The 70,155-nt window shown below is 46.2% G+C and overlaps 5 protein-coding genes, 1 long non-coding RNA gene and 1 pseudogene across 13 annotated transcripts; 5 read left to right on the plus strand and 2 right to left on the minus strand.

The window, feature by feature from the left end:
• Positions 1–2,779: 2,779 nt before the first annotated feature.
• On the minus strand, positions 2,780–4,955 carry LOC120669358 (protein FAR1-RELATED SEQUENCE 5-like). Its single transcript, XM_039949126.1, has 3 exons — positions 4,457–4,955; positions 3,853–4,304; positions 2,780–2,812 (listed from the first exon to the last, which is right to left on the minus strand). The coding sequence occupies exons 1-3, from the start codon at positions 4,953–4,955 to the stop codon at positions 2,780–2,782; spliced, it is 984 nt and encodes a 327-aa protein (XP_039805060.1).
• Positions 4,956–8,735: 3,780 nt separating this feature from the next.
• Positions 8,736–10,352, plus strand: LOC120669359 (berberine bridge enzyme-like Cyn d 4). Its single transcript, XM_039949127.1, has one exon. The coding sequence runs from the start codon at positions 8,736–8,738 to the stop codon at positions 10,350–10,352; it is 1,617 nt and encodes a 538-aa protein (XP_039805061.1).
• Positions 10,353–16,695: 6,343 nt separating this feature from the next.
• Positions 16,696–18,692, plus strand: LOC120670799 (berberine bridge enzyme-like Cyn d 4). The gene is made up of 2 exons (XM_039950960.1): positions 16,696–18,411; positions 18,471–18,692. Exons 1-2 carry the CDS (start codon positions 16,853–16,855, stop codon positions 18,508–18,510), a joined length of 1,599 nt encoding a protein of 532 aa, XP_039806894.1. The 5' UTR covers positions 16,696–16,852; the 3' UTR covers positions 18,511–18,692.
• A 1,203-nt stretch (positions 18,693–19,895) lies between these two features.
• LOC120670800 (agamous-like MADS-box protein AGL62) lies at positions 19,896–24,421 on the plus strand. 6 transcript variants are annotated; one of them, XM_039950961.1, is made up of 9 exons: positions 19,896–20,100; positions 21,540–21,690; positions 21,767–21,840; positions 22,014–22,094; positions 22,363–22,455; positions 23,101–23,220; positions 23,472–23,543; positions 23,803–23,880; positions 23,962–24,421. In XM_039950961.1, exons 2-9 carry the CDS (start codon positions 21,558–21,560, stop codon positions 24,154–24,156), a joined length of 846 nt encoding a protein of 281 aa, XP_039806895.1. In that variant the 5' UTR covers positions 19,896–20,100; positions 21,540–21,557; the 3' UTR covers positions 24,157–24,421. The 6 variants fall into 6 exon arrangements, with proteins under 6 accessions (XP_039806895.1, XP_039806896.1, XP_039806901.1 ...); XM_039950962.1 differs by having other exon boundaries at positions 23,965–24,421; XM_039950963.1 differs by having other exon boundaries at positions 19,925–20,100; positions 21,540–21,669.
• Positions 24,422–28,658: 4,237 nt separating this feature from the next.
• On the plus strand, positions 28,659–49,890 carry LOC120670801 (annotated as a pseudogene).
• A 713-nt stretch (positions 49,891–50,603) lies between these two features.
• LOC120670802 (shaggy-related protein kinase GSK4) lies at positions 50,604–58,008 on the minus strand. Of its 3 annotated transcripts, XM_039950968.1 has the most exons (13): positions 57,691–57,952; positions 56,983–57,021; positions 56,808–56,897; positions 56,655–56,714; positions 56,289–56,561; positions 56,122–56,196; positions 55,964–56,020; positions 54,263–54,403; positions 54,094–54,144; positions 53,894–53,989; positions 53,415–53,498; positions 52,146–52,247; positions 50,604–51,036 (listed from the first exon to the last, which is right to left on the minus strand). In XM_039950968.1, the coding sequence occupies exons 1-13, from the start codon at positions 57,775–57,777 to the stop codon at positions 50,941–50,943; spliced, it is 1,251 nt and encodes a 416-aa protein (XP_039806902.1). In that variant the 5' UTR covers positions 57,778–57,952; the 3' UTR covers positions 50,604–50,940. The 3 variants fall into 3 exon arrangements, with proteins under 3 accessions (XP_039806902.1, XP_039806903.1, XP_039806904.1); XM_039950969.1 differs by lacking the exon at positions 56,983–57,021 and having other exon boundaries at positions 57,691–58,008; XM_039950970.1 differs by lacking the exons at positions 52,146–52,247; positions 53,415–53,498 and having other exon boundaries at positions 57,691–57,958.
• A 7,377-nt stretch (positions 58,009–65,385) lies between these two features.
• Positions 65,386–66,184, plus strand: LOC120670950. The gene is made up of 2 exons (XR_005673455.1): positions 65,386–65,473; positions 65,753–66,184. It is a non-coding gene; the product is annotated as an uncharacterized LOC120670950 (long non-coding RNA).
• The last annotated feature ends 3,971 nt before the right edge of the window (positions 66,185–70,155 follow it).

Here is a 70,155-nt window from a genome sequence, read left to right on the forward strand (position 1 = left end):
TCACGGGTGAAAGCTACGACGGTATCCGTGTGCTTGCGGATTTATTTCGCATTGTTAAAATACCCAACAGGCCCGTACCTTGAAATATTGTCTGGTAAAAATGTAAAGAACTTGAGATAGTAAAAAAATCTAGAAACATTGTCCGGTCAATGTTAGGACCTTGTGACAGTCAAAACCTAGAAACATGTCCTGTGACTGTCAGTGCGTGGGAACCACAGTTCCAACTGAGTCTTGAAGTACGGGGAAAATGCTACGGTGATAATGTTAGTGCAGTAAGACATGATGTTGCACTCGCGAAGAGTAGGAGGGGCACTTTTGAATGGGTAGCCTCGCACTTTACTGAAAAATGCTCCAATGATCAGAACGAAGAATCGGTCCAATAGTGCTTGGGAAGAATAGATCCATCAAGATATCTGCCCAGTCCATCAAAAATGTCCCATGAATCACCTGGTCCGACCGGTGAGCGACACGTCCAAATTCAAGTAATTTGAGTTCCTACTAAAAATCTTTCACAAGTTCGTGGATATAACAGATCACCAACAAATCTGACGAGTGCAGCGACCGGTCTGAATGATGAGTGCACCAGAAGAGGAACTCGTCAAAATTGAAGTCCTCTGAGTTCGTACTGAATTTCATTGACAAAAAAGTCCGGTGTCTGTCAAGACCTTGAAATATTGTCCGGCGAATGTCAAGACCTTGAGACAGTAAAAAGTCTGGAAACATTGTTCGGTCAATGTCAGGACCTTGAGACAGTCAAAACCTAGAAACATTGTCCGGTGACTATCATTGCGTGGGAACCACAGTTCCAACTGTCTCTCGAGGTACAGCGAAAACGTTGCGGTGATGTTGTATGGTGCGCACCACCCTGTTGGCATTTCTTAGCGTCGCCACTAGGAGGGGTTAGTTCCTAGCAACGCCGCCAGAAATGCTGGTGTTGGTATGTCTTAACGTTTACAGAAAGATCCGCAAGCGCACGGATATATCGTTGTATCATTTCACCCGGAAGTATTTAGGGTATCGTTATTTATATTTTTCCAAGGGATGGCTAGGTTGTGTAAAGTTTATTTGCTAGTTCCATAACCATGACACGTATGAAGTAAGATGAAGACCACTGACTATATAGGGGTAAGTCATAAATAATAGATAATCAGGGGTAATGTGACACACACAGAACATCCAACTCTCATGAATAAAGAATAAACAAGCAATCCTAAGGTTAGTGGGAGCATAGGCAAAGATTCTTAGTATACTATTCATGTTAGCAGATAAATTATGTTAGCCACATGCTTAGAACTGCAGGTGCCGGGAAATTAGGGACATCGGGGAGGATGACCCGCACTGGAGAACATCCAGTCCTGTTTCATCTTTGCATAAACTCCTACACGATACCCGAACGTCGGGGAGTACGCTAACCGAGAAGCAACTTCCCGGCGGACCGACAGGGCTGTCACCACCTGCGGTCTACCCCAGTCACACCGTGGAGCACCGTCATATCCGAAGGATCCCGCATACCCGGGCATCATGCCCGCATATGAGGTCACTACCCTAGCACCCCCGGGTCCCCCACCCTTCGGATGGACAGGTAAGATGCTCAGGCAAGCCCGAAAGCACAACGAACTGATATCCTTACCCAGATCTTCTAGTCTAAGCAAGTAACTAGTATAACTTGATAAAGCACAGATCAAGACTAAGCAAGCTACGAACATAGTGAGATAACCAAGAACAAACTCAATATGAATAACATAACAAAAGTCGGAATACAAAGCCATACCAGAGGTCGAGGATTGCTTGCCGACCCCGAGGATGACTGGATTCGCTAAGGAAGATGAAGTACTAGCCTAGCTCCACTACCCTAAAGAGTACAAGTCGCAAGAGAGTGTGAGAGAGAGGCCTTCAAGTGGTGTGTGTGGGAGAGAGTGGTGGGAGGCCCCTTATATAGTGCTTGAGGTCGGTTCCCGCCAATTCTATACATGGAAACATGCCTAACCGGCCTCTAGAGGATAAGATCAATCTTCCTGCCAAAACTCAGGCTGTTTGGCTGACAGGTGGGGTCGGCCGACCCCCCTGTGCCGCCTCTAGCCACCGTCCTTCTTTGGTACACTGTCTGGTGGGTCCTGATGTCAGATGGTCGGTGCCGGGGCTTGGTTGGTTGGTTTGGTCTGGTTTGTGGGCCTTCTTTGCATGTGTTACGCAGGACGCGATCGTTTGCAACTTCTGTCTGCGTATTTGTCGTGTTTTCCTCTTATTCCAGACTTGTGCTCCTGAAATCATAAATCTTCGAAAACAACTGTGGATCTAGGTTAGTGATACAAATATGCGAGTAAGAGGTATAGTTTTCCTTCTTTTATGAGTATAGTTGACGGTCATATTTTGCACTTAACGACCGTGAACAACACCCCGGTCTGACTTGTAGTGTAGTAAGACATGATGCTGCCGCATATTTCACTGCAACAAATGGAACACAAAGAATTCACAAACACAAACAGGCGCTTCATATCAGGGTAATACTTTGTTACAATTCTACCAAGGAAGGTGTCTCGAGATACACCCCTGCAAAACTAAGTCTAATGACTATGCTAACAAGTTCCACTGATGCCCATTGTTGTCACTCTTGATTAGACGACAAGGTAGCGCACAAAGAAAATGGAAATTCCGTACAAGAAGCAAAAAGGAACAATAATTTAGTCTTCGTAACGTGGAGTTTGCCAGCGAATGAAGATGAAAATTGTCACCTTACCTATATCCATTCAGTAGCTGCAATCAGATCCTTGGCAAATCATTAATCTAGCACATCTTCAGGGAGCTTTGTTTCCTACAAATGAAGATGAACATCAGTCATAAGTACACATGCCTCACACATGGGCAGTTGTCAGCTTTGATGAACATTACTCAAAACTACCTCTGGTCTCAAAGAGCATTTTCGTCGATTGTGACCCGTGCACCTACATAGGCTACATTTCGTGGAAGATTTCATGGTAGATTTAGTCTTATCTAAACTTGACTTCAACTTTTTCTTCGGGGCCCCTCTGCTAGGCACAGTCATGGGATCCAGGACATCTCTGAACTCTTCACAATCAACATCCAGCGCTTGTGGCAGCACCGGTCCATACATCTTGCCTTCGTTTGCTCCTGCATTTGGCATGATCACCGCAGCTTCTTGTTCAAGGACACGTTTGGTCCGTAGCATTTGGCATGATCACAGCAGCTTCTTGTTCAAGGACACATTTGGTCCGCTCATATGCTTCGGTTGAACGAGATGCTACGAAGGCTGCTGCAAGACTGAGATTGTGTAGCTCACGGAACCTTAGTAGGGTAGGGGAATAGTCATACATAGTGCTCTTCCTTATCGTCAGAAATGCATGCTTCGCCCCCATAGTCCACCTTTCTAAAACACAGCAGTCTAGAAGCTTGCTCTAGTCCTAGAGGCCCAATACAAAGAAGATGTGTGAGCAGGGGGTTCCAAGGGATTGCAACTTACGACAAGAACAGGAAATTCTCTTCAGATTGGTCTCTTCAGTTAATTCACATTTCACATAGTACATGGTGTCTCTATCTCTCCTTCCAACAATATACTCAGTTGTATCATCGCCATCTAGAATCTCAATCAGAGAACACTTCTTGGCTGCTTCCATGCTAAACTGGACTTTCGCCTTAAAAACATTTGGTGTGCATCTTTCCTTTGCACACCAAATGTCAGCGTAAGTTCTCGTAGTGTTGTACCATTTCTAACAGGATCATTATACCATCCAGTTTCATCTGAATCCTAGAGTTCATGCTCTCACTCCGTTGGTTGCTCCTCAATCCTAAAAAGCAATGACCTACATGATACGCACCACACCAGGTTTGCCTCACCTCATACATCTGATAAATCCACGAGTCCTCTTTGACCTTATTGTCAGCCAGGAACACCTGCCATTTCCTCTCAATCTCTTCTATGGAGCAAAGGTCATACAAAAAAAAAACCCTGAATGCACCCTTCAGTGTATCATTGTGAACATTGCGCACTATGTTCAACTCAATATGCCATCCGCATAGCCTATGCGGTGAGTTCGGCCACACCACACTGATTGCTCTCTGCATAGCAAGGTCTCCATCAGTGATCACGGAAACAGGATGCTTCTGAGCATTAGCTTCGGTAAATATTTTCAGCAGCCACATATATGACTCAGTATTCTCATGAGAAATAATTCCACATCTGAAAAGAACTGTGCGGTAATGGTGATTCACCCCAACGAAAGGCACAATGGGCAGGTTGTACCGATTTATTTTGTAGGTGCTATCAAATACAACGACATCACCAAATGCTGCATAATCAAGCATACATTGAGTATCACACCAGAACAATCCCTGCACAATCCCTGCACGTGTCCTTTCCCATCAGTCATGTACTTGAAAAAGAACTCAGAATCTTTGTTTTGATGTTCCTTCAGGTGACTGATGACTGTTTGAGCATCACCATCAGCAATTATCTCCTGCTTATACATTTCCATAATTTCAAAAATCTGGTGTTTGCGGATCCCAGCAACCCCCAGCTCCACAATTTCAGCTTTCTGCGCATCGTTGATTTTTCGATGTGAACGCAGCAGGCATCCAAGGTCGGCTGGAGCCAGCGGATGGTTGTGCTCATCGATGAAATTCTTCACGTACCACTGCCCGATGTTTCGGTCCAGTGCAATTACCAATTTTGCAGGGCATCCAACACGAGTTATATCCCGTGGCCTCCACTTCTTAATCTCCTTCTTCACATACTTCTCTTCATGGTAACCTTGACGACTGCAAACATACCTCCGAAGGGTTAGCTCAGTGTGCTCACTGTTCCACTCAACATAGCTTTTCCTCACACTAAATCCTTTACCAAGTGCGTATGTGTTATAAAACTGAAATCCTTCATTTACGTTTGCAAACATCTTCCTAACAATTTCATTGTACTCCAGCAAAGACTCAAGATCCACCATTTCCTCCTGCATCCATCAACAACATTAAATAAATTAATGATTGTAGTATACTAATTAATTCTAGTTATGCTGCATAAAAATTAAAATCAAAGATTGTAGTATAAAACCCAAAGATCAATGAGATGTATATAATTCACATATAGTTAGCCTAATATAAATTTCAGGGTGATTTAGATGAAGGGAAATAGGGAAAACTCAAAAAAGGCATAAGCAACTGGACACAGCAGAGCCAAGGGAACTAGATGCAGCAGAGCCAAAGGCAACATATCAATAGCCACTTATTTGAACTGTAATATCAACCAGAACTAGTAAAAAGTAAAACCAGTAAACTTTAATATGTATGTACATTGCAGACCAATTATATGAAGTGAACAATATTATTACAGCCATGTTAGCACTGTGAAGTTATACAAGTTAGACTGCAGAGAGGATGATGACAGACAATATATATATATATATATTGTAGACCACTGTATATAAAATGTGCTAATGACATTATGTTGTTGTGATGCACAAATATGTAGGACACTAATCTAAAGAAGGGTTTCGATTGTAATCAAGAAGCCAATCAGATTGAGGCATATACATTAATGGAACAAACAGATGAAGGGTTACAATTCTTACACATGCAGGAGTTATAATTACTGTCACTTGAGAATGCAGACTACAAACAAAAAATTTCACTACCATCATCGAATACCATCTTGAGCAAGATATCATCTGATCATGAAACAAGACACACAACAAGAGGAGGCGGCGTCCAAGTACCTTTGGCTAGATGATCAAACACGGGGCAGCTGTCGACTGACGAAGCAGGCGCAGGAGGCAATGTAGTAGGGAACACAACCGGCAGCGTTCAAACCCTACCCGCGCGGAGTAGGGCGACGACGTTTAGCGGTGGGAGTGAGGGAAGGGTGAGGCGGCGGTGGCGACGGCGGCGGTGGCGACGGAGGCGGCAGAGCAGGGCGGTGGCGGCGATCCGCCAGGGGAGACCGGGTGAGGCAGGATAGTTGCCCGGGGTGGGTTTGGTGCAAGGAGGGGGGCGTGGGGTTTGGGGGTGGCGAATTACCATAGTACCCTTCCGCCCCTCAAAATAATTAAATTAATTATTTTGGGGAGGCACCAAGAGGCACCACCAAACATTGTAAAAGAGCTCTTTAATAATTCATATTATGAGTAGAAGATAGTTCACAATTACAATGCCAAAATATAATTCGTTCCTACAAAAAAGAACGAGGTTACTGTACCAGTTGACCCACCTATAGAAATGCAAAAGCGTGTTTAGGGGTGGGTGCACACCATCACCCGTCCCTAAAAATGAGCCCATTTTTAGAGATGAGTGATTGTGTCAGATCACCCACCCCTTAGAAATGCATTTTTAGGGGCGGGTAACGCCCTCGCCCGTCCCTGAAAATAGTGGTCATTTTCAGGGGCGGGTAATTGCGTTACCCGCCCCTAAGGACGAGTGATGGCATGACCCGCCCATACAAATGTTCTCACGCAAAAAAATCATAACTTTTTCATATAATCTCGAATAAAGACTAACTTTATACCAAAATTTTAAAGCTTGATGCGATCTAAAATTTTGTAGTTGATAACATTTTCATTTAAGGTCATTAATAGTCCAAAAATTATTATAAGTTCTCTAGTTTCAAATCTACAAGTTTTTATTTGTTTTCAAACAACCACGGATGTAGAATGTAGAGTACTTCCATATCAATGTTTTAGTGGTAGGATCTAAAATGTGTAGTATCAAGATCATTTACTAGTTGTGCCATGTATATGGCTATAACTATACAGTAGTATCTTGTACAACTCAAATCATATAGTTTCCACAATCTTAACCTTTATATATACCGAAATATATTTGGCATATTTTTTCTATATTTATAGTTCATAATAATCATAATGTAGAAGTTTCACTTTTTTGTTCTGCTATATTTAAAAGATTTAAACGAATTTTTAGAATAAAATAGAAAAATATTTTTAGCAGCGGGTGATGGCGTCCTTGCCCTGGAAATGGATTTATAGGAGTGATGGCCTCACTTGCTCCGTACAAATTGATTCTAGAGTTAATATATAAAAGAATAACATACCTAAAAGCAGTTGCACAAGGAATTGGAAGCAGGCGCTTTACCTTTTTATCAATAATACTGTATAAAATAACATTGAGACCATAGAAAGGAACAAATGTGGAAGAAAAGCACTAAGACCATGTGTTTAGTGAGCACTTGCTTGCTAGCAGAGCTGGTCCCTCACCGTGCGAAAGGCTATTCACGCGCGCCCACTAAGTCTGTTAAGATGGACTGAAGTTTAGCAGTCGTTAAAGGTTTTAAGTTTTAACTAATATTTAGCTCACTGCATTAGCACTTCTATTTGGATGAACTACTGGTAAAATTTATCATTTTTAGGTTTTAGCATATGGATTCGAACACCCTGTAACTTGATAACTTGATGGCCTGGTTGGCCCCTTTTTCTTCCGTGATAAGATCGAGGTAAGTTTTTGCTGGATCAATGAAGTCATGCGCCGTCATTTTCCTCTCTGCAACTGAAATGGTACCATCAACGTTCTAGATTATAACTTGGAGCTTGCGAGCGTTATTTTTCAGCTTGCGAGCAATATTTGTAGTTTTGTACTTCCCCTTTCTTGTGCTTAGATTATAATTTCAAACGGACATATCAACCAAAAAAACAACACATTGCAATTTTCCATGCCCAGTTTTAGAGTAATTAAACGGCCTATTTATTCTTTTTAATATAATGATATGTAATTCTTCCAGGTATTCGGAGAAAAAAAAAGAGTAAATGGCCCATTTTAATATACCCCTCTATCATGAAATGTAGGACGTTCTAGTTTTTTAAAATATAGGGCATTTTAGATTTTTGCAGACAAATTATGAAGGTAGAGAAAAAACACATTACCTTTTATTAGTACATTGTTCAGCTAATCAATTGCTTAATTGTCAGTGCCCACACCAAAATTAAGAAGATTAGTATGCTTTTTTACTCCCCCGGCCCACTTCAATTACAAAACTAGCATCAAAATTAAGAAAATTAGCGTACCTTTTTATCCAAATGACTCTAGAATATCTTACATTTGGGTACAACCTTTAAACCCTGCAATATCTTACATGTTAGGACGGAGGCTTATAATTGGCTCGTCAAGAAGACATGAAATGGGTTCTTTTATGTAGAATTGTAATATGAATCCTGTCTTCTTGGCGCTCTCTACTTTAGCATGTGAAACATTACTAGGAGACCCTTTAAAACCTGTATATGAAGGGCAAGAACTTTCGAAGACTACCATGCATGTTACACCACCAACATGTATTTTTTGCTTGTTTTATTTGAACCATGCTTGCGATTGTTAAAGCGAAACCGAGAGGCTCTGCCCGTTGTCTTTCCCGGGACAAAAACGTACCAAACATCCAATTTTTGTCGCATCAGCTTCAAGAAACAATACTCACTCTCGTGTTCTCCGCTAGACTCGGTCTCGTAGGCAGCTCTCAGGCCAAGACACAAATCCTAGCTGCAGACCTGCCAAATGAAATTGCTGGATCAATGCAGTCGTGCGCCGTCACTACTCTCCTCCCTGCTGTGTAATGGTACTGTCAACGTTCTCCTGCTGGTTACTTCCAGCCTGCGATCGATCAGTTTGCCATCTGCTGATTATTTCCATTGCCAACTTGTTTGCTTTTAAGAGTTCATTCATAGCCCCTAGTAGCATCGGTGAATCAAACCAACCTGCCTCACCTCATCAAGCTCGATCCAGATAAGAAGATGGCCATGGTCCGGCGGAGCTTTGCGCTATCACTCCTCGCGGCTTTCCTCGCCGTCCTGCACCGCGCGGCCTCTGCTGCACCGGCTGCTCCGTCGCCGGATACAGCGTCCTTCCTCCGCTGCCTCGCCGCCGACCTCCCCCCGCAGGTCGTCCACACGAACGCGTCCCCATCGTACGCGTCCGTCCTCGAGTCCTCCATCAAGAACCTGCTGTTCGTGACGCCGGCGACCCCGACGCCGGTCGCCATCGTCGCGGCGGCCGACGCCTCCCACGTCCAGGCCGCCGTGCGCTGCGGCGCGCGCCATGGCGTGCGCGTCCGCCCGCGCAGCGGCGGCCACGACTACGAGGGCCTGTCCTACCGCTCCCTGAGCGCCGCGCGCCCCTTCGCCATCGTCGACCTGGCCGCGCTCCGCGCCGTCCGCGTCAACGCCGCGCGCCGCACCGCCTGGGTCGGCTCCGGCGCGACGCTCGGCGAGCTGTACTACGCGATCGCCAACCGCAGCGCGCGCCTCGGGTTCCCCGGCGGGGTCGGCCCGACGGTGGGCCTCGGCGGCCACCTCAGCGGGGGCGGCTTCGGGCTGCTGCTGCGGAAGCACGGCCTCGCCGCGGACCACGTGGTCGACGCCGTCATCGTCGACGCCGAGGGGAGGCTCCTGGACAGGGCCGCCATGGGGGAGGACCTCTTCTGGGCCATCCGGGGCGGCGGCGGCGGGAGCTTCGGCGTCGTGCTCCGCTGGAAGCTGCGGCTGGTGCGCGTGCCGGCGACCGTCGCGGTGTTCGCCGTCCACCGGCCCCGGAACCAGTCCGCGACCGCTCTCCTCGCCCGGTGGCAGCGCGTGGCGCCAGCGCTGCCGCGCGACGTCTTCCTCCGCGTCGTCCTCCAGAACCAGGACGCGCAGTTCCAGTCCCTCTACCTCGGCACATGCGCCGGCCTCGTGGCGACGATGGCCGGGAGGTTCCCGGAGCTCGGCGTCACGCCGCGGGACTGCATCGAGATGATGTGGATCGAGTCGGTCCTCTACTTCGCCTTCTACGGCACGGCGAAGCCGAGGGAGCTGCTCCTGGACCGGGGCGCCGGGCCGGAGCGCTACTTCAAGGCCAAGTCGGACTACGTGAGCGAGCCCGTCCCGAGCCACGTGTGGGAGAGCGCGTGGAGCTGGTTCCTCAGGGACGGCGCCGGGCTGCTCATCCTGGACCCCTACGGCGGCAGGATGGCCGGCGTGTCGCCGTCGGCGACGCCGTTCCCGCACCGGCGGGAGCTCTACAACCTCCAGTACTACGGGTTCTGGTTCGAGAACGGCACGGAGGTGTCGGAGAAGCATGTGGGGTGGATCAGGGGGCTGCACCGGGAGATGGAGCCGTACGTGAGCAAGAACCCCAGGGGCGCGTATGTGAACTACAGGGACTTGGACCTCGGCGTGAACGGTGACGACGACGGTGGCGTGGGTGGCTACGAGAAGGCGAGAGCTTGGGGGGAGATGTACTTCAAGGCGAACTTCGAGAGGCTTGCCGCGGTGAAGGCGAAGGTGGATCCCCACGACTTCTTCAGGAACGAGCAGAGCATTCCTCCGCTTCCGTCGTCCCGGAAAGGCTTGTCGTATAAAGGCAATTATTGAGTTCTTTAAATATTTTTCGCAACAGAGTGCGTTTTTCATTAAAAGGGAAAGAAGTTTTGAGTACAAAGTGCGAGTGGCTAAAATAGCGTTTGAGCCTGCCCAACAACGCGTAGGACTACTACAAAGTTTCAGTTGCGCGACCTAAACATCCTAACGCTAGAACAAAAGACTCTTAACTTCTTGAAACATGCCATTAGCCAATTTGCCGCTTCATCAGAAATGGTGGAGAGAAGTTCATTCGGGGTCTTTGTCAACCGCTGAAAGGTGCACCTATTCCTTTCATTCCAGATCATCCATGAGATGAGGGTGACTAAAATGTCAAAACACTTCCGATCAGCTTTGTCGATTCTTTTCCTCGCGGCGCTCCAACATTCTGGTAGGGAAAACTCATTTGTTCCAGGGATGGTATAATGCCAACGAAGCTAGAGCAGCGACTTAAACCAGACCTCACGCGCGTACGGGCAGCGAACTAGCAGGTGGTCAATTGCCTCCGTGACAGCAAAGGATGCAGTCTTCGTTGTTCTTTTTTTGAAAGGACAACGGAGACCGCATCGTTTAGTGTTCGGATGCAGTCTTCGTTGTCCTAAATGTTGTGTTGCTTGCGTCGTTGTTAAGAACTACGTGCACGGTTGTCGGGATTCGAACCCGTGACCTCCCTTCACGCGTAACCTTTTATACTTCATTTTCTTTCTCCACATATTATACTATACCGAGTGTAAGTATATTGTTTGAGGTTCTAAACGAATTCAAATTAAAAAGTTGTTAACTACAAAGTTTCATAACTTTTCGAGATCCAACTTTTATTTTGGCTGATTCCCCATCTGAGGTCGTTTACAAAATTTGAAATTCACTTTTCCATGTGCGCTGGATCTAGTATACAGTGAATTTTAAACAACCCATTTTTAGATGACGAATCATCCGCCGTTCAAGACGTTCAGACATCCGAACATCTTGACCTGCTGGTGCTCTTATGTCTTTTTTGGACAGGTCTGTGTTGCTCGGAACTTCAAACCAAGATTTTTGAAGGGGTGAAGATGCTGATGGCGTGCTCGCACAAGGTGATGGTGCAGCCTCGCTCAACTCCTCTCTTTCTACCGGCTACCGAGGAACACCGTGTGTCGGGAGATGTCCCTGAAGACGAACATGGAGATCGACGCCTGTCTCTACATCCTCAAACTGTTTCCGGGTCTCAGGGTGTTCTCCCCTTTACTCTAATACTATTTTGGCCCTATTTAGTTCGTAAAAAAATTTACACAGTAGTCGTCACATCGAATCTTCGGACACATACATTAAATATTAAATGTAGTTGAAATAAATAAATAATTACACAGTCTAACTGATTAGCACGAGCTGAATCTTTTAAACCTAATTAGTCGATAATTAGACGTTATTGTCAAGTAACAACGAAATGTGCTACCGTACCAAAATTTAAACTTTTTCACCAACTAAACACACCCTTTGTTTAAAATCGTAGCCTGCTTCGAGGACGGTCCTAGGAAGCTTTGGACTTGTGTGATGTTTGGTGGTGCAGGCGGTAGACATCTGAAAGTCAGATGTTTAGCATTCCTTCCTCTTTCACCACATCCCTTCTTCTCCCTTTTCCCCTCTCTTTTGTCAGCCTATGAACGTTGTGGATTTCCGTTCTTGGAATGGGAATGGTGGATGGCCTCGTTTCAAAAGATTTAGATCCTCAAATTACCAAAATGCAGATTCAAATCCACAAACTTACTAATAGTATCATATAAGCTTCACATTACAATTTTTAAATTATAAAATGTTTTTTTGTATTTATGAATATTTGAGGATCTAGATAACACCCGAGCCAAATTTAAAATCCAATAGTTATATTTTACTCCGGCAGCCACTAGACGATACAAATACCCAGATATCGTAGAGGAACACAATTGAGAAGAAACTGGGCAATTGGACCTACTATGACCTTGTGGTGGCTCTCGACTCGGAATCTCATACATCTTCCGGAAGATTATTTTCTTCCCCACCAAGATCGTGCGAAGACCTATGTTCGTTGGAGTATCTCCAGGGATTTTCTAGTTTAGGGTCAGTCGTACGCAACGAAACTGGCGGTCGACCTCCGACAGCACCAAATTTTCTATTTTTGGAAATTTTGCACCACTTGTCTTTCTCTTCTTGGATTCCGTGCCCACATGCATATCTTCTCTTTTCCGTTGGTTTCCCCGCACGAGCCTGCTGACTCAAACCCACCCATTCTCTTTCCGCGCGCCAAATGTTTTACTTTTGTCAAGCCACAAAATCATTCGGGACCATGGGGAATGGGAGTAAAATTGGGTGGGGGAGTGAAAGTAAAAGCTAGTTTCAAACAGGGAATAATATATATGTAAAGATATATGGAACCAAACATATGTTAAAATATTGTAGTGTTTTTATCCTCATTATTCTGGCATAAATGTAAATTAAAACAGAAAAATTGCATCCTAAGCTGAAAATGGTTGAGGCAGCACACGTCGTCACCGTTCTGCATTCTCAACTCTTCGATTATGCTTCTAAACCCTACGAGAAAAAACATAGATGTCAAAAATAATTACTAAATCAAATGACACAATGAAACCTAAAAAAAGTTTAATATATAGATTGAACCGAAAGAAAAAAATAGCGCCAAAAAAATAGATCAATAGGTTCATATGTATGTTTAGAATAGAAAATATTTGAGAAGCAACAGGAGGGGCAAATACTGATAGGGGAGAATTTTTTTTATGAACTTTAAATCTCAGGAACATATTTGGGTCTTAAAAAATTTCCCACCATTTCATCCCAAGGATCCCTGCATACAGAAACCCATTATACAAAAAGTATATGGTCATGGAGTCGAATCCTAAAAAATTCAGAGCACCCTAACTCGTTGGGCCGAGTTTGACAGTATGACGTGACTGACCCTAACCAGTTAGAACGAGAATGGCAGTACTACGTGACTGACCCTAATCAGTATAGCATGTTATCCTTAGTATATAGTAAAAACCCATTATATAAAAAGTATATGGTCATGGAGTAGAACCCTTAAAAATCCAGAGCACCCTAACTCGTTGTGCCGAGTATGACAGTATGACGTGACTGACCCTAACCAGTTAGGACGAGAATGGCAGTATAACGTGACTGACACTAACCAGTTAGGACGAGAATGGCAGTATGATGTGACTGACCCTAACTAGTTAGGACGAGAATGTCAGTATTACGTGACTGGCCCTAACCAGTTAGGACAAGAATGGCAGTACTACTTGACTAACCCTAATCAGTATAGCATGTCATCCTTAGTATATAGTAAAAACCCATTATACAAAAAGATATGGTCATGGAGTCGAATCCTAAAAAATCCAGAGCACCCACTCGTTGGGCCGAGTATGACAGTATGATGTGACTGGCAGTATGACGTGACTGACCCTAACCAGTTAGGACGAGAATGTTAGTATTACGTGACTGACCCTCACCAGTTAGGACGAGAATGGCAGTACTACGTTACTGACCCTAACCAGTTAGGACGAGAATGGCAGTACTACGTGACTGACCCTAATCAGTATAGCATGTCATCATTAGTATATAGTTAAAACCCATTATACAAAAGTATATGGTCATGGAGTAGAACCCTTAAAAATCCAGAGGACCCTAACTCGTTGGGCCGAGTATGACAGTATGATGTGACTGACCCTAACCAGTTAGGACGAGAATGGCAGTACTACGTGACTGACCCTAATCAGTATAGCATGTCATACTTAGTATATAGTAAAAACTCATTATACAAAAAGTACATGGTCATGGAGCTTAATCCTAAAAAATCCAGAGCACCCTAACTCGTTGGGCCGAGTATGACAGTATGAGGTGACTGACCCTAACCAGTTAGGATGAGAATGGCAGTATGACGTGACTGATCCTAACCAGTTAGGACGAGAATGGCAGTACTACGTGACTGGCCCTAATCAGTATAGCACGTTATCCTTAGTATATAGTAAAAACCCATTGTACAAAAAAGTATATGGCCATGGAGTCGAATCCTAAAAAATCCAGAGCACCCTAACTCGTTGGGCCGAGTATGACAGTATGACGTGACCGACCCTAACCCGTTAGGACGAGAATGGCAGTACTACGTGACTGACCCTAATAAGTATGGCAGATCATCCTTAGTATATAGTAAAAACCCATTATACAAAAGTATATGCTCATGGAGTCGAACCCTAAAAAAATTTCAGAGCACCCTAACTTGCTGAGCCGAGTATGAAAGTATGACGTGACTGACCCTAATCAGTTAGGACGAGTATGGCAAGAAGTTAAACGAGATTGACTCTAACCAGTTGGAACGATTGTGTCTTGTTAAAAAAGATTGGCCTAATCAATTAAGACAAGAATGACAGTATGATGTGATTGACCCTGATCAGTATGCCAGGTCATCCTTAGTATATATTAAAAAATCATTATACAAAAGTATATGGTCTTGGTGAAGAACGATGAAAGACAAAACAAAAAAATATTGACAAAAATATTGTACTGATTGGGCAAAAAAAAAATAATGATAAGAAAAATAATTTAAAGGAAACTTTTTGATAGAAAAAAAAGGTTATGACAAAACTTTGGGTATAAAATATAATTAAGAGAAAATATTAAGACAAAACTTTTCAAGGAAACATTTTGAGAACATGAAACAATTTGGAAAAGATATTTTTCTAAAAAAATAAGTAGAAAAAATATTGGTTGAAAAAACAAGATGAGAAACAAATAAAAAGGGTGGCAAAAAAAATGTAAATATTTTGCTGTAGAAAATTTTCACGAGGAAACTTTTTAAAGTAAACTTTTTTTAAGAAGCATATTGTCAACAAAAAAAGGGCAGGACAAAAAAGTTGAGGACAAAATTTTATACTAGAAAATTTTAATGAGAAAAAAGTTTTGAAAGTAAACATTTTTTTTAATAAGCATATATTCTCAACAAAAAACATTTCGTACCGGAAAAAGAGACGATGACAAAACCTTTGAGGTAAAAAACATAATTATTGTAAAATTTTTGATTTTATGATTTTGCAGAAAAAAATAGAGACTAAAAATTTTCAAAGAATAATTTTTTATAATAAAATTAGATAGATATAAAATTTGGAAAGAAAAATTTTCAAGAGGTAAGATGAAAAATATAGTATAAGAAAACTTTTTAAAGTAAAAAGGAGTAGAACCTAATAAGGAAGACGAAATGTGAGCTAATAATAAAACTAATTATATAAATGGTGGCTAATTTGCGAGACAGATCTATTAAACCTAATTATGCTTACTGTAGCACCATATTCCCGCCGTCTCCTGCCGGCTGCCGCGCACGGCGTGTCTTCCCGTCCGTAGCCGCCCGGCCCCGTCGCACGCCTGCGAAAATATTGAAAAATGGGAAGCGCGAACCCCCGTGCGCTGCGCGCGCCAACCGTGAGTTTCACCGCATATTCAGACCCTGTTTGGTTTCCATAAGTCTTTAGCCCCTCCTAAAGACCCTGGGTCTAAACAAAAGTCTCATCCTGTTTGTTTTCAATGATTAAAGGGACTAAACCTCATTAAATGGTGTGTTCAAAAGATCTTTTTACCCCTTCTCCCTACATGCATGCAGATAGAGTAGGGGACAGTAGGTGGAATTGTAGACCAAAAGTCTCTAAAAGCTCCTTATGAGGGTCTTCTTCAAAAAAAAATCTCTACCCTAAAAAAAGTCCCTAAAAATCCCATCTATTTGGTTTAAAAGTTCTATAAATTCTAGGGACTTCAACAAAAATCCCTCAAACCAGAGCCTCAGCATCGGGGTATCTCCACCCACAACTCCCATGCCTCCTCCATTCACGCCAATGCGCACCGCCGCTGGCCCTCACTGCCGCGGCCCCTTGCCCACTTGGCCAGGCGTGCTCCACTGCCGGGCCCGCTCGCCACAGCTCCTTCCCTGCGCCGCCGACGGAAAAGAAGATATGCCAATCCATTTTGAAAAAAATAATATTGATCTATATTTTCATAAAAATGAATCTATTCTCTTAAATGTTAAAATAGTTTGTAAAAAAATATTGAAAGTAATATTTTGTAACATGTTGATATATGTATTTTTGAAAAATGTTGGATCTACTGTTTCTACTCGTTAATCAATTATTCATAAAATGTTGAATCTAAATTTTTAACTATTGAATTCAGATCTATTATTACTTGCTGCGGTGTCGAATGGTTTCCACTGACTTGAAAATGGCATACATCCGGTTTTTATTTCGGAATACTGCAAATTATAATATTACAGTACAGTTCCACAATATAGTATATGCAAAACAAGGCCATTGGTTGTATAACTTAACCTTTCAAAAAAAAATTGGTTGTATAACTTGGATGCAGTAGTAATCGAGATGCGTTCTCATTCGGAAGGACCAGATCCATAGATCTGTCTAAACTGCCGCCCATGTAGCAAATCTAATTACAAGTGTCCTGATCGAATCCCCTCCAAGCTCACATCAATTTTGCACCTTTCGCCTTCAATCATGGCAAGAGCACCAAGAATCTTGCACTTGCTCCTCGCTCTGTGCTTCCTTTCCAGCAGCAGCGTCGTCGTCGCCTCAGCTTCCGGCGCCGCCGATGCCTTCGTCGGCTGCCTCGCCGCCGCCGGCGTTCCGCCGCGCCTCCTCCAGACCCCGGCGTCCCCGTCCTACGACGCGCTCCTGCGCTCCTCCGTCCGCAACCTCCGCTACGTCGCGCCGGGCATCCCGCGGCCGCTCGCCATCGTGGCCGCCACCGAGCCTGCCCACGCGCAGGCCGCCGTGAGCTGCGGCCGCCGCCACGGCGTCCTCGTCCGCGCCCGCAGCGGCGGGCACGACTACGAGGGCCTCTCCTACGCGTCCCTCGACCCGCGCGAGCGCTTCGCCGTGCTCGACCTCGCCGCGTTCCGGGAGGTCCGCGTCGACGCCGCGCGCGCCGAGGCCTGGGCCGGGTCGGGGGCCACGCTCGGCGAGGTCTACTACGCCGTCGGCGCCGCGAGCCGCGCGCTCGCGTTCCCCGCGGGGGTCTGCCCCACCGTCGGCGTCGGCGGGCACCTCAGCGGCGGCGGGTTCGGCACGCTGATGCGCCGGTACGGCCTCGCGGCCGACAACGTCCTTGACGCCGTCCTCGTGGACGCCGACGGGAGGCTCCTGAACCGGACCACCATGGGGGAGGACCTCTTCTGGGCCATCCGCGGCGGCGGCGGCGAGAGCTTCGGCGTCGTGCTGTCTTGGAAACTCCGCCTCGTGCCCGTGCCGGAGACGGTAACCGTGTTCACCGTCCGCCGGTCGAGAAACCAGTCCGCGACTGAACTCATCACCAAATGGCAAGAAATCGCGCCGGCGCTGCCGCGGGACCTCATCCTCCGCGTCGTGGTGCAGAGCCGGCACGCGCAGTTCGAAGCCCTGTTCCTCGGCCGTTGCAGCCGCCTCCTCGACCACATGCGAGCTCACTTCCCCGACCTCGGCGTGTCGCGGGCGGACTGCGAGGAGCTCAGCTGGATCCAGTCCACCGTCTACTTCGCCTTCTACTCCAGCTCCAAGCCGGTGGAGCTCCTCCTCGACAGGATCGGCGAGACGGGTCGGTACGTCAAGGCCAAGTCCGACTACGTGCAAGATCCCATCCCACGGCACGCGTGGGAGAGCACATGGTCGTGGCTGGAGAAGCCCGAGGCCGGGCTGCTCATCCTGGACCCCTACGGCGGCCGGATGGCCAGCATCTCGCCGTCGGCGACGCCGTTCCCGCACCGGAAGGGGAACCTCTACAACCTCCAGTACTACTCCTTCTGGTTCGAGAATGGCATGGCGGCGTTGGAGAAGCGGATGAGCTGGGTCAGAGGGCTGTACAGGGAGATGGAGCCGTACGTGTCCAAGAATCCAAGAACTGGGTATGTGAACTACAGGGACCTGGATCTCGGGACGAATGAGCTGGAGGGCAACGTGACTAGCTACGCGAAGGCGAGGATTTGGGGGGAGAAGTATTTCAGAGGTAATTTTGAGAGGTTGGCAGCTGTGAAGGCCATGGTGGATCCTGATGATTTCTTCAGGAATGAGCAGAGCATCCCTCCTCTCCCGGCTGCCAAGGGATGGAGCTCTATCTAATTGGAGGTCTCGTCTTTGGAGGTCTTCTCTTTTGGAATGCACGGTGCTTTTGTGGTGAATAGAGGATTTCCTCTATATACGTTTGTTTGTTGATTGCGAATTTGGGATCATCATGGTTGAGGAATTGTAACTTCTCACTGAGAAATTTTTCAATGGTTGAAGCTGCTAGGGCTCATTATCTCATTGCAACCAGTTATTTCATCATGTTTCAATCAGAGTAAACCTGGATTGCTTGCTTTATCTATACCTTCCATTCTTCCAATCAATGGATGGTGATTAATACTATGCAGTTGGACCATCATTTTTTAGGAGAGTCCAATAACGAAGTTATATTAAACCCAAATTCGTAACAAACCGTGTGTTTGGTTCCGGGATGCGGTGGGTTGGGTTGGCTCCATCCCTTGTTTTGGGGATGGCTCTAACTTCTACTATGTTTGGTTCAGTGACGAAACCGGGAATAGAAGGCAGGGGTGCTGGTGACTCTTCTTCTTTTTTGCTCCATCCCTTCCTTCATCAATGGTCTCCAAAATTTTAGGGGGACTGGGGGGCTCTATGGAGTTTTAGGCAGGGGGGTTGGAGCCCCTCAGCCCCCTGTAGATCCGCCCCTGGTTTGGTTTATTTTTTAGTTTGGGGTTGGGTTGGTTCTAGTTTTTTGTTTGGTTGGTGGAGTTAAGAAACAGAGAACAAGTGGTGTTAGACATCGTTATACTACTATTCACTGGATCCCATGTGTAAGGAATGGACCTACATGTCATCCACTCTCTCTTTTCTTTTTTTTTACTTTTTCTTCTCCCTTATCCTCTTCCTCCGATCCTCCCACGTGCGGACGCGCCCGACCTCCTCTCCGCCCAAGCCCGTCGGCGTGCCGCTCGCCCACCGGCCGCCGCCATGGCCTCCGCCATGCTGGATCTGTGCACTGCCGCCGCGCGCTCGGCCCACCGACCCCATCCGCCACTTCCGCCAGCCGCTCGCCCGCCGGCCGCCACCATGGCCTCCACGCGCTGGATCTACGCGCTGCTGCCGCCGGCGCTCTCCTCCGCGATGCCACCGCCGACGGCGCCCGCCTCCGCCCTGCCTCCTCCACCGGCGCCCGCCTCCGCCATGCCTCCTCCGTCGGCGCCCTCCTCCGTCGGCGCCCTCCTCCGCCGCCACCACCACCGCCGCAGGCTCCCTCCTCCCCCTGGCCGGCGCGGCACCCTTCTCTTCTCTTGGCCGGCGATAGAGAGACGGGAGAGCAATGGGGCAGCAGAGAGACGGGAGAGAGACGCCACCGTCAAAGCGGAGCGGAGCGGACTCGTCCGCCAGATTTCATGGGACGGAGTGAACCCGCATCTTCATCGAATATTCCCCTTTTAGATCCGCTCCGTCCCCTGTTGCTTCCATCCAAACACTCAAAAAAAAAAAGGGTCCGACCCATCCGGGTTGGACCCATTCTCCCAATCAAACACACGGAAAGTGTTCCATCCGGCCCACGGCCCAACCTAGTTTCTTCCCCGTCCCCCTGCCCTGCCCCCAACCAGCTACAGGCCTCCTGTCTTCCACGTCGCCGGAGGTCCTCTCGCCGCCGCGCTCTTCCTGCCCTTCCTTCTCCCCTGTGCTGGCGGGGAGCGGAGTGGAGATCATCTGAAGTTGGAGCGGTTCCTTCTTTGCTAGTAAGTCAAAAGCCCCAGCCGATTGCTGTTAATAATTCCATAGCAAGCTTTCTTGCGCTGGATCTTGTCCCCCTGGATTTGCTGCGTGTGCAATCGAATCCAAATTTCCCATTCTCTATTCCCTCAATCGCCGCGCGGAGGAGATTGATTTTTCCTCCATTAATTGAGGACCTCGATTGGCTTCCTGCCATCCTTAGTAATGTACGGACTCGACCTCCGCCGCCTCCTCCCCCACACCGTACCGCACAAGGAAGGAAATCGCCAATCGTATCCCGTCTCCATTTTTTACAGCATTTCTTCTATTTATACTCTCTCCTTCCTCCTTCCTGGCATCGACGCATCTTGTGCTTAGAAAAGAGAGAGGCCTTGAGCGACGATGGGGAGGCCGAGCAAGGGGCGGCAGCGCATCGAAATCCGCCTCATCGAGGACGCCGACCGGCGAGAGGTCACCTTCTCCAAGCGCAAGTCCGGGCTGCTCAAGAAGGTCTCCGAGCTCTCCCTCCTCTGCGGCGCGCACGTCGCCTTCATCGTTTTCTCCCCCGGCGACAGGGCGTTCGCGCTGGGCACCCCCTCCGTCGACCACATTCTCTACTGCTACGACCCGCTCCCTGGCGACGAGGATGACGGCGACCTCCTCTCGCTTCTTCAGGACGGCGAGGACGTGAGTGCTACCGCGGACCGCGTGGCCGTGGAGGCTATTGTGCAGCGGACGGAGGAGACCAAGGCGCGCGTGGCGGCTGAGAAGGCTCGGATGGACGCCGTCGGGGAGAAGGTGCGCCAGGCCAAGGTCAAGGCCGGAGGGAAGTTTTGGTGGGAGGCGGACGTGGAAGCGCTCGGGGATGCTGAGCTGCCGGAGTTCACCAGGGCGCTCGGCCGGCTCAGGGACAACGTGCAGCGCCACTTGGACCAGCTGTTGTCTTCTGCTTAGTCTACGCAGATGCAGTAGTGAGGGCTCTGCAAAAGCTGGGTCTTTTAGTTTGGTTAGTGCTTGCTTGCTGCTTAGTTCTTACTGTGAGGAGGCTCTCAAAGGAACAATAAGATTAGTATCATTAGCCTATCAAAGGACAAGAAATGGGTGTTGTGATTGGTATTAGTGGTTAATTTTGACCAGCTTATAAGTGAGCAGTGGCTGTCATAAGTTGTTTTAGTATACGAACTCAGTTGCTTCTCTTGAATAATGACACGTACCGAATATCAGCAATACATTAATCATGTTCTTACCATCCTGAAATGTATGGTTATTTTGATTTTCCCATTCAAGTTTGAAATTCCGGTCTTTTGTTTGTGTCCAGATCTTGCAAGATTTCTCACAAGTAGTCAAGTACTCTGATTATTTAAAATTGATGAATTTATGTCATGCAAAACAGAGGATCTGACTCCTGTCATTGTATGCTGACGTTTCATCTTGTTCATGTGATGCCATCTGTCTGAATTGAAAGGAGAGCCAACGTATCAAGATGACAGAACCATCATCATCATCATATTCATTGTCTTCCAAAAAGCGACCACGCTCTCCTAATGATAATGATGAACATCCTCTAGGCAGAGATCAAATCTGCTCAAGCCTTGGTGCGCGCTACTCATTCTCCAGTTTGGTTCCCTCTCTTGTGTCTTCAGTCATAGAAAACTGAAACTATTACTGTATTTAACAGTTCTGATGATGCAGAGGACAATCTTACATTCAACGATACCATGATAGCTCTTCAATTGATGCGCACCCAGTTTCCGAAGCTGGAAAAGGTACTTTGTCTTCCTTATAAATATGGTCTCATCTTTCCAATCCTTTTCATTGAGAATAATGATCACACAGAAACATGTTTTAGTTTGTACTTGTTAATCAGGTGTACTTGATTCATTGCTTCCTTTTTTTATTTTCTATTTCGTACTGAGTAAGTTACATCCTATTTTGCCAGCTTGTGGTGCAGCCATTCATTTTGCAGTCACAATTGTATAGCAGTGTGAAGGATAGAACACAAGTTGACAGAGACTTGGAGGTTTTCGTTTAAATTCATGTTATTGCTCTTTTCTGGGACATCAGTACATTGCTTGTTTTACGGAACAATACATTTCTTGTCTGTATTTTACTATTTTTGCATTGGTTTCTACTTTCTATAATTATCATGTTACCATGCTAGATTTTATCACTGGTCAGATTCAGATATTTGATTTAATAACAAACAATAAAATAAATTTCTGAGAAATTTTTTTCTCTTGGTTATCACTTTGACATTGAAAAATGAAAAAAGCCTTCTTGTTTTGCAGTCATTCAAGAAAGAAAAAGTGCTACGTATATTCAAACTTAGTTCTGGGCAGGATGATCATGCAATCATGTTCATGGATGATTATTTGAAACAGGTATCTCTATGCCCTGGCATTTATAGGCTCACTAGATGGCAGTAACTGATTGGACTATGATATACCATATCATAGATATGTGAACAGCTGCATGTTGAACCTTCTGTTGTAAAAAGGCAAGAGAGCAGACATTTCCCTTTGCAGTTATCTACAAAATATTGGACAGAATAATTTTTTTAGAGATGTAACTATGGCTAGTAGCTGTATGCACCAGGCAAGCTTGGTTCATTAAAAGTTTCGACCTGGTATTGTCACCATGTGAATTTATTTCCAGCTGTTACTTGTATGGTTTGATCAGATTGTTCATTATTGCACTATGCTATATTTTAGCATTTTTTAGATGTCTGAACTTTACTGATGCATGCTTTTTTTGATGAATTATGTAATTTTCATGGGATTATGAGAGAGGGAAATGTTTAAATAACAGATGGGCATCTTATTTACTTTATATTTGAATATTAACTTTTTTCCAAATGCATTCACAACTTCACAGCGGTGAATATGTTCATCTTATTCTCTCCTTTTTATACTATTACTTTAATTATAATATGTTCAAATGCCAAATTACCAATATATAAATCCATCATATTTCCTTTATGTTTTTCATAGTAAACTATTAATTTTTTTTTTGTTGCATGAAAGTAGGTCGCTTTTGCAATTAAGCGGTCTGGGGGTAAAGAACAAGATGGTAGTGAAGTGTTTGAGTGGTTTGAGAGATATGTTGTCCCTTCAAAACTGGATGTTAGCATAAATCAATTAGAACTGGTAAGTACCAAGAATTTGGTGTTAGTTACTTCTGTGCAAGATCAGATCTTGACCTTTTTTTTAGTTAGAGGTAATTATCATTTGCTATTGAGCATATCAATGGATTTCGGTTGGAATTTTTGTGTTGTTATTCTTTAGATGGCATTTCATTCTAGTCTGTAGTTTCGTAAATAAAACTAGGTGATGAACCAAGATATTTCGTGTACTTAAATAAAATAATAGTCGAATATATCTGATATCTGTGATTGCAGTGTTCACTGTTATCACGCGGTGGTGATGTTACAGACAAACATATAACACTTTTGATGAATGCTGGTCTTTTGGTAAGTAATTTCCTCATTTGTTTTAAGATCATTATCACAGGTAGTGTGTACATAATTTCAAGAAAGTTATGTTCAAATTCCAATTTGAAATACTGAAAGAATATATATGGCTGTATTTACTGTATTGTTTGTTTCTGTGCTTATCAGTTACTAATTGATTGTTACACCTAGTTTGGTAATAAAAGATTAGATTCTGGTGACCAGTGCTCGCCAGTACTAACTATATATTACTGTTTATTCTGGTCATTTTTCCTTCCAGACACGCCAACTTATTGATCCATACATTTACTGGTTTGCTATTCCAAGAATTGGCCCCATATTGAAAGGCCTATCGCAGGTTCGTGCACCTTGACAAATATTTCAGTTTTGCATAGTTGTTAATATGGTCATCTTTTGCAAATAAGTTAGTTCTGTTCAGCAGGGTAGGAAGGAAATTCTTTCGCTGTTGAACCGCAAAAAGTACAAGGAGATGCTACTCTCTTCACTGGAGAAGACAAAGCTAAGATTATCACCTCTTGATACGCGATTCCTCCTTCGTGATTTGATTGGATCCGGTCACATAAAAACAGTTCAGACGCCCACTGGTTTACTTGCTCGCATAACAAGAGATTGATAAAGCTGCCTGTTGTAATTCTGCTCATTTTTCTGCCTTTATCTGATAGGCATTGCGTTCCACTTTTTCTGAACATCTTTAGAGAGAAAGGAAAGTTACCTACGCATACGACAAAAGGAGAAACCGGGTCTAGAAAACCTGTGTTCAGAAAAAGAGACATGTTGCATTGCACCTCACTGTCTAGCTTGTCGTGTAGCAGCATCCACCATCCATGTCTGGTGAACAATACTAGTTATCTGAGTACTAAATCACTGTCATTTTTTTTGTTATGGATTGGCTAGATCAGGAGGACTGGAACGCTTGCCCGGGCAGGAAATCCGGCTAGATCGCCGAAGAACAGGCCGCCTAAGGCTGGTTTTATTCTTCTTCGATGACTTTAACCCTAGGACTTAGGCTGCTTTTATAGACTAGGCGCCTGGCTAAACCCTAATCACCCATGGGGGAACTGTCCACGCGTACACGCGTACTGTTGCCGCGTGAACAGTACCGCGGGCCTTCCTTTTGGGCTCTACTCAGCTCATAAAGGCCCAACCCATTGCCATAACACTACTCCCCTCCTTTCGAAACAGCTCGCCCACGAGCTGCAGCCAAAAGATGACTCGACACAAACCTATGATCTAGAAACAAGCCTTTTACATCTTGGCTTTTTATTGTGGTGACTAAAAGAAATAGCAAATTATCTTGATCTCCTCCGCCATGATCCCTAGTTACTTGCCTCCTCCTACGTGAATAACTTGAAAGGCTGAACCAGCAGTGCGCTTCCCTCCAGGATCCCACGTAAACAGCTGTATACGTGTCTGCACAAGGGCCTCAGCCCACGAGAAGCAGCAACAACTCTGCAGCCCACACAGCAAAAGAAGAGTAAAATGCACTGGGGGTCCTTAAACTAGTCGACATGTTCTGTTTAGGTCCATGAACTTCGAAAATGCATTTTTAGGTCCACGATTTATTCAAGTGTGTCACTTGAGGTCCAAAACGCCTCTGACCAGCGTTGACTGCCTACGTGGACTGCCACGTCCGATCCAACGTGGCCGTTGGCCGCCACGCTGGCTCCGCTGGCTCACCCCCTTCTCCCCTTCATGCTCCGACTCGCCGGCTGGGTCCGCGCGAGGCGGGGTGGGCGGCTGGTGCTGCGGGCGGTCAGGGCGGGGGCAGCCGGCGCGGAAGCGGAGGAGCCACAAGGCAGGGAGCTCCCCCGGAGCGCGCTCGCACCGGCTAGGCGGAGCTTGCTCGCACCCACGGCGGATGTGGCGGAGCTCCTCGGCACGCACGCTCGCGGCCGCCTGGCAGAGCTCGCCTGCGCCCGAGCCCTCGGCAGCCGGCCGGAGCTTCCCCGCGCGCATCGGCGGCCAAGCCTAGCTCCATCGCGCGCGCTCGCAGCCTCGCCGTCCTCTTGGACGTTGGCGTCTCCATCAACCTCGGCCTTGCTCGCGCACACCACGCAGCTGCACGCATGGCCGAGCTCAAGCTGGAGCGGGCGCGCCTGGAAGCTCGCCCACGCTGTTTTTAACCCTGCCGCCGGCTATCCTACTCAATTTCCCTCTCTCTGCCACCGCCGCACAGCTCCACTGCGCCAGCATAATCCAGCCACTCCGTTCACCCTCCATCCAAATTGGCTGTGTCAATGTGTTCGCCTCATCCTTGTGCACCTCTTGCACCGCTCAATTGCGCCCCGTAGTACCGGAGCCGCTCACCTGCCCCGTTCTTCCTCGCGGCTGGCCGGCGCACCACCGCGGACCGCCTTGCCGTGGCCAGCTTTCTCCGCCCGCGTTCTCTTCCTCCTTGATTTTGTCTCATGCTCGCCTTGATGCTGTAGTGCTCTCTGGCTTGACCGTTGGCTGATTTGTGCAACAGGTTGGCCGTAACATGAAGCTCATCGACGTTCAGCTTTCGGCCGCCATCTCTGTCGTTGTCGACCGTGCTCCAGTCGGTTTGGGGCCTTGCTGTGGTGCTGTGCTGCTTTGGGGTTAGCCTCTGAGCATGTCCATGCCATTTGCGTGGTCAATTTGAGGCCGTAGCCGCTGGGCCACGTGCCATCGGAGGCTTGTCCACCATGGCCGTCGGCGCTACCGCTGTAGAGCTCTGCTCGAGCTCTAGCTCGTCCTAGTCGTGCGCAAGTGAAAGGAGATCGTGTAGGAGCGCCATACCACTACACGCGGCGAGCGCCGGCGGCGCGCTCGCATACGCCACGCTCGTGCTGATGGCCCCACACGAAAGCGGCCACCACCGCCATGGTCCTGCACGGATCAGGCTGTCGCCGCAATGGCTACCGCGCACAGCAGCTCGCCGCCATGGCCCTGTGCATAGCAGGTCGCCGCCGCCGCTCGGCGTGACACCACGGCCGTGCACGAGGGAGACGGAAAAGGGGGAGGAAGCTCCGCCCGGTGCCGCCAGAGCTCTGCGAGCAGCTCGGGTTCGCGCCGAGCTGCTCACTGCCCACGCCGGGGCTGGAGCTCGCCCACGGCCCCGACGTTGCGGGCGGCGCAGGCCTGTGGCGCATGCGGTGGAGGGAGTAGGGGATGGCGGCACGCCCAGTGGTGCGCGTGGTTGGAGGAGGGCGAGCCGGAGAAGGGAGGAGGACGGAGGCCGCCGCAGCTCGCAGGCGCACTGAGGAGAGGGAGCGGCTGAGCTCGAGCCCTCCACCATTGTCGCGCGCTCTGCCGGCCGTCCCTGCTCCGCAGCCTCCGCGCCGCGCCGCACCATGTGGCCCCTCCGCCTCCGCGCCAGCTGCCACCGCCCTGGCCGCCCGCAGCGCCGTGCCCGCCGCTCGTCGCGCCGCCCGCCCGCCGCCGTCGCCAGCGAAGAAGGGGCCGCCAGGGAGAAGGGGGCGAGCCAGCGGAGCCAGCGTGGCGGCCAACAGCCACGTTGGATCGGACGTGGCAGTCCACGTAGGCAGTCAATGCTGGTCAGAGGCGTTTTGGACCTCAAGTGACACACTTGAATAGATCGTGGACCTAAAAATGTATTTTCGAAGTTCATGGACCTAAACAGAACAGATCGACTAGTTTAAGGACCCCCAGTGCATTTTACTCGCAAAAGAACATAGCAAAAAAGCCCAGCTGTTGGCTCCTTATGAGCTGATGCGCCCAATAGGAGGTAGCCCACGAGCCCAATAGGCCTATCGTGGCCCAGACGGACGCTGGCCTGGCGGAAGGCGAAGCCGCAGAACTGGAGCGCGAGGTCGGCGCATCCGGCGGTGGCGGCGGCGGCGCCGGAGACGATACCGTGGACGGGCGGCGCGTCGAGGGCGGGTGGGAGCCGGCTGATGGAGGAGCTCGAGCGCGGCCAGCAGGCTGTCGTCTGCAGCAGGCAAAGGCAATCGACGCCCCCCTCGAACAGATGTTGCGAGCATGGGTCGAGCGGCGGCGCGGCGAGGGCCGACCAGGCGCCGAGGCCCAAGGCCCTAGCTTCCCCGAGTTCACCGCCGCTGGCGGCCTTGACGGCGGTAGCGTGCACCTCGTTCCCGCCGCGGATCCTGCCGTCTGGATTGGTGTCGTGGGTGAGGACCTTGCTGTTGGCATGGCCGGCGGCGTCGATGTTGCCCTCCAAGGTCTTCACGGAGACGATGGGGCGGCTGAAGGCAACTAAGGCAGCGGCGGATGTCGCTGCTGCCCCTACCTTCTGCGGCGTTGAAGGTGCAGGAGGTGGGATCGGCAAAACTGTAGCCGACGCCGTCTTTGTCGGTGATGGCGCCGCCAATGCAGCAAATGGTGTAGCAGCGTGGAACTGCGCCGGCACCGCTGCGGCTGCTGGCGACGTTGTTGAGGACGGCGGTGCAGCAGATGGGGCGCCATCGATGATGTAGCCGCCGGCCAGCGTCACCCTCCTTCGCAGCGACCCCACTTTCTTCGCTTGCTGGAATTTCTCCAGGCGCACAAGGCGCTCCTCGTGGGAATCCAGCTTCGCGTTGATGATGGAGAGTTGCGTGAGGGCGTAGTCGATCTTGGCGGATGTGGTGGAGAGGGTCGCAGGATCGATGCTAGGGCCGGTCATGGTGGATGACGATGCCTCTGCGCTGGATCTCTGATACCAATTTGTTATGGATTGACTAGATCAGGAGGACTGGAACGCCTGGCCGGGCAGGAAACCCGGCCAGATCGCCGAAGAACAGGCCGCCTAAGGCTGGTTTTATTCTTCTTCGATGACTCTAACCCTAGGACTTAGGCCGCCTTTATAGACTAGGCGCCTGGCTAAACCCTAATTACCCACGGGGGAACTGTTCACGCGTACTGTTGCCGCGTGAATAGCACCGCGGGCCTTCCTTTTGGCTCTACTCAGCCCATAAAGGCCCAGCCCACTGCCATAACATTTTTAAACGTTCACATCCGCGTGGGTCGATGATTGGTTTGTTGCGAGTTGTGGCTTCTGACTGGCTGGTTCCCCAATTTGCTATTTGATTGGTCACAATGGGAGAACTCAAACCGGAGAATCCACAAGCATATCCATCAATCTCCCTGAAAAATGCTTTGGTTTCCAGTGCCAAAGCCATCAGCAACTGCAGCATGCACGTCGTGATGCTGCCATGGCTGCCCATCGACCACATCCTCCCCTTCCTGGAGCTCGCGAAGCGCATAGCTCGGCAGGGCCACCGGGTCACCCTCCTCTCCACTCCGAAGAACACCCGCCCCCTCCCGACCTCGGTGGCCTCATCCGCGTCGTGGACGTCATACTGCCGCGCGTCGAGCACCTGCCCGAGGCATAGTTAATAAGACCAGTTGTCCCTTTTGGATACCTAAAAGATCAGAGAATATAGCGGTTTGGTTCTCTTTACGTACCGTCCATGCAATTGGATCGGTAAAAACTGGTTGGACCGGTCGGTTTTTCATAAAACGGTGAACCGGCCGATTTTACTTAAACTGGACTATTTTTATATAGAATTTGTATGGACTCCTAATTAGACAAATAATATATCTATTTTTATTATTTCGACAAACTCTTTTAATGGTGAACTTTATTTTAGTATTTGAGGTTGTTTTATAATAGTAAATAAGTATTTTTAATTCACAAATGCTACATATATTATATATTCATGCATATTTATTTTTGGTATGTCTCTAAAACAACTCTAGTGCACCAAAATTTATGAAATTTATTAAATTAAGATACATCTTGCTATAATGCATTATGAAACATTGTTATTTTATTATATTATTATATGTTAGCCATCATATAACAACCACAAACACACAAAATGATAATTTTTTAGTATCTTTTATAGACTTGTGGCTAGATTAGTTGGCATTTGTTTATTTAATTATGTTGTTTAACAATTTATTTGTACATGTGGTCTACTCTATATTTCTAATGATCTATTATATATTACGATATTGCATCGGTTTGAAAGTATTTGTGGGTGGTTCTATTCTCCGGTACGAAACTATTGAACCAACGGTTCAACCAATTTATTACGGTTGGACCAATGAACCAGCGAACCAATAGACTCACCTGTTTGATCTCTGATCCGATCCTAATAACTATGGCCCGAGGGCTCCGAGGCGAGCGTCGACCTCCTCTCCGACAAGCTCCACCCATACCTGCGCCTAGACTATGACACCACCTCCGCCCGCACGCTATCGGACACCTTACGGGCACCGAAGCCGTCGCGGTCGGACTGGGTCCTTACCGACTACGTGGCATACTGGGCGCCCGTGGCCGTGGCGAGGCACGGCGTGCCGTGTGCTTACCTCAGCCTGTACAACGCCGCCATGCTCAGCTTCTTCGGCCCGCCAGAGGCGCCAAGACGGCGCCAGAGCACCTCACTGAGATCCCTGACTTCGTAGCAGAATATTTGCGGACCGCCGTCGCGTACCGTGGCCACGAGGCGCGCGAGATGTTCAAGCTGGCCACGGTCCCGGACGTGTTCGGCGTGGTGGAGCTCTATCGCTCCAGCATGTCCCATCGACGGGAGCCAGGTCATGGGTATCCGGAGCAGCAGGGAGTTGGAGCCGGAGTGGTTGCGGCTGCTCGCCGAGCTGTACCAGAAGCCAGTGATCCCCATGGGACTGTTCCCTCCACCGCCAGCATAGGACGTCGTCGGTTACGACGCAACATTGCGGTGGCTGGACGGGTAGGCTCCCAGCTCCGTCGTGTACGCGGCCTTTGGCAGCGAGGCGAAGTTGACCAGTGCGCGGCTGGAGACAATCGTGTTAGACCTTTAGGATCATCCAGAAGTAGATCAGTGGGATATCAATTACCTTTCCATATGCATAATACAACAAGTCCTAGATTTACAACTAAGGACAGAGAGGAGGAACGGAGAGGACCTTCCCCAGTAGAGCTCGAGCTGCCGGCCATGTCATGTTCGTTGTTGAGGATCCTCTCTTGGACGGTGACGGTCGGTGTAGTGGCCGTCGCAGGGTCGTCGGAGACGTAGAGGTCGATGGCGGCGTGGTGCAGGGGCGGCGGGCTTTCCGTCGCTTCAGCGCCTCACAAAGATCGGATCGCGACTAGGATTTTTGTGGGGAAACAGAGCGGCGGCGATCCTCGTGGCTAAGCCACCGACCCACCTCTCTCTTTTATATGGCACTGCATGATGGGGGCCTACCAACCGTGTTGGGTTGGGTGCCCCCGATCAGGACGTAAGTCAAGGGCCCAGCCAACTGGTGGAGATCAACTCAACATTCTCACCTTTGATCTCACCTTATTCTTTCAACTTTATATCTTTTACTTCTTTTCATATTTTGTCACAGAATCATGCATAGAGCAGCTTTATCTTCACGGTCGGTTGCCGATAGATTCAACAGATACAATGCACGTCTCTGTTCTGAAATAGATTCTTTAGCTTTAGGCCCTTTATTATCTAGAAAACATAAGCTATACTATAAACCCATGTTGACTGTGTGTTCTCTGTACACACTGGGCGGTAAGCCTTTAATAAGCAGATCCGCAAACACTTATCTGTCAGACCCGGGACAGCGGGACTGCTTATAGACATAGAATGTTCTAGAGTAATGGATAGCTCATGGATGTACCTTACCTCTTTTGTAACTATCCGAATAGTCATAGAACTAGCCGCAGTACAAAGGAAACTACCCAATTGTGTTGTAGTAGGACTCCAATTGTACTCGGCTAGGACTTTCCATGTAACCCTGTCCCCCCGGATATATAAGGGCGGGCAGGACCCCCTCCAAACAATTATCAACACCTAAGGCAATACAAACCACACAGGACGTAGGGTATTACGCAAACTCGCGGCCCGAATCTGTCTAAATCTTTGTGTTCCTTGCACCATTGAGTTCTAGAGCAGTCGATCCCTACCTACAAACCATATTGCTAAGGGTATCCCTGAGCAGGCTTGGCGGTAAACACCGACAGCTGGCGCGCCAGGTAGGGGATTCGGCGAGTTCACCAACGAATTCGATGGCCGGATCAAGCAACGCCAATAGCGTGCCAGAAGGCACGACTTTCGTTTTCGGTTCTTGGGCTTGCACGGCTGATGGAACGGGAGGTTTTTCCAGCCACCTCGTCATGCCTAACTCGCCTAAATCAAAAACCCGCTCCCAACTCGCCGGCATCCGCGAGTCCGCGGATCTCGACGAGAAAAGAGTTCCACCCGAACTCGCCTCGGACAACCCAGGAAACGTGACAACTCAAAACTGAACTCTTGGTTTGGTCGAGTTCGACACAAATTCTGACTCCGAAAAGCCTTACTTTTCCAAAATTCTTGGAACATACCTGGCTCATCTGAAGACAATCAAACGCCCCAAGATCAAAAGTTTAGAACTACTCGCTGGAGTAGATCAAGTTTCACGATCGATAGAGGGCTGCATCAAACTTGCAGAAACCGCTCTCAGCTCATCTGCGCCTCAGCAGAACCCTAAAGCACTAAACCCGCCACAGAAGAGGTCGGGCGACATGCTCTCAGGGATCGATCGGGTAAATTCAAAGCTTGCTAACTGCATTAAGGTGGCTGAAAGCACTCTACAAAACAAAGAGCAGAAATCGGGAGGAGGAATCTATGGGGGAGCTGGTGAGACAAACCCCCGGCTTGTTCGGATGGGACCGTCTATCTCCAGGATACCTCAGAGCCCTTTACCGAAACCTGCTCACACTCGGACTCCAAAACCAGTCGAGTCCAAGTTCGATCAGGACTTTGATCGCTTCATGAATGGTCTCGAGAACTTTGAACCATTTGACGATCTTGAAGAGTGGTCAGACAATGTCGAGCTATTCGTGGACGCCATGGCTAAACCAACCGAGCATGCCGATGCTCTTTTCGAACTGGCCAAACTTAAAAAAGGAAAAGCCAAGGCCACAGAATAATCCAGTGACTCAATCTATGATAAACCCTGGATTAAGGAGCCTGAGGGGCTAACTCCTACTCAATCATAGCTACACTGGATGAACGAGAACGCCCTCTGTGTAGAGATGGGCATACCGCTTCTCGCTCACCCAAAGCATACATACTCAAAAATTAGTGGGCTAACCGACTCCGAATCCGAGTACTCCTCCAACCCGGAGGAACAACTAGACGACCTAATCCAGTATAGTAAACAAGTCGAGTCCAACTCGGCTAAGAAACCCGCGTCCGATCAGGACTCTCTTCCTAACCTGATTATATATGCAACGTCGCAAGGACGGACAGTGCATCTCAGGAAAGCACAAGATCCCAACGCCTCTGGCTCACAGCCAGCGGATCTGCCCTACCAACAGAGCACTCCTCTAGACCCGTCCTCAGGCAAACAAAACCAAGAAATTCAAGACTTTTGCCGTGAAATCCTCATGGTTCGTATCGCCAAAGAACCTGAGGGCGATCCCACGGAGCGTCTCAACCTCGACGACTACAATTCTGATGATTTCAACGAGTACCTTTCCGACAACATGGAAACTACTCCTCCTACAATCACAGAAGCCCAAGTCACTACCAAGGAGGATCTACCTGCTCCTCCTCCTCCCCCAGCGGTGACCGTCACCGTCCAACTGGACAAACAACATCCAGCAGAAGATCTCTATGAACGTCATCGCCAACTCAACCAGAAGAGGGCGTTCAAGCGTCAGCACCTTGCTAACAGCCTTCGGGAATAGCAAGGCAACAACTACGACTACTCCAACTGCGACCTCCGCAGTGTGATCAACGTTGGGCGCGATGCGCGCAACGTCATCATCTCAAGAAGAAAGGAACGGGAGGAAATCAAGGCATACAGCCTTCTTCCAACTTCCGCATCCCGCCAAAGGCTTCCGCATCTTTCAAGAAGTACAAGCCGGCAACCATCAGTACCCATCCTCAGGGTAAACCACGCACCCAGCATCAAGCTGAGTCGTCTCAGAGCGGAAGCAAGATCAACAAAGTACTGTTACGTAAATGCTTTATCCACCCAAAGAGTTCTCACACAATCTTCCAGTGTGACTCACTCCGCAAGGCCCTTGGGGCACCTCTCCTGAAGGAGACACCACCGATAAATCTAGTCGACCTCTGCATCGACTAGTTCTACTTCGAATTTAGTCAACCATCATATTGACTAAGTTCCTTCTTCTAATAAATTTTATCCAGTCATGTAAACCATTGCTCACGTCTAACGAGCAAGGGGTAGGTCTTAAGAGTCAGAGTCTGTCATTTTACAACTATCGTAATTTTGACAATCCAAACAAAGTTGATTTTTCATATATCGACTACTTGGCTCTCACTCACACGACCAGTACCCCATCTCGAAAGCCTTGCTCGGCTCAAGCAGCTATCGAGCGGGTTTTATGGTTCATACTTGAGCGCTTTTTGGGCATTTACGTCTTGGGCAACCCGACGGGGTTCGTACCTAATAGTTCTGTCCTAAAAGACACTCTAGTCCTCTGGTAGAAACCCTATTCACCCTGCCCGAGTAGGTTTTGGATACTCTTTCGGCACCTTCATCTTGGGCAAACCCGACGGGGTTAGTACCTACTCTGCATCGACTAGTTCTACTTCGAATTTAGTCAACCATCATATTGACTAAGTTCCTTCTTCTAATAAATTTTATCCAGTCATGTAAACCATTGCTCACGTCTAACGAGCAAGGGGTAGGTCTTAAGAGTCAGAGTCTGTCATTTTACAACTATCGTAATTTTGACAATCCAAACAAAGTTGATTTTCATATATCGACTACTTGGCTCTCACTCACACGACCAGTACCCCATCTCGAAAGCCTTGCTCGGCTCAAGCAGCTATCGAGCGGGTTTTATGGTTCATACTTGAGCGCTTTTTGGGCATTTACGTCTTGGGCAACCCGACGGGGTTCGTACCTAATAGTTCTGTCCTAAAAGACACTCTAGTCCTCTGGTAGAACACCCTATTCACCCTGCCCGAGTAGGTTTTGGATACTCTTTCGGCACCTTCATCTTGGGCAACCCGACGGGGTTAGTACCTAACAGACTTGCCCTAAGAGTTACTCCAGTCCTTGGTTAAAAGGACATCTTACTCGCCTCGCTCGAGTAAGTTTTGGATATCTTTCTGACATTTACGTCTTGGGCAACCCGATGGGGTTCATACCTAACAGTTCTGTCTTAAGGATTACTCCAGTCCTTGGTTAAAAGGACACCCTACTTGCCTCGCTCGAGTAGGTTTTGGATATCTTTCTGACATTTACGTCTTGGGCAACCCGATGGGGTTTGTACCTAACAGTTCTGTCTTAAAGATTACTCCAGTTCCTAGTTAAAGGGACACCCTACTCGCTGGCTCGAGTAGGTTTTGGATATCTTTCTGACATTTATGTCTTGGGCAACCTGATGGGGTTCGTACCTAACAGTTCTGTCAAGGATTACTCCAGTCCTTGGTTAAAAGGACACCCTACTTGCCTCGCTCGAGTAGGTTTTGGATATCTTTCTGACATTTACGTCTTGGGCAACCCGACGGGGTTCGTACCTAACAGTTCTATCTTAAATATTACACCAGTTCCTAGTTAAAGGGACACCCTACTCGCTGGCTCGAGTAGGTCTTGGATATCCTTTCGACATTTACATCTTGGGCAACCCGACGGGGTTCGTACCTAACAGTTCTATCTTAAGGATTACTCCAGTCCTTGGTTAAAGGACACCCTACTCGCTGGCTCGAGCAGGTTTTGGATACTCTTTCGGCACCTTCATCTTGGACAATTCAACGGGGTTAGTACCTAATAGACTTGCCTTAGAGTTACTCCAGTCCTCAGGTAGGACACCTTACTCGCTCTGCTCGAGTAAGTTTGGGACGTTTCTAGAATATTCACGTCTTGGTTAACTCGACGGAGTTCAATCCTAACAGTCCTATTCTAGAAACCAATCTAGTCTATTAATAGGACATACTACTCAATACGATCGAGTAGTTTGGGCCATTTTCGTAAATAGCTGCATACTATCTAGGTAACCAAACAAGGTCTATCCTAAATGGTCAACTACGAAAATCCCTCAAGGAGTATAAATAAGTTCTTGATACTCTCAAATAAGTTGACACAAGTTTCCCGCTTACTTAGTTTACTATGGGAATTTCCATTACAGAATCTTTTTGCCTCGAGTACTTGACGGGTACTACTCGTTTGCTTGGGATACAAAAAGAACTCCTGTTCTCCCTTAGTAATCTATGTACTTGTCGAGAGCTTCGTGTCCTCTTATCTATCAAGAGACCCCTTATACCTCCTAGATACTCCAAATGAGATCTCCCCCCGATTTGGACAACAAAGTCCACAATAGCTACGTGCTAATAAAACATTTCCTTTGAAAAGGAAACCTATACTAAGCTACGGCTTTGAACACCCCCATAGTGCTATTCCCACTTGGTTAATCCCGAGGGATTCAATCCTAACCGGTTAGCACCATATTTTCGGAACCATACAGATTCGATTCTATTCGAGAATGCCTCCCGAGGCACTTACGGATACAATGCATCGTATCTACTGTTATAACTGAGTGGGCGCGATGCCGCCTACACTCAAGACCCTCGAGTGCAGCTACTTGACACAACAAAGGATTCCATAATCCTACCTCCAAGTACTTAACATTACACAAATATCCAACATTTGTTCAAAGTACTTCTGGCTCACACGCCAATTCAATTACAAGACAAGCTTAAGGAGACTCTGCCCTACTCAAGGCTTCTACAATCTGATCAGCTACCCCGGAGGTTTCCGCCAAATATTCACGAAACTGATCTTTCGTACAGTCAGCCTTGGCACCTTGTCCAAGGGCATCCAGATGAGTGGTTGGCCAGTAAGACTTCACCAGCCCAAGCACGTGACCTACGTACTGACGGCTGATGTCGGAGACAAACCTCTCGAAGGCTCCAGGCACCCTGCGAAGCCTCCCAGCCAGCGTGAGCGATTCGTCTCCATCCTCTTGTGGGATATCCAGGGCCTCCGCCACCTCCAGGGCGGCATCTCTGACTTCTCTCAGCTCCACGAGTTCTCGCTGCATCGAGTCTCGAGACTCTGACAAAGTCTTGAGTTATTGCAGCACCGTCGCTGCCTCACGGTCAGAATCCTCCTTGATCTTCTTAAGCCTCTCTATTTCATCTGTGTTGCGGTACATAAGAATCTTTAAATCCAGTACCAAACTTTCCTGAATCTCTAAAGATTTGGCACAAGCTGTGTACTCGGTAGAAAGAAAATCTTATAAACACTAAGCAGATCTACTAGTCGAGTGCATATTAAATGCCAAAGACTAACCTTTTTTAGATTGGGAAAGCTTCTTCAGCTTCCCCTCAAGAGCAGTCTTCTCAGACGAGAGTGTTTTAACCCTCTCTTTGAGAGCATTTAGCTCTATCTCATCTGGAGACGGGACACTCATTCGTCCCAATGCTTCCTGAAAAACAAAAAAATCAGAATACTAGTCGATCTACTCCAAAAGTACTCGAAGTATTCGACTACTTACTTTTAGCAGCTTGACAGCTAGCTGCACATTCTCTCTTGGCAAATCACTTCCCGATGTGACCTGGGAAGCACTCGCCACCACCTCTGTAACAACCCTCTTGGGCACTTCTTCAATTTTTCCTACAGTATTCCCAATGACTTGGGAATCTAAAGAAAGAACATGCTACTTAAATTACAATAAGGGCAAATAAAAGGATACTTTTCCTACAAGGCACTACAAGCTTACCTGCAGGAGTCTCCGCATGCTGTTTATTATCGCCTCCCTCAGGAAGCTTCTCGCCTTCTCCTTCTTCTGGAAGCTTGCCGCTTCCACCACCTTCCGGGATCTCCTCGTTGGCCCTCTCAGAATGGGGTAAAGGAGAATCCAGAAGAATGGAGTCGACCATAGCCTCCGCATCACGAGCACTCATATCGGGAGTACTCGGGGGCTTCTCCAGCCCCGGCTGAGAATCCAAGTGGCTCTCTACCCCCATGTCCTCTCCCAGGACTGCATCTCTGCAAAGACAAAGTAGTTACAAACTACTAGATTCTAAACAGATCCTACACATACAAGTTCTAAAGAACTTACGCAGGAGCTCTTATTAGGACAAACTCCTTGATGCCAAATTTGCGGGCAGGCTTTGTGATCATGGCCAGCTTACCCGCATCGACAGTCTTATTTATATCGGAACTACTCGCTGAAGGAGTAGCCCCGATCTCACTTGACGGGTCCACTGTGGTGGAGAGGACAGTTTGTACCACCGTAGTATCATCCCCAGATGATGAAGTCCATGGCATCTTAGTCGCCGGATGAAGTTCGGGAGTAATGGATGGAAAACTTCTCGACTGGTTCTTGACATAAAACCACTTGGGTTTCCATTCGATTACTTTATTACTAAGGTCATAAGGGATATATATACTCTATCTCTTCTTTGCCTAAGTTGGAGACCCGCGCCCCCACTACATCTAAGACGAATCTGTTGGGATGCGGTTTCAAGTGAAAAAGAAAGCGAAAGAGTTCAAAATGGGGCTTGATGCCCAGAAAAGCTTCGCATAAATGCACGAAGATAGAAATGTGAACAAAGGAATTTGGGGTCAGATGATGCAACTGGATCCTGTAATAGTGCAGGAGTCCAGAAAAGAAAGATGAGCAAGGAAACCCCAATCCTCGTTCCGAGTATGAGGTGAAAGCAACAATTTCTCCCGTATTTTCATACGGATGATCCGAACCCAAGGCAGGACGCCATTAGATAACAGATCTGGGAGTTAAAAGACCTTGCGACACTAGAGATTCCAAATCAGATTGGGAACACTTACTGGTGTTCCACTCCTCATCGCGGGTTGGCTCTGCAGCCGCACCCTTCCCCTTGGTTGATTTCTTGGGCGCCATCCGAAAATCCACAGATTGCTTCACGCACATAAACTGGTGGAAACCCTAAGAGGAGGATGGGGAACGACAAGGAATAGGAACTTTGGATCTGGGAGCTTGAGAGCGGAAAGACAGATCTGAAGCAGTAAAAACTAGTGGCGGCTGGTGGGGTAAAACCTAAGTTACTGTTTCATTTTATAATGGTGGTGGCAACATGGTAAAAACACCCAACAGGCCAACAATCCGTTGCAAATCACGGAAATAATGGGATTTAAAAGAGACATTCCTTTTCTGAGATTACATTCTGGAAACGAAAACACTCACATCCCTAGTTGACTACTCGACACCCTTTTCCTTAACTGGGATTACATTCCAAAATAAGGATAGGTACTCGACACAGCACAACTACTCGACATTACAATTCGAGTACTTTTTACATAACTTTAGAATGACTCGGACCAGCATGCCCATCGCCTGGATCTCTTGGAGATTCTAGTTGACGCTTGCTGCAGACTAGATCGGTCCGAGGCCATCGCCTGGATAACTTTGTCACTCGCAAGTTCTCTTCTAGCATCTTTTGTTAGAAGGAACTATGTAAAATTCAGGAGGGTGAGAACAAGAACACCAAGGAAAAGCCATGGCTACTATACTTCGGTGCTTCTGCTAAGGACCTCTCCCCTGCCTTTTATAGCCATAAGGAGGCTTGCTGAAGGAGAACTCGTGAATCAACAGTGCATGTTTTCATGGATGCATTCATGGCAGCATTCACGAACGCAGTCAAAGCTGCTGCAATAATGCAGATTCTCCAAAGAGCAACGTCTCATGTGAGCACTGAATAAAGTGCCGTACATCCCGGGTTTTATTTCTGAAATTATTTCGGGTGCAATCAGTGTGGCGGATCCAATTGTATCATTTTTCTGGGATTTTACCCAAAAAATAGGTCTTTTCGGATTCTGGATGTGATGAATCCTGCAAATAATCTGAAGGATAAAATCTAATGCCACGACTTAAATCCTTAATTCCAAATCTACGCTCGAGGGCTACTCGCAGCAAAAGAGATTTTGATTTAAGGCTCGGGGGCTGCTGGATATAGGCATGAGAGATTTATTTTTCAATTTTTTTGGAAAATAGACTGAAGTGAGCCTCAGCATGATTCTGCGATTCAACCTAAGGCTCGGGGGCTACTCCATATGGAGCGCGAGTACTTCGCGCACCATATATGATCAAGATTTAAGGGCTTGAGCACCTCACAGCCTCTAAGCAAACGAAAGTACTTGAAGGACTACTCGACGTATCTGAAGGAAGGACCAGAAGCAACCAGAATGATATTCTGACCACTTGAAGTACTCGATGACACCCAGCCAAGTACCCGACGTCTGCAGGACTCGGCTACGAAGAGCTCGAGGGCTTGTCAGACCCGGGACAGCGGGACTGCTTATAGACATAGAATGTTCTAGAGTAAGGGATAGCTCATGGATGTACCTTACCTCTTTTGTAAGTACCCGAATAGGCATAGAACTAGCCGTAGTACAAAGAAAACTACCCGATTGTGTTGTAGTAGGACTCCAATTGTACTCGGTTAGGACTTTCCATGTAATCCTGTCCCCCCGGATATATAAGGGCGGGCAGGGACCCCCTCCAAACAATTATCAACACCTAAGGCAATACAAACCACACAGGCCGTAGGGTATTACGCAAACTCGCTGCCCGAACCTGTCTAAATCTTTGTGTTCCTTGCACCATCGAGTTCTAGAGCAGTCGATCACTACCTACAAACCCTACTGCTAAGGGTATCCCTGAGCAGGCTTGGCGGTAAACACCGACATTATCTCTGTCATTTATATTCACAATGCATTTCATCATGATTCCGAACTTTCTCCTTTACAATGTATAACTTTGTGTCAATGTGTTTGGCACCACACTTGACTCGTTGTCATAGGAGCAAAAACTACATAAATGGTTATCACTGTTGTCAACTATTATCAACTCCAGGTACATATTCCGTTAACCATTTTGCCCGTCCCTCGACATTGTATCATGCTATACCATGTCTTTGCATCACATTGATGATAATTGTTTCATTTTGTAGCTTTTCCACTCAAAAAACTCCAAATGTGAAAGTTAGCGACAATTATAGATTACGCTACACATTTCACAAGTTCTATTTTTGTACTCACAACCTTTTGAGAGTACTTGTTCTTTCCAACTTGGCATGAGGCCGAGATTCTCAATTTCATTCCAGCGATCTATATCTGGATTGAACTTTTGCCAAAATAACCCGGATACACGAACTATGCCAGGGTAAATTCTTTACTTGCACGCTCATTAAGCTTCCAACAGCTGAAGCATATGGAACTATTTCCATCTCATATTGGTTCCTGGAACACTAAGATTCCAGAAACTATTACCCTTGACGATAGGAGCAGGTGTAGGTTTACTCATATGTATACTTTATTTCTTTAGAATCTTTTCTAAGTATGCATTTGTGGTAACCATAATACCCCTTTCTATTATCTCAATGAGTCTCAATTCTTAGAATGAAAACTTGAGGATAAGGATTCTTTATCAATAATAGCATATCAACACCACCTCTAGTAAGTAGGGTGTTATCTTCATTTAGTTATGGAAATCAAATTTCCCATTCTTTGACTTTGCTTAAAAGCTATTGTCCTCCTCAATCTCTTTTAAACCCAACCTTTCTTACTATCTCAATAAGCTTTAGATACCACCATCTCGAGGCTTACTTCAATCCATAAATGGATTTGTTGTTGTGGTATCCCACATGTTCTTTCTTCTCTTTGACTAAAACTTTTTTCACAAGTTTTGCTTTATGTTTTTCAATATTCCCTCTGGAGTCACATTTCATTTTGTAGGTCCATTATAACCTACTGCGGTGGAACCACCCAAAACAATTGGGCCCGGGTGCTCTGATCTTCATTGCTAGGCAATTCTGACCCAAAAATGGCACTCACCGGTAGTTCCTTGAGTGAAGCCTCGATTAAAGCCACGCTTTCCAGGATTGCACAGACAACACTCACACGAAGGTGAGCCCAAAGATTACGACACAAATCATCTCATACATATCAGAGTCTTGCAGCGGAAAGTTAAATTTATTACAAACCATGTTCTGAAAGTAGCAAAGTACTACAGAGAGTCTTATACTACTTAAATTATTCAAGTGTCATTATAGCAGCGGAAGGAGTAAAACGACAGCTAGCGAAACAAGAGATGCCTCGATAAAGCCCGTACGATACATCACTCAGTGGGAGGGTTGTCAGCGCCCGCTAAGGGACCGTCCCACTCGACAGACCAGCCAGGAGGCAACGTGCAAGGCCAAGTCAAACTCGCAACCATATCTTCGAAGTCAGTACCTGAAAGCAGTACCACAAGCAAGGCTGAGTATACTAATACTCAGCAAGGCTTATCCGTAATCGGATATACCTTAGTCCGTATCTAGACATGCAAGGCTTTTAGGTTGGAGGGGTTTGTTTTGCCAAAAATACTACTAAGAGTAGATCCTTATTTTCAGATTTTTACTTTGCCATATTCTAGTTTGATTAACCGTTATAAGTTCGCATATGTCTCTAAATAAGCATGGTAGGGAAAACATTAATCATACAATAGTATTATCATCATCATGCTCCACTTGTTACTCTATGTGACAGAAATTGTTAACCAGTCTCATGTCGTGAGAGGCGGACGATTTTGAATCGAATGTCAACCTGGCCAGGGGAACCTAACACACACACATGGGGATCGACGACGCGCATCGCCCACGCGACTGTTCCCCTTTCTTTCCAGTCCGTGGATCCGGGGCACCCTCTCCGACTACAGAGTCCGACCACTCTGCACCCGTACGTCGCGACAAAAATAAACCCTACTTCTACAAAGAGGGTGCAGGGTCGTTCCACTCGCTGGTCCAATCAGGTACTTAAGCTTACCGATTACCATATTTCTCGACATGTGGCTAGTACTTTTAAAAGTTTAACAAAATGTGCCACACACCGCGACCTTAACCAATTTCAACTACATCGACGGGGTATCACAACTACACAACCCCACCCATTATCCTCATATTCTAGCTGTAAGTAAAGTCAGTCAACTTCTATAATCTCGCAAGAGGCAGGAAACCCCTCGACTTCTACCATTCCTAGTTATCGGGCCAACTAGCCGAGAAAAAGATCCGGATAACAAACATAGGTACCTAGGAACATGCATCTATGGTTTTGAGCAACACCTAGGAACGTAAATATGCAAATAAAATTATTACAACATATAATGAATACTTAGATGTAAATAACGCAGAAGATAATGGGATTATGCATCGGGGCTTGCCTTCTTGGGCACTGATAGCCTGTGGCTCTTCTGGGGCTTGGCCCAGGTCTTGATTCAAGTTAGCACAGTTAAGATTAACACTCTCCGCAGTAATAGAGTTCGAGGGAACCAGCTCGTTGTCTCCGTCAGCAAGATTTACTGTTTCTATATGAATGCAAAGATTTATGTGTTATGACATGATATGAACGTTCTTTCCTTCACTATAGAGTTGTAATCCAATAAAAAGTGTTAATTCAGTGATGATCTTTTCAATTCACTTTCACGGGCAGTCATTTATGGAGTAGCACTTATATTTACTATACTTCATAAATGAGCTGTGTTGGGGTGTTTGATTTCTAGACCTGAAACATAAGGATATGTACGAAATTTAATAACATAAAAGATGGACATGAACCGGTACTGAAAAATTTATACCTAGCAGATCAAACACTATAGAATTTACTGTGAAAATTTCAGCTTTTAACAACAAGACATCTAAGCATGAAAATTCATCTATTCAAATCATGCTAGGAACTTCATAAATTTGTACATATTGCTAGGCATGGATTCTGGAGCTAACAATTTTACAGCAATAACTAGACATGACATGCTCAGCACTGTAATGTTTCCAAAATTAATCTATGCACAAAACAGGAGATTTAAAATTGACAAAGTTAACATGCCTTTATCAAAATTAATTTCTACAGACAGTTTTGCAAAGGTTCTGAACCTCAAATTTTTGCCAGAGCCTAGATTATGTCTAAACATGCTTTAGTAAAAATATAAAGCCTTAGAACCAGCAATATATTTACTTATGAATTAAACTATACATGAGCTTGAATAAATATTTGAAAAATAAAACGACCAGTATAGCATGCCAAACTTTTTATGCATAATCTAGTCATACTAAGTAAGCATGGAATCAAAAATCATGGTCATATACGAGCTATTTCATCCAGAATGAAAATAACAAATCTATCCATGGTAAAGCAAGCATGATTTATATCTACAGTTCTACTAATCCACTGGAGTTCAACCTTTACAGGCATGAACATATGACAAAAGCAGAGTTCTACAAATAAATTAAGATTTTTCTAAGCACAGGAACTATATATCATGAAATAAGCCTATATAACAAGCAATAAATACAATATATTGTAAAACAGATCTAAAATTTCTCAAACTTGCGCAACAGTAAGAATTCAGTGACATGCATTCATAAAAAAAGTTTAATAGCTAAACCATTCTTATTTCTACTAGCATTAATTTATGAACAAAGCTAGTAGATCTAAGAATCTTGGTTCTTTGAGCAAGTAAATGTGTTCCAAAAGAGTTCAAACTTTTACCAGAGGCTACTAACAGTACTAGGAACCATCTAGCCAAAAACCAAACATAGCTACTGAGCAAAACTCCTAGAATCATTATGTCCTATTTAATCTAATCTTTTTCCTAGATTAAAATGTAGGGAGAAACTGAAGATGTGCATGTAAGAAAACTTGTAGATTTCGTTGCAAAGATTCCACAACAATTGGATTTGCATTTTTTATTTTTCTACGAATTTCTACACATTTTCAAAGTTCACTGGTTTCAAGTTCTAGAGTTCATGTTCATTTTTCAGTATAGCCCCAAGAATCAAGTTTTTAAATTACGGATAGGTCCAATGCCGGAGAACACGAACAGAGCCGCTGATTCGGGCCGGGTTCCGGTGAAGTTCGACATCTGCGGTGTGGGGGAAGTTAGGGAAAACGATGAAGAAGTCGAGCCACACCTTTTGGTGTCCCTGGCTCGGCGGAAGATGGTCGGAAGAGGGCTCGACGGCGGCGAGCAGCGGCGGTCGGGGTAGGTCGACAACGGCAAGGTGGCTGCGGGGGCTCTGGACGCCGGCTTTCAAGCTCTCGAGCAACAGAGGAAAGAGGTTGAGGTCGTGGTGAGATCAGGGTGGACAATGTGGGTCGGGAACGGGCGGTGGAGGAGGGAAAAAAGAAGGGGTCGCACGACGGCAGCGACTCTGGGGTCATATTTATAGGCTAGAGGACTTCGAGGCGCCTCTGGGGAAGGTCGATTTGGGCCAAGGACGCTCGACGATGAGGTGGTGGCCGGCGGGGGCGGCGCTGTGCAAGGTGGCTGGCGTGTCGGGCTCCCAAGTGGCCAAGGGCGCGTGCCGAGCGTGTAGGCGGCCAGAGGGGCGTGGTCTGGCGCAAAACTGTGGGCGAGCATGGCCCAGATGGCCGTGGACGGCATCCACGAACGCCGGCGGCGTACGGCCGCGCCGCGAGGAAGAACAGAGAGGGGGAAGGGAAGGCAGGGGCTGTTTTGGAATTTCCAAAAGTTTAGGGACCTCTCTGTAATCTAAAATTTTCTTTAACTTAAGTGGTTCAAAAGAAAAACTTTTCAATACCAAAGTTGTGTAACGTTTCAAGATCTAGAACTTTTGTTTCAGGCAGATTTTCATTTGAGCTTCACAATTTAAACTATTTCATAATTACCAAATTGCATAAAAGGGCTTCAACTTTTGTTTAACATTTATTTGAATTTGGCTGAAAGTACTATTAGGCACATGTCTACATGTATTGAAGCATGATTTGAGTTGACTTTAAATGTTTTTGCCCTCACATGTGTGGTTCAAAATGTGTGTTTTGAATTTATTTAGACTTTTCCTCCTTGTATTAATTCCTTATTTTCACCTCTTATGTGCTAATTGTTTTTAGCTGTACTGCATTATATTTTCAGACACTAGGGTGTCACACCTACTGTGATGGCGCTTTCAGGAATAACTTCCTTTTCCATGAGCTTAACCCATGGAATTCTCGTAACTTCTTCAAATCGGGTGGAATCAACATCCATTTGATTTTCTTTACTTGGTATAGGGCTGCTGGTGCTTCTTTTTGCCAAATGGCAAAGAACAAGATCCTTCTTTACTTTATTGATTTTCTTTGAAAGCTAACAATATGTGTTGTATACAACATCAGCAGGTATGAAAAGCTTGTTGATCTTGAATCATCAAAGTGGACACACATTCCTACTTCTCTTCAAGTCTTAGGTCTCTACATACCATGCTCCCCCAGATTTTGCCATCTTTTGTAATGATGGCATATCAGTAACTATCTTTGTTTGGGTTCCATCTGTTAAAGACTTTATATGTGCTCTGTAAGCACCGTCTTACTATCTTCGAGGGTCGTCCAGCATAAATTTAGCTATTTCTTTACATAGGGGTATCTATATGGTGATCGTTGTACTCCCGCAGACGGTCACATTCATCTTTGATAGATTAATTCTTGCTTTCAAAGCATAGTATGCATCACATTGTCCATTATCTAAAGTATAGGGGAGTATCTTTCTTAACTGTTTGACATTTCTCCCCCTCGAAATGTGGCATGAACTTTTCTGCCACAATTTCGAAAACTATTCATAACTCTTGTGAATGAGAAAACTTTTGTTACTTCATCCACATGATTACGTCATGCAAGACAAAGTAATTTCTTCATTCATATGGGAGCACTTTTTTCCTCATTTCACTTCGAGAACTCAATAGAGTCCTTTATTACCAGTACTTTCAAGTCACACTCACATGTCAGTCTTATCTTGAGATTCGTATGTAACTTTCTATTCTTCTTATACTCATTGAGTGCTTATGAATTCTAGAATAGCATAAAAGCTACTCCAAATTTTTCTCCCAGTGTGGGATAAACCAGCACATGAGTCATCACAACTTTCTCCCGCCATGTAGAATAAGTACTATGCCAACTTTACCCAGCCATATGGGTGTTATCTCATACTTTTTCCGGACATAAATGCCGGGATTGGCTCATATCAAATTCAAAAATAAATCTGAATATTCCATGACACACATGCTCAATCCAACGTTGGTCAAATTAAACATGCATGACTTATTACAACTTTGACTGAACTCAAAGTAAATTCTTCTTGATAGAGAGTACATAAGAGACATTTTTCGAACCGAACTCTTATTGCTCTACCTTCTTTTCTTGGATCAATATCCATAAGTAGTTTTCTTTTCAAGTCATTCTTTATAGAGAATACACTTTCTCATGCGATGACCTTCTTTCTTTCTGAGTCACAACTACCCAATTCATTTTCCTTTTGTCCCTTCAAGAAGGACAACATGCAAATCTTTGTCTCAAAAGACAATAATTATAAGTTTTAGTTCTATTCTATATCACCGTTGAACAGAATAGAATAAAACATCTTTCTTTTACATTAGTTTCGTATCACCGTTGGGCAGAAATGGAATAAACACAGGGAAAACTCAATAAACTTTGAAACCATATATTCCCTCCTCAAAATCAAGTCCTCCCATTAGTTCGAATTTAATTAGAGGATAATCAACTTTATTGCAGTGGAAACTAGAAAATACAATTCTCTAGTTTAAGTGCAGTTCTTTATCTATTCTCTGAAAAATAGTCACTTTGATGCAACAATTACCAGAGACTTTAAACTTTATGCTATGACTCATAAAAATTATAATATTTTTATCATCAACGTTAGTCAGAAAATAACAATATCATATTTAACTTTAAATTTCTACTTCTTTGAATTATCTTTATGATTCCAGTAATGCTCAACTTTGAGACTTCAAATGGCAGAATAATGCAAAAACTCAACTTTGACTTTAAACAGTGGAAGCTTTTCCGAAGATTAAACTTTAAATGTAGATTTTACCCACAGGGAAAAACTCATCTAACACCTTTTACACTATTCTTTCAGTTAAATCTTCTCGTTGGTTCCGACTTAATTGACAGATAATATCACTATAGCAGCGGAAAACATTTCTTTCTTTTCAGAAGTAATTATACTTCTAAACATTTTTGTACACTGATTTGCTCTCTAAGCAATTTATCCCGTTGGTTCAAAATTGAGTAGAGCACTAAATATTGACAAAATTGCCAAACTTTGCCTTAAAATTAATACTCCTTCAGAAGAATTCATTTGGATTTTGCTTTTCTCTTATCAATTTTTGTGTTGGTTCATATTGATTAGAGGGTCAAACTATTGAAAATTTCATCAAAAATTTGCCTTTGAAAATGAGAAATTTGCACTTTCTTTTACTGTGCACGCGGCCCGGCTCAGGGATTCGGCGCGCGGCCTGCTCAGCTTCCCTCACCTACCTAGGCCTGCTCTGCGTGGACGCACGCCTGAGCCTTCGTTCGGCTCAGTGGCCCACCGCCGCATGGCCTGCTCTGCCTCCAGGTAGCCTGTTTGGTCGGCGCTCGGTCCGGCTCGACTGGGCTGCCATTTCTACCAAGCCCATCGCGGCTCCCTCCGTCCGGCTTGATCTCAGCCATTGGCTGAGATCGGATGGTTGGCCATGGTTCTCGGGGGTATAAAAGGTTGGAAGCTCAACCCCCCACACACACACACACCGGAAACCCTAACCCTTTCCTTCTTTCTCCTTTCTCTGTTCACAGTACACTGAGCCGGCGGCGCCGCCGGCGGCCAATGCCGCCACGCCGCGGTAGGCCGGCCGCCACACCATGGCCCTTGCCATGGCCGCGCGTGAGGATGGACCTTCCTTTCTTCTTTCTTTCGACCTCCTTCCCCTTTCTATGTTCCGAAACGGAGGGCGAGGTCCATGGCGACTCACCGGAGGAGGTGGCTAGCGTCGCCATCGGCCCTTTCACTGGCGCGGGCGCACGCCCTTGCGGCGCGCCACCATCGAACGGCCTAGCGGCGGTGCCCTTTGCCCGAGTGCGCCCGTGCAGAGGCTGTGATTACCCGCGCAGAGGCAGTGTTCCACCAGCGAAACGCTGACTCGGGGTGACAAAACCGTGCGGCCGACAGCAAGCGGTGGTGGCACAGCAGGTGAGACCCGCATCCCTTTCTTTCTAGAGTTAGTGTTTCATGACTGTGTGAGTTCGATCTTTCTTTGCATCTTGGAGTTCGTTTGCTTTTTTGATCCGGGATCGATTTGGTTTCTTTTTTTTTATTTGCATCAGAACTTTCTTTCCCAATCTCGATCTACTCTCTAGAGTAGGCAATTGATACCATTTTTAGAACTTTAGGATCACCTAGAAGTAGATCAGTGGGATATCAATTACCTTTTCCTTATACATAGTACAACAAGACCTAGATTTACAACTGAGGACAGAGAGGTGGAAGGGACAGGACCTTCCCCATTAGAGCTCGAGCTACCGGCCATGTCGTGTTGTTGCTGAGGATCCTCTCTTGGACGGTGATGGTCGGTGTAGTGGCCATCACAGCGTCGCCGGAGACATAGAGGTCGACGGCGGCATGGCACAGGGGTGGCGGGCTTCCCATCGCCTCAGCGCCTCGCGAAGATCGGATAGCAACTAGGGTTTTCGGTGGGGAAACGGGTGGCGGCGAACCTCGTGTCTAAGCCACCGACCTCACCTCTCTCTTTTGTATGGCACTACACGACGAGGGTCCACTAGCCGTGTTGGGCTAGGCATCCCCGATCAGGATGCGAGTCCAACTGGTGGAGATCAAATTGCGCTTGGCTTAGAGGCCTCGGGCCTACCGTTCCTCTGGGCATTCAGGGCTCCGGCGACGCCGGCACCGGAGGAGAAGGCACGAGCGGCTTGCCGGCCGGCTTCGAGGAGCGAGTCGACGGGTGCGGTGTCGTTTGCCGAGGCTGGGTGCCGCAGGTAAACTTCTTGGCCCATGGATCTGTCGAGGTGTTCTTGACGCACGCCGGCTGGAACTCCGTCGCCGAGGTCCTGGTGAACGGCGTCAAGCTGGTGCTACGCTCATGTTCGACCAGGGCCTCAACGCCAGGCATCTCGTGGAGAAGAAGATGGGTGTCGAGGTGGTGCGGGGCGAGGAGGACGGCTCGTTCACACCCAAGGACATGGCAGCCGCCCTGAGGAGGGTCATGGTGGAGGACGACGGTCAGGAGTTTGGGGTCAAGGCCAAAGAGCTCGCCAGAGTGTTTGGAAATGACGAAGCCAATTATCAGTGCCTGCGAGATTTTCTGAGGTACCTGTCAAAACACAGCAGGGGCTAAGCAGACAACTCAGTCAGGGCTCCATGTTCTTCCACCAGCTTTTTGAGTTTTCAGGCAACATGTAGTATAATGAAGTGCAGTGTTTGGAATGCTTGCATTAAATGTAAAGCATAGGAATAATTCACTTTTTAAAAACAATTTGGACATTGCCATTGACAAAAGAATACATTATGAATGGATCAGTGAATTTTCTAAATTGCTAGCATTTTTTCTGTTTTCATATTCATCTTTGAGTCTTTGTTCCCTACTCCCCTTCATTATGAAATGTTAATGTTTTGGAAACATATACTCCTGGTGATGTAACTTTTTTATAATTTTTTGACTGTATTATAATAAAAATATAAACAATATGAAGACATTTTCATAACAAAGAAGTAAAGGCTCGAATGCGATACTTCTGCTTTTGTTATGGAAATGTCTTCAAATTATTTTTACTTTTATTATAATTCAGTCAAAGAAAATTATAACAAGTTGGTTTTGTAATCGGATAATTTTCCTTCATAATACAAAGATATGTAATTCTCCTGCGTATTTGAGAAGAAAAACAAAAGCAGCAGTATTTGTATTTTTTTCTACATGCATTTGAAGTTAAGAACGTCCATTTTAATTTGTCAGTGGTAAAGGTCACAAGCTAATAAACAATTGGCTGTAGATTGTTCACAAGAAGACCGCATTAGTTCTATGCCTAACCACTGTTAAGAACGAGGACAAATTTGAGTTCTGCAAGGTCCTAGAGGCTATTAAGGTAGGAAGACATTAATTTGTCAGTTTCTTTGGTATCTAAGTTCTATTGATTTGCCGACTGACTGGAAAGTCATTTTTCCCCTGTGAACTTCAGCAAGTTTGATGGTTAGGAATAAGTGGGGCAGTGGTGTAATGGGCTCCAAATCACAGGCGAAAACCAATGCCAGGGAAAAGCTGCTAGCCAAGTAGTCTGCGCGACGGATTACCTAGCCAACGGTTTGTGTACCCTGCAAACATTGTGGTCATATCTTGGTTGAGCCAGAACCAGATGAGAATTGACCACATTTACAGTCGCGAATAGTACAGTGTAATCAGGTACAGGTGCGCTACAGGCATGAAACGTGAAAAAAACATAAGCTAAATAAGTTACCCTCCATGCTCCATGCTTAACAATACACCAACCATCCCCTCCAGCAATATGTGCCGTTCCTGGCAGAACATGAGCACAATAGCCCCCTTGGGTTTCAATATTAGATTTTTTGTAAGGCTGGCTCAACTTTTCAACAAGATGGTCAGGTTCTAAAACTCAAATGCGGGAAATGCAGATTGCCTTTTGGCAGTACCAGCAGCTACGTTTCCTTACATCCTTCCTATGGTCCAGCCCCAAATAAAGAATTAAATCCTGATTGCCTTCGAGCATGCTCTGGTAACAGCTTGCTGATAAGCTCCGGTGGTGCATTTGCTAGCTGCAAAGGAACAAAAGAAAACTGATTTTACAGCTGCAGGTTAAAGGAAAGTATCTCTGCAATAATAAATAGTGCAGACAGTACAGATGCAAGACTTGCTTGACCGCCTCTTAGGCCTTCAACACAGTCACCACTCTTTATAAAAAGAACAAACAGTGCAGCCCCCACCATAATGGCACCCCCATATCACTTCTTGCAGTGCATGTGCATCACTTGTTCACAACTCCCTCACCTCACCACCTCTACCTTCCAACCACTAACACAAACCAACACCATAAAAACTAAAGCTCCTTTCCAATACCCATCTCCCATCAACCTTGTGGCCTCGCTATCACCCACCCTACCATTTACCCAAATTTTTACAATTCAGATCCCAGGAATGCTCATACTAGGTGAAACGCTGATGATGCCACCAGCCGCCACTACTGCCTGAAGAACTGCACAAGTTTTCGTGGGATTGTATTCTTTTAAGACATGTGACATGCTATTGCAATGAACCAATGAGTAGAGAGGAAACACTGCTCATATTATAATCAAACCATGTTGTTGCAGAAAAAACCAGTGCACTATGCAAGGGTGGTAATGGGTCATGGCCTTAGTGGTCTCTTCACAATCCAACTTGGCCCTTATACATTTTTTAGCTCAAAATTGTATAGGATTAGAGGCCAGCCCTAAAAGGGGGCCCGGCCCTTGAATTATCTAAGTCAAATTTCAAGGCCCTTTACCACCAGCAGCATATGGCACGCAACATTAGAACATAGAAGAACATCAGCAGATTTTAAAACTCTGCTGCCTAAGGCATGGCTGTTGCCCAAGACGAGCTGGGTCCACCTGGACGCCTAGGCGCTGCCTAGGCGACCACTTTAAAACACTGCTGTTGACTTGTCAAGGACTCATGTTCAGTGCATGTGATTTTAGCCACTAATGCCTATCAAGTGTCAGTGAAATGCCACGAAATGACCAAAATATATACAATGAAAGAATATAAAAATGAATCTACTAATGCCATTTTCCTGTGGCCAATTGAAACATTCATATATAGTCAAGATCTCAGAAAAGACTTAAATTTAGGAATAGAATGAAAATAAGATTGCCCTGAAATCACTTACTTCCTGCTTAAAGTTGAACAGTGGAGGGAATGGGCGTCCATTTGGGAGCCTTGCATGTGGTTCTCGTAACTCGTCAAAGAACGAATGAGCACACACCTCAAGCTGGAACAGCAATTCAACAAGCAATGAACTCAGTGAAGAGGAGAGAAAGATTACATTACTGTACATTTATATTCACCACATATGTATTATACCTAAATTCTACGCATTTACCATGATACGTGGAGGCAACATGACTAGGTTAGCAGAAGGGTAGGTCACAGGTGCTACGTTAGCACACTTATAACAATTTGTGGATGACGTAATTGTTATCGCTATTATGTTGATTTGGTGCAAATTTTAGTTTCCATTACCAAACACAGGCAACAAATTATGCATAAATTGAGGCTTTCATAACCTTTCATTTTTATGTTCAGAGTTGTGGTGTAATGTTTTTAGTGCTTATGGTACACTTTATATGAAATCCATTGCAAAGCACTCTATATTTAGAATTTCTTTTGTTAAGTACTGTCATGAATGTTAAGTACTGTTGTTCCCTTCATCAAAAGATCACAGGAAAATACAATAATTATTAAAATGCTGAATTTATTAAGAAGATACATATGCAGATTCCAGGCAAATCCTACATCATCACTAGAAAGTTAGTAAGCATTCTATCTCCCAGTGGATTCCAAAAAGGTGTTTGTCCCTCCTTTTATTCTATCAATTTTGATATTTCCTCAACGTTGAAATGGCACAAGTTGTTAGACAGTTGATGTACATGTGTAGATAGGGCTATGCGCCTGGCTTGTTAGCCGGCCAACCCGTGTAATTGGGCCTGAGCGTGGCTTGTTTGCCAGCCGGCCCCTAGATGATATTGTAGAGATATGGTAGGTTAGAGTCCTAGGAGATCTTGATTATGGGTTTCCTTTAGCCTCAAGATCTCCTCTCCCTATATATGTAACCTCCATGTTTCTCTCAATAATCAATCTGATATTCCACACAAATCCAATCTCTTTCACAAGTTGTTGCACTTGTTTGAATCAGCGCGCAAGTCCTCCAAAACAAATTGGCATTTCAAAATCTGCCATCTGCCAGTATTTAGAATACTGGACCTGAGACACACAAGTGATCGGAATGGGACCCTTTACTCCATTTATCAAATATTCAGCAAGATGATCACCAACAACTATCAGGCTTTATTAGAAAGCTTAACCACGGGAATACTCATAACAATTCAACCTAGTCAACAGACCATTAATGAGACAAGAAGAGATGAAAAAAACTTACAGCGGTACACCGCAGATTTGGTGAATACTGGAGAAGGCGGGAAACAAGGTCTATTGCTTCTGGAGGCATTCTCTTGTGGAAGATCTGCAGCATAACCATTGTGATAAGAACTCCATTAGCAACATCAAAGAATAAGGGAGATCATATGACAATATAAAATTGTATCGCAGATCATGTTTTACACATGACAATAATATATACATTGGTATCTTCAATGGGTTACAACTTATTGAGATATCCAAAGTAGAAAAATGAATGGATCTGAAGATCGATTTTAATGAGTGGCAGTGCGATCCTATATGGTCAAAGGAAATTTATCGAAATTGAACAATAGCCACTCTGCTGGAAATTCGCATGTAGGTCTAGTTTAAGGAAACAACTCAAGTGAGAAACCTAATGAGATTGCGTGAACTCCACCAGAGTGGACATATCAATAGATTTTATTTAGGAGTTTCCATTAAGTATAAATGTGCACATACCTTGTGCCATGGACACGCTTTTATCTGAGGAAACTTGAATTCTGTGTAATTGGGATTCATACACCGGATTTCCTCCCGTGTTGGAGTACCCAAAACCTACATAGAGTTCATCTTTGTTCAATTCTGGAAACTGCCAAAGTCTACAGCAAATAACTTCCTCAAATAATTAATCATAGAATGAATGCAAAACCATTAATTACCTTGATAATCTCAACGAGCTGGTCCACAGCACTTTCACCAGGAAACAAAGGCTAATAAATTGCAAAAAAAAAGTCATTCAGTGTAACTTCTCTGCTGAAATCAAATTGCAACAGCTTAAAAGATGCAAAGAAATGTAAGCCAATAAAGGAGGGTAACTAAAGCACTTACTTGACCTAGAAGAAGCTCAGCAAGAACACATCCAGCGGACCATATATCAATAGATGTTGTGTATTCAGTTGCACCAAATATGAGCTCAGGAGCACGATAGTAACGTGAGCATATATACGATATATTAGCTTCACCTTTAACCTGATAAGTTGGTGTTTTTTCAAAGATAAGATTCAAAGGTCTCAATGAAAAAATCACAGAAGTGCTGGGTTACAAAATGTTTGGATTTGAATGGTAATCAAAATTGGATTTGGAATTTTATCTAGAACAGACTTTATGAATGGAAGGATAGAAAAAGGTTCTCATAGTAAGTCTTGCACAAAGAAACCAGTTAACACCACATAGTACTACTTCCTATTCAGACACCTCAGCACATTGTTCTGTAGAGTTTAATGTTTAGTTACGATTATATCATAATCGCTCTGTTCAGCTGGCTGTGGCTGGTAGCTGGTGCTAATTTGTTGTAAGAGAAAAGTACTGCTGGCTTGAGAGAAAAACACTACTGGCTAGCTCATAGTCACAAAGTTCCTGGGTCGACCGGGTCGAGGAACGGGGTCGAGGGTCGAGGGTCGTCATTTTATAAAATTGTGGTACGAAGGGGGTATACATCTATGGAACGATAAATTATTATGTGGGACGCGACCCTGATTCATCGGGGTCGATATCTTCGGGTCGATAAAGACAAAAACTATATATGTGCTACTAATGAAGAAACTAATCTGCACAAGCATATAAGAAACATAAAAGAGTACATTTAGACCATGCTACACGTACTTTATGAATGGAAGGATAGAAAAAGGTTCTCATAGTAAGTCTTGCACAAGAAACCAGTTAACACCACATAGTACTACTTCCTATTCAGACACCTCGCCATTGTTCTGTAGAGTTTAATGTTTAGTTACGATTATATCATAATCGCTCTGTTCAGCTGGCTGTGGCTGGTAGCTGGTGCTAATTTGTTGTAAGAGAAAAGTACTGCGGCTTGAGAGAAAAACACTACTACTGGCTAGCTGGCTGACAAGCAGAGCGAATATTGTTGAGTAAAACACAAAATTCATATTAAGTTGGATCGAAGGTCAGGTTCCAAGTGCCACAATTGAAAGTTTTTTCTAATAAAATAAATCCAAAATTCCATATTCAATGCACACATCATTATTTATAACCCAGTCCCACAAGGCCTGAGTCTATAAATCAATATTGCTTATTAGTGGCATCCCTTATGCGGCCAAAAATACATTACGCAAAGAAGCACACTGTTTCCACTGGAATGCCATCCTAGCATCCCATTGATCATTTGATGGCATACGAATTAGCAAATGCACATATTAAGACCTTGTATCATCAACTCATGGCACAGTACAAAAATTTATAAATTTTCTACTTTTGTGCCTTAACAATTTATGATGTACAATTCTATACAATAAAATTGAAAAATACAATAATATTAATATTCCTGGCTTTTATCAATAGAGCATGTAAGTACCAAGATTTTAGCACTCCCGTCAATCATTTGATGGCATATAAATTAGCAAATGTACATATTAGGAACACATATCAACTCACAGCACAGCACAAAAAATAGTAAATTTCCTACTTTTGTGCCTTAGCAATTTATGATGTTTAATTACATTCAATTTTATACAAAATCTGAGATAAAAGAAAATAATATTCCTGGCTCCTATCAATGGAGCATGTACATACCAAGATTTTAGCACTCCCGAAGTCACAAACCTTGACTTGGTGGGAAAGAGGATCCACCTATCATACGATAAGAATAAGCGAAGGTTAGCAATTTTCCACTCAAACATCACCAACAGGAAGTCAGGAACAGGCACATGTCTAGGATAAAACCAGCATACCAAAATATTCTGAGGCTTAATATCTCGGTGACAAACTCCTGGTACACTATGAATATAAGCTAAACCCCGGAATATCTGCACAATATATCAAAAATAAACGTCAAATGTTAAAATACCACTTCTAGCACATGCATATCAAGGTAGCATGCAATTCTACCACGGCCCACCTGGTACATGTACATTTTAACATATATGAGGGGCATCCTCTGCTTCATGTCTTTGTAGTGTTTCAGAACACGATAAAGTGACTCTGGAACAAACTCCATGACTAAGTTAAGGAAAAGTTCATCTCTACTTGTGGTAGAGAAGAAACAGTGCTTCAGGGAAATGACATTGCAATGGTCAATCGATCGCATTATCTGCAACTCCCTATTCTTGTATCTTTTGTCCTGTAAAACCTTCTTAATGGCAACAGTTTCACCAGTCTCAATGCATTTTGCCTGCATCCATGCAGAGACCATCAACAAATCAGTCAAAATGAGAAACAAATGTCAAGTCGTTCAAAATAATATGACGAGCAAGCTATCCCTGACCTGGAAGACAACCCCAAATGATCCAGTTCCAACAACTCGCTCAGCCATATAGCTAATGGTCTACAAAACACAAAATGACAAGTAAGTCAGAATGGTATCACCCTCATCATGAAACTCAGCATGACCAAGTGAATTTCTTTCTCCAAAACCTACCCTTTTTGGCTCACCGTTCTTTCCCCCAATTGTGGTCGAGATTATATGTCCCGTAACTGCATCATTTCCCCCCATAACAGTGGCGATGTGCTATCATGTAAGACAAACAAAATGCAAGCCATAAGCAAAATATGAAGCATCAAATCAGTAAGGAGAAAAAGTAACTTTGATATACTTGGTGAGTTAATTTGGCATCAGCATTTGGTTGCTTCACCTGGTTAGCGGCAGCAACATTAGCAGAAACCAGCACATCATGCTAGCATTGTCCAAAGTGAGCAAACCAAAATACTACCTTGTGTTTCCTATTCATGGAGACCGTATCCAAACAACTATGCCACAGACTCAATCCAACGGAAACCACGGAATGTAACAGCTAGGACAACTACCACTTCACACGAACCCCAACTTGAAGTCAAACATCAAACCAGCACGCTTTAGCCGCAGTTTAAAGCGCCACGAGAGTGGAAACGCTTGCATGAACAGCACGCAAAGTTGCGGGAGGGCAGGGAACAGCAGCAGGTTCCCTCCCCGGAAAGCAAAGCAAGCTACAGGGCTCTAACGGTCTCCAACGAAACACGCCCATCAGCCTCCAAACCAACACAAGAGCAGGGGGTGCACGGCGCGCGGCACTTGCGGAATGAGGCAGCAAGCGAGCAGCCACGATCCTGAGAAGCGGGCAGCACAGATCGCGCAAGGAGGCCGGAGCCAAGCCAGGATCGCCACCTGAGAACGGGAACGCCGCAGCTAACAGATCCGCGCCGCACAGACAGATCCAGGAAGGAGGAAGGGATTAGGGGAAGCAAGCAACCCTAGCCGGCTAGCCCCATAGACAGCGGAGGTCCCGTCCATCCCCCCGGAGGCGAGGCCGGGACGCGCAGCTCACCTTCTCGTCGGCGGAGGCGCGCGGCGGGTCGACCTCCATGGCGTCGGCGGCGGGGAGGGGCCCACCGCCGGGCGCGGTGGTGGCCATGTGGGGCGGTCGTCGCTTCTGCGGCTGGCCTCTCTCTCTCTCTCCTCGGTGATGGGGGCGGGGACGGCTCCTGCTGCTTCGGAGGTGGTGCCGCTGCTAGCGTGACCGTGAGGAGGGGGCCATGGGGTGGTGTGGGCAGTGGGCACTGTCCACTGCCCCCCACCACGCCGCTTCGCTTTTTTTATTCCTTTCCAGTCTTCTTCCTTCCGCCCGTTGGGCAAAGCAGAGCACACGGAGCAGGGGAGCGCTCTGCTTTTTCTCGGTTTCGCGATGCCCGAGCGCGGCGTTGCCAGCGAATTTGGGAGGTCCGGGCCGCCAGCCCACTATCCCGGACCCGGAACGCATGTGGCCCACAGACGTGGGTAGGAAATGAGTCCAGCCCAGATGATAACACCGTTTGGGAATGACTCCCTAACCATCGAGTAAAAAATGTGGCGCCAGCAATCGATTTTTTAATCGAATAGAATATAAAAATCAGTTGATTTTGCCTACTGACTTGAGGAAAAATTGACTTAAAACTGGAGCACAAATCACTCAAAAAGGCGAACCGTCCATAAAAAGACAAAAAGCCCGTTATTGGTTAGAAGGCTTCTTTTCAGAAGATTAGAGACGGTAACTATATAGACAGAACACGAATTTAAAAGTATACATAAACAGAAAATGGTAATATCAAAACATATCTTGTAACATAAACATTTGAAATTCTTCTATTAATTTTCATTGATCCAACTGGAGAACACAGACAGCTTTAATATTAAATTTAATATTAAAATGACTGGTCTTCTGGTAAGTCGGTTTGGTACTGTATGTGGGCCCTTTGATCCATATGAGCCTGAATTCTGCGTTCTGATTGGTCGACATTTTTCCGTGGATCACAAGGACATCATAACCTGCATTTTAGTCTTTTCCCAACATTGTATAGTTTCTAAGAGCATAGTGGGTTTTTACTTTATTTAAGATAAAATGCATATGAAATATTTAATCTCTAAAGATTTTCTGATCAAATTAACGCTTGAAATTGATCGTTAACAAGTGTCAACACCAAGTCTGTAGGAGGGTAGGGTATCAGTGCAGGGGAGGGTCCAATATTGTAGGGAATGAGTACTGGCCCTCATGATTCCTGATACAGCAGGAAGAGGCTTCACAGTCCCGGGGCGACCTCTCACGGGTGGATGCGCCGAGACCCAGGAAAACAGGATGGTGGCCGTAGCCGCTAGTTTCATGGCAGTAGACCGGTGCCTCGGATTGAGTCGGTCGATGGACTGTCTAGCCTCGGGGTGAGTGAGTACAAGTGTACAACCCCTATGGGAGTGAAAACTCGGTCATGTACAATTCTGATCCAATTTCACTTTCATAGAGTAGTGCTACATGATATTTCTACCTTTTCTCTAGCATGATTTCCCTGCCGGTGCGCAGTTGAGGTGGCGAGGATGGGAGTTCGTCGCGCTGACTTGGTGGGTTTTGGAAGGTGTGTGAATCGGGAGTCCGGGATGCCATAACGGCCCATGTTGAGGTGTTTGGATGAAGTATATGTTTATATATTTGCTTGCTGCTTGCTTAGGAAATCCCAGACTTATCCGTTGGCTATTCTTTTACCATAATTGCATCCACTTAAAGCTTGCATGCAGATGGTGATGTGAACATATCCTGTCCTTGGGGAGATCTGACCTAAAGATCAAGCCCGACGACGACAAATGAAGTTAAGGACAATTCATGCTACGCCAAGTCTTGCCTGAGGAGGAGAAGTGTTCGTGAAGGATGGCCTAGAAGCTTAGCTACCTCTTTCTGCTTTCTATTTGTTTTTACTTTAGCCCAAAGGGCTTATGTATTAGTCTAACCTCTGTAATGACTTTATCGAGTTATGTATGTGATAGCTACTGATGTAGAGACTATCATGATGATACAGGGCTCGGGTTGTTCTTTTGGGAACCCGGTTCGTTTCAACCCCTACCCCCATCCCCGGCCGCTGCCGCCACCATATCTTCGGTCATCCTCACCGCCACCACCTTTCCACCTGGCTCTGGCGGCACCATCGCCCCACTATTGCCGCTCCTATCGCGCCCATGTCTTCCTTTCTCCGCCGACAACTGGTAACTCACGCCGATCTCCGCTGTCCTCCCGCCCGCGAACTGTCATTCCCGACGGTGCCCCAGCCGCCAGGTCCACACCTGGCGTAAAAATATGTTAGCAATTCTGTATGCAAAGTCATTAACAAATGTATAAATTAATATCATCCATATGTTTCTTGAAGCTTGAAAATTTAAAAGCAAATAGCAATTGAAACTTGAAACACTACTAAAAAATAATTTGTTGGAACACCCTGATTTTTTTAGGAGCGGACCAAAATTTCACCCATTGCTACAAATGGAGCGGGGTAACTGTAGCATCCGACCCGCCCCAGAAAAATATTTTTAGGGGCGGGTCACTCCTCACCCGTCCCAAAAAATAAGGGTCATTTTCAAGAGTGGCTCATAGCGTCACTCACCCCTAAAAAGAGCATTTCTAGGGACGGGTGACGTCATAAACCACCCCTAAAAATGGTGGTATTTATAGGGGCGGCTCATGGCCTCATCCATTCCTACAAATACATTTTTAGAGGCGGGTGATAGCATGACCTGCCCCTACAAATGGTTCCATGTAAAAATATTCATAACTTTTCATATGAGATCGGTTCATCCCACGATTCCAAAACGAACGGCGCTAATCGCCATTTCTACAGTCACACACACGTAATGGAGGTTTCAAAACCTCAGCTAAAAAGCCTTTAGAACTGCCAGGGATTTTACCTTTTGTAGTGGCATGGAGCTTCGAATTCAAGAGCTCACACCATATAGCATAATCCTCAGCTTGCTAGCCATGTCAACTTTACGGCAATTATTACACATATACTTAGTATATTTTTATGAGTATTCCATAATATTTCTAAATGGTCTAAATAGTGTCTCAAAATATTAAAAGAAATGGCTCAAACTGTGCCTCTTGGGGCTAAGACAAAAAACTAAAGTGTTTCAAACTTAATCCTAATAGTCTGTAATGACATTTTATGAAAAATATCTCTAAGATTTAAATTGTCTCAAATAGTGTCTCAATACATATGATACTTCTGAAGTGCCACCACTACTACTGAAACCCCTTCTTGTCAACCCTAGGCTTTAGTCCCCATTGCTACAACGGGACTAAAGGGTCCATGACCATAAAAAAATGGTGCCCCTACCCCTCCCCTCTTCCTTCCTCCCCGTCCCCCTCCCTCGCTGGACTTTAGACCTCGACACGACGCCCCGCCGCCAACCGCTAGCGTCAGATCCGACCCCTCCATCGCCGGATCTGACGTTCCTTGAGGTAGATCTGCTGTTTTCCCTTGGTTCTGCATGCTGGGCCAGCGTCGCCACCGCCATTCGTGTGGGACTTTGGTCTGTCGCACCTCCTTCACTCGTGGGCTAGGGCGAGCGGCCGCGCCGCCGCCGTCGCTTGCTTCGTGGGTCGATGTTTGTGTCCGAGTTGTGCTCCGGGGTGCTCGCTGGTGGGTGCCTGGGTGGCCCGGGGCCCATGGTAGTGCCACCGCTGCCGTCGTCTGCCTGGTGGACCGTCGTCAGGTGCGCTGCCTCAGGGGATGCTCGCCGTCCTCATAGGGGCTTTGTTGTTGGCTGTCAGCCTCTAGAGTCCGTAGCCCGCCCCTTTTCTGATGGCCATTGGGTCCGAGGAGGGAATGGGGTGGAGACGAAAGCCTAGGGTCTGCTTGTGGACCAATGATGAGGACGCCCTCGTGCGCCATTTACCTTCTTGAAGGCGTCGTTCTTTCCACCTCTTCCCTCCTCTCTGTTGTGTGCTCCCTAAGCGAAAGCCTCGACCATGCAGTCGGACAAAGACGAAGCATTTGGCATCGCTCCCTTGAGGCGTCATTTTGGAAGCTCTGCTGCTGGTGGTCGTCTGCACTCCTCGAGGAGTTCCGCTCCTGACCCGCCTTTGCTTGGTTTCGTCTGCATCGTCTGGGCAGCGTTGGTCATTGTTTGGCGGATGCTTTGCCACTGTTCTGCTCTGGCGGATTCTTTGCCGCCATCGTCGCATTTGGTTGGAGTTTTGCTTTAGGCGGATGCTTTGCCGGCCGCTATAGTTGGTTGGTCGAGTGGATGCTTTGCCACCTTTGTTGTGTTGGAGACCTCTGTTCTCTTGACGTTGTAGTTTCTTTTGCCATGTTCGGTAGTATGATGGTGCTAGGTTTGTGGGTTCATGGGAGTCCCCTCCGGCGTTGTTTCTTGCTATTCTTGTTTGTTGTTGGGCCATCCTACCAAATAGCCTCTGCCTATTAAGATTTGTATATATTGGTCGTATTTCTTTACTTTTAATGAATTACATGTTCAGGCACATTCGCAAAAAAAGTAATAAACTACTGGTAGGTACCACTAAGCATACAGTATAAAGTGTATATATTATACACGAGGGAGCCCCGGGCTGGTATGGGTGGCGGGGATCATTGTATCATTGCCGCGTCGGAGCGCTAGCAGCAGCAACAGTCTCAGTTGTGCACCTGCTTTGACACCAGCATTGCAACAACAAATAGTGGCCGCCAACGTTGTCGCTGCTTTCGTCTACGCATACATGCCCGCAGTCGTCGTCATTATTCAATCCCACGCACACCCCTTCATAATTGCCGCTCAGGTGGTCGTCGTCCCCAGCGGACGCCGACTCTGCATGGATGCCATCCAGCCACAAACATTTACATATGTAACAAACTGAATGTCATCCATGGAGCATCAATCATGCTGTATCAACACAATTTTTGGCTAAAAGATTAATCTAATGACAGCATCATATATATCGCGGATTATATTAGTTCATGCATGTGATGAGCACGTGTACGTACCGCCACCGCCAGCGGCCATGATGACGAGTAGGAGGATGACGACGGCAAAGACGCCATTGCTATTGTTTGCTGAAGGCGCCATTGCTTATTTCAGATGGTACATTCAAGAAGACTAGGTCGTGCGATGCTACAGACACACAATTTTTATATATAAAAAATACCTTTAAAGGAATATGATAGGAAGATTATATATGTATGAGCCATAAATTTCTGTAGCAAAATACATATTAAAGATGAAGAAAAAAAGGGTATCCAACATGCTAACTCTGATGTGTTTAAACTTTTGTGCTCCTTACAATTAAATCTAAAAAACAAGACCCCACTGATTATATTTTAGTGTAAAAATAATTACAAGGCCCCTCATGACCTAGACCAAAATTTTCAGTCATCATTTTGTTCTTAGATCTCTAAAGGCCGAGATCGAATCATATAGAAAAAAGGGCTTAATTCCCCTCTCAATTTGAGCCTAAAATGGCTCAAACCGGCCCATAACAACCTCATGCTAAACCTAACACAAGGTTTTTTTATTTTTTTCAAAAATATATTTTCGTTTTCGAAATTTACAAGAATATACCCCGGCCGCCCAACTGCCGGGCGGCCGGCACCTGGTCGCCCCGCTGCCGAGCGGCAGGGACTTATCTGTAAAAATTTTCATAAAAAAATTGCATTCCGGTCCCTAAAGAACCGGTCGCCCGGCAGCGGGGCGGCCGGCCCCCAAGGCCGCCGGTAGCTGGGCGGCCGGTCCAGGCTAGTTGCTTCTTCATTATTTTCAGTGGACCGGCAGCAGAGCAGAGCTATCAGATGCATGCACACTCACGCAAGTCTGGAAATTGATTGCTCTGCCTGCATGTACGTGTTACCAGATGCGTGGTGGACTGGCAGCAGAGCAGATAGCTATCAGATGCATGCACACTCACAAAGTCTGGAAATTGATTGCTCTGCATGCATGTACATGTTACCAAATGCGTGGTGCACCGGCAGCAGAGCAGAGCTATCAGATGCATGCACACTCACGCAAGTCTGGAAATTGATTGCTCTGCATGCATGTACGTGTTACCAGATGCGTGGTAGACTGCACCGGCAGCAGAGCAGAGCTGGCACCGGCACGGCACCGGCACACTCATGCTCTGCTATGCTCACGCAAGCAGAGCAGAGCAAGAAGCAGCTACCGGCTGCCGGGCGGCCGGTCCTTCAGGGACCGAAACATAATTTTTTTATAAAATTTTTTATAGATAAGTCTCTGCCGTCCGGCAGTGGGGCGACCAGGTGCCGGCCGCCCGACAGCTGGGCGCCCGGGGTAGGCAGCGGAGCGACCAGGTGCCGGCCACCCGATAGCTGGGCGCCTGGGGTATATTTATATAAATTTCGAAAATGAAAATATATTTTTATAAAAAACGAAAATGAAAAATATAAAAATAAAAAACCGCAACCTAACACCACCCCGGCCCACCCATCAGAGCTCCACCATACCTCCCTACCATCCCTGCCCGCATCCCTTCTCTCCCAGACAGACTGCGGCACCGCCGCCTCTTCACCTCCCGTCTCCCTCCCTCGCAGGCACTCTCTTCCCCGACGCCGCCCGCCCACAGGCGCTCCACGCTCCCCAAGTCCCCCCCCCCCCCCCCCCCCCCCCCGCGACGCCTGCTCCCACCCTGCCTACGCCGGCTCCTTCGTTGCGCTGCCGCGCCGGGCGACAGCAGCCTGGTGGCGGGGCTGCCGGCTGTGGCGCGTGTGGTGGGAGCTTGGGTGCCGGCTCGGCAGCGCCCTCCCTCGGGCCCTTCATGCTGGCGCGGAGCCGCAGCCCCACACGCCCCCGCTCGGCAGCACCCTCAAGCCCTCCATGCCGGATCCAGCGATTGAAGCCTTGCCAACAGCAATGGATCCAGTGGGTTCCCAAGCGAAGGGGTCAGCGTCCGGCAGGGAGTGAGCGACGGAGCCATAGAGGTAAGAGGATTGCGACGACGGGAGAGACGGCACCAATCTCGTCTTGTGGATTTGCATCTTTCTCTTATGCGTCCCATCAATCCAGTGCTTGTTTGGACGGATTGTTCTAGTATCTCACGCTTGCTTATATGGTTTAATTTTATTTGCTAAGCTTTGGAATTTCTTATTCTTGTTGCTTGCTGGAACAGATCCTTTTTATATTTTTCATTCAATTCGGATTTTTTTGTCTCTGTGACTGAGCGAGGAGACGACGACGGCAAGCGTGGGGCGATGGGACCGGGGGTGACGGCGGCAACGTGCGACTGTGGGGGAAGAGACGGCCGGAAGGGTGGGCTGCGGCGCGCCGGGCGAGGCGTGCGGCGGTGCGGAGCTCCGAGTTTCGAGTGGTGTGGCAGGCAATGGGGAGAGCAGCGACGGCCGGAAGGGCGGGCGAGCGGCGGTGCACAAATCCGAGCTCTGAGCGAGCGGGGTGCTCGCGCCCAAGCAGGAGCGCCGGAGCCTCTCCAAGCAGGACCGCCCGTGCTTGATTTATTCGATTTGTGCTCTGATTTATTTACTTTGTTCATTTTATGCTGTGATTTATTCGATATTCGATTTGTGCTCTGATGTAGCCTCTTTTGGATTTGTACTGAGATTATAATCGAGGGCTCTTTTACTGGCGATTCCCGTAAGGCTGGGCGATGACGACTGAGCTCCGCGCGGCGGAGGTCCTCGTCTCCGTGCGGTGATGGTTGCCCCCGTGGGGTGATGGCTGCACAGGTGATGAACGCAAGGGCGTTGGGGGTGGGGTGGGAGGGGAAGATGGATAGGCGATGACGACTGAGCTCCGCGCGGCGGAGGTCCTCGTCTCCGTGCGGTGATGGTGGCCCCCGTGGGGTGATGGCTGCACAGGTGATATGATCTGAGATTTAAATTTTGAACGGTGCATGATGATTGGCGGTGTGGTGGGGCGGTGGCGGCAGGGTGATGGTTCTGCTGGCAGAAACATGTCCATCAGGACACTATTACCTTTTAGTAGTAGAGAAGAGATTGAGAGAGACTGTGTTTAGATCATGTAAAATTCTGCAAAATTAGCACTGTAACACTTTTCGTTTGTTTGTGATAAATATTATCCTACCGGAAAATCAACTGAAACTACCGCCCATATACTATTGCAATGCGAGTTTGCAGCCCGCTTCTGGGAAGAACTGGGAATGGACATCTCATCGAGCGACACAGATAGCGTGCTTCTACGGATCTCTCGACCACAGGCGATGATGCCAGAGAAGCACTTCAGTACCTTCATCTTGCTGTGCTGTTGGGAGCTGTGGAAACGCCGCAACAATGTGGTGTTTCGGGGAGAAAGAGCGACGATTCAAGAGACGCTGAGGGCCTGCCGAGCAGATGTAGAGCTATGGAAACATAGACTACGCCAAGAAGACCGCTGGGTAGTGGCGGCCTGGTGCGCGAGGCTGCATAATGGCTAGATAAGCTAAAAATGTGTTTGGTGTTGGAATTGAGTGGGTGACACTTTTGGCAAGTGTTCGCCAACTGTAAAACTTTCCTGAATTCAGCCATTTGGGGCAATTTGGCAATACAATCAGGTGGGGATCCTCTCCCCCCGTTGACAGTCAAAAAAAAATATTATCCTACCATGGAGGTAATTAGACTCAAAAGATTTATCTTGAAATGTACATCTAAACTGTGAAATTAGTTATTTTGTTTACCTACATTTCATATTTTATACATGCATCTTTTGGTATATTTAATAATTCGATGTGATGGGAATTTTGGAAATTTTGGAGAAAGTTGAGGGAACTGAACACAGCCAGAGCAGATTTGTTGGCGATCGAGCTTGGACAAGTCTAGCAATTATATACTCTTAACCAAAAAAAACTATCACTACACGACGGGTTAATCCAATGGACTTGCCAAGAATATAATATTGCTGGGAGAAAGCTAGCAACTCTAAAAACAATGGTATTGTCCTGTCCTAAGCCGTGTGACCCCCTAGCGTTTTCCACCGCAGAAGAAGCGGAAGCACTGGCTCGGATTCAATTTCTGCCCCAGCCTGGCAGCCTGGGTGTATTTGGATTCACGATGCTGCTGCTCTGCTCTGCACTGCTCACGCATCATATCTTCTCCAGGAAACAATAAAACCTTCTTTATCTGGTCACCATCAGATATTATTTTGTGAAACATGTATACTCTAATTTTAGTTAAATATGATATAAATCTTTTGACATGGTTATTGATCTATAAAAGTACTATATTGACCAATTTTAGGCATTACTATTATATTATTATTTTTTCATAAAGTTGTAAATACAAGTTTGAATTATCCATAGCAAAGATTTCGACCTTTCGTTTATATTTTCGGTATCATCTAAAGTGGAACATATTTCCTTAAATATTCTGTAAATTCAATTGTGGTTCTGAGACACATGTACTTCAAACTTGAACTAATTTAAATAATTCACGTAAGATTCATTTAATCTTTAGAAAATTAGCAAGGTATGTCAAATTTCCTACGCGACTACATATATGTGGTCTGTTAGAAATTTAGGCAATTTCGGGCACAATTTAATTCCAAAATTAAATGTATAAACTAGCAATATTTCTATGACTTTAAGGAGTAAAATAAAACATGTGAACATGTTTATACTTATCACACATATAAGCATAAACAATATAAATAACCAAAGTTTCAGGGAGTACCCTGAAGCGGGGCCGTTGCCGGAGGCATTGGCTGCGCTGTTACCAACTGGAGTAGACATCTACTCGGTTGGTCTCAGTCGAAGTAGTCGAACTAAATCGGTGCAGGAAGAAGTTCGCAGTGCAGTCCCGCGAACGGTCACCAAGATGTAGTCGACGTAGTCGTTCGGCCACCAGAATGTAGTCGACGTAGTCGTTCGGCTCGTCCACCAGGAAGTAGTCGTTCAATCGGGCAAAGTCTTAGTATTTTTGAGCAGTCACGCTAAAGCGTTACCCAAAAACCTGATTACCCGCCTATCCCGTGCAGGATCTCAAGGCGAGCAAGGTTTCGGAGGCCTGCTCACGCTAATTCTGTGCGCGCAGAAATTAGCGTTGGGGAACTCAGTTGTTGCAACTGGAGAGGGAGAAGAGAGGAGCCGAGTTGCCTCAGTGCTCTGGTGCAGAATGGATGAGGGGAATGGCACTCCTTATATAGTGACTCAGGTGCTCAGGATCGTTGAACCTGGACACCATCAGAGTCATTTAGGTGATGCGGTTATGGCCATTAATTACAGATTTAATTGCACGTTTAATCGCACGATTAATTGCTGTCAACGGCAAAATAGCCATCACATCGCACCACGCCGCACCGCACCTGCACGTCACGTCCGGCCGCGCACGCGCACGCGCACGCGCACCGCCCGTCCGGCCGGCCGGCCGCGCCGCGCCGCGCCGCGCCTCGCCTCGGCCACGGCCACGGCCACGGCCCGGCCCGGCCCGGCCCGGCGAGGCGAGCGAGCGCGCGTGCGCGTGTGGTTCACCGTCCTCCTCTTACCGGCTTCACAAGTGGTGTACACGAAGTCCACCTTTTAAGTCGGTTGAGATTCTCCTCAATTCCCGGTACGGAATTAAGCATTGATTCCCTAGCATTAATAGTGGGCTTTAAATTCTTTTAATGCTTTAGAATAAATGGGCCAAGCCCATTACTCCAACAATCCCCACCAAGAAATTCAAGCCACACTAGAAATACCCTCATTCCCTCATTGATATACCAGTATTCGACAGAGACTGTTAAGTTGAACTTCCATCTAGGACAAAGACTACACTTATTCACAACTGTGCAATGGACTATGCCTTGAATTGCCAGTTTTGTGCAAACAAGTTTGACCAGAGCTCTACACTGGTACTAGGCTGCAAAAGCATCCCTGCGGTTTGGAGCTTATAAGTCATACTCCAGGCCCTTCATGAGTTTCTAGAGAATACCCAATTCTCATAGACCATGACCAGTGGTCAAACTCATATAGGTGTGTTCCTTTCAGATGTTCTGTAGGACAACATCTTTGTTTCAAGAAAACAACTCATTTGTTTAAAAGAAACCACCTGGCACACATTAAGGTATAGACCAACCTGCCATACAGATTAGAAGAGAAATGCATCTTATACACGGAATGAGCCATTTTTACAAAGGTTCTCTTCTCACTGTCAGACTTTAGTTTGTTTCACCATCCTAATTCACGGGATCTCCGATCACATAGGACAGGTTTCCACTATAGAATGACTCACGTGGGTCTCAAGCCCAATTCCATAGATGCATTGTCTATCACATTTCGTGAAAGACCCTTTGTAAACTGATCTGCCAGATTTTTAGCCGTCTGAACATAGTCCAGGGCTATAACTCCGGAGTTTCTCAATTTTCTGACAGATTTCAACAGCCTTTTTACATGTCTAGATGACTTCATATTATCCTTTGAACTATTCACCTTGACAATTACCGTTTGATTGTCACAGTTCATTAGGATTGCCGGTAACGGTTTTTCAACTATCGGCAAGTCCATAAGGAGCTCACGAAGCCACTCAGCCTCAACAGTGGCGGTATCTAATGCTGTGAGTTCTGCTTCCATAGTTGACCTCGTTAAGATGGTCTGCTTGCAAGACTTCCAGGAAACAGCTCCACCACCAAGTGTAAACACATATCCACTTGTGGCCTTTATCTCATCAGCATCAGAAATCCAATTTGAATCACTATACCCTTCTAGTACCCTTGGGTACCCGGTGTAGTGAATTCCATAGTTCATTGTCCCCTTCAGATAGCGCATTACTCTTTCAAGAGCCTTCCAATGATCATCTCCCGGGTTTGAAACAAACCGGCTCAGTTTGCTTACAGCAAACGAGATGTCAGGTCTTGTAGCGCTCGCTAAATACATTAATGAACCAATGATCTGAGAATATCTCAGCTGGTCTCGCATTATCCTTTTGTTCTTTCTAAGAATTAAACTGGCATCATATGGTGTTGAGACAGGTTTATAGTCGCTATAACCAAAGCGACTTAACACCTTCTCCACATAGTGAGACTGTGTAAGAATCACCCCACCATTGATCTCTTTTACCAGTTTTATATTAAGGATAACATCAGCTTCTCCCAGATCCTTCATCTCAAAATTTTGAGATAAAAACTCTTTGATTTCCTTAATCACATTAAGGCTAGTGCCAAAGATCAGTATGTCATCCACATACAAGCACAAAATCACTCCTTCAGCCCCACCATAGCGATAGTACACACATCTGTCAGCTTCGTTCACAACAAAACCGACAGAGGTCAAAGTTCTATCAAACTTTTCATGCCACTGCTTAGGCGCTTGCTTGAGACCATATAAAGATTTTAACAACTTACAAACCATTCCTTCTTGATCCTTTGATACAAACCCATCCGGCTGATCCATATAGATCTCCTCTTCTAACTCTCCATTGAGGAAAGCCGTCTTAACGTCCATCTGATGAACGAGAAGAACATAAGAGGTTGCCAGGGAAAGTAACACTCGAATTGTGGTCAATCGGGCAACTGGTGAATAAGTGTCAAAGAAATCTTCTCCTTCTTTTTGGGTATAACCCTTGGCCACAAG

This window comes from Panicum virgatum, chromosome 4N (genome assembly GCF_016808335.1).
Source record: "Panicum virgatum strain AP13 chromosome 4N, P.virgatum_v5, whole genome shotgun sequence".
Lineage (NCBI taxonomy): Eukaryota > Viridiplantae > Streptophyta > Magnoliopsida > Poales > Poaceae > Panicum > Panicum virgatum.

What these genes read in the sequence shown, in the direction of transcription:
- LOC120670802 (XM_039950968.1), bottom strand. Translation starts at nt 57,777, where the DNA reads ATGGCCACCACCGCGCCCGGCGGTGGGCCCCTCCCCGCCGCCGACGCC. An exon ending in GCGCCTCCGCCGACGAGAAG is followed by an intron (nt 57,022 to 57,690) that starts GTGAGCTGCGCG and finishes GCCGCTAACCAG; the next exon opens with GTGAAGCAACCAAATGCTGA. An exon ending in CAAATCTGCGGTGTACCGCT is followed by an intron (nt 52,248 to 53,414) that starts GTAAGTTTTTTT and finishes TTGCTGTTCCAG; the next exon opens with CTTGAGGTGTGTGCTCATTC.
- LOC120670799 (XM_039950960.1), top strand. Translation starts at nt 16,853, where the DNA reads ATGGCAAGAGCACCAAGAATCTTGCACTTGCTCCTCGCTCTGTGCTTC. An exon ending in AGGAATGAGCAGAGCATCCC is followed by an intron (nt 18,412 to 18,470) that starts TCCTCTCCCGGC and finishes CGTCTTTGGAGG; the next exon opens with TCTTCTCTTTTGGAATGCAC.
- LOC120669358 (XM_039949126.1), bottom strand. Translation starts at nt 4,955, where the DNA reads ATGGTGGATCTTGAGTCTTTGCTGGAGTACAATGAAATTGTTAGGAAG. An exon ending in GCAGGAGATAATTGCTGATG is followed by an intron (nt 4,305 to 4,456) that starts GTGATGCTCAAA and finishes TTGATTATGCAG; the next exon opens with CATTTGGTGATGTCGTTGTA. An exon ending in GGATTTATCAGATGTATGAG is followed by an intron (nt 2,813 to 3,852) that starts GTGAGGCAAACC and finishes CTTCATTTGTAG; the next exon opens with GAAACAAAGCTCCCTGAAGA.
- LOC120669359 (XM_039949127.1), top strand. Translation starts at nt 8,736, where the DNA reads ATGGCCATGGTCCGGCGGAGCTTTGCGCTATCACTCCTCGCGGCTTTC.
- LOC120670800 (XM_039950961.1), top strand. Translation starts at nt 21,558, where the DNA reads ATGACAGAACCATCATCATCATCATATTCATTGTCTTCCAAAAAGCGA. An exon ending in TGCGCGCTACTCATTCTCCA is followed by an intron (nt 21,691 to 21,766) that starts GTTTGGTTCCCT and finishes CTGATGATGCAG; the next exon opens with AGGACAATCTTACATTCAAC. An exon ending in AAGTTGACAGAGACTTGGAG is followed by an intron (nt 22,095 to 22,362) that starts GTTTTCGTTTAA and finishes CTTGTTTTGCAG; the next exon opens with TCATTCAAGAAAGAAAAAGT.